The sequence below is a fragment of the Equus caballus genome, chromosome 18 (genome assembly GCF_041296265.1).
Source record: "Equus caballus isolate H_3958 breed thoroughbred chromosome 18, TB-T2T, whole genome shotgun sequence".
Lineage (NCBI taxonomy): Eukaryota > Metazoa > Chordata > Mammalia > Perissodactyla > Equidae > Equus > Equus caballus.
The window spans coordinates 53,532,498-53,604,586 of NC_091701.1; the positions used below are offsets into that span (position 1 = coordinate 53,532,498).

The window sequence follows — 72,089 nt, forward strand, 5'->3', positions numbered from 1 at the left end:
CCCTTACAATGCAATAATTCCTAAATCCACATCTGCCGACCTCCAGGGCATAATTAACATTATTTTATTTTTAATATTGCACCCTGTGCAACGCAGCCCTTGGGAGCTTGTAGAGAAAACAAGCACATTATAACAAATAAAATATTACAGAACTAATAGCTTAAACTAATTAAAAATAAGAACTCATAAAATAGTCTTATTGCCGGGCCACTGGGGGAAGCAAAGTCCTTTAACCACAAAGACTGGGACGCATTAGAAAGAGACCTTTCCTAGTCAATGCAAGAGAAGCAGGACTTGGTAGAGGGAAGAAGGATTGGAGGAGAAAGACAGCAAGCTTTATAGGAGTGCATTATTTCCCAGCAGCCCATGAAATGTCCTTGAATTATGACAACGGGCCAGTACTGCCCTGATGACCATAGACAGGAAGGGTCCTATTTGGTCTCTTGAGATGTATAGTCCAACTTAAAATCATTAATGGAAGCCTTCCCTGTTTCACTTAGACCTGATATCATCTCCCTCCATTTTCATTTCCCCAAATAGGAAAAGTTCTATATTATTTTAAAACTCAAATAAAACTTATCCTATGTATACAAACCATAACACTAACTAAAAGTATATAAATGAATGCACACATGCATATACATACACGTATACACACACACTCCCACATGTATACCTGGGAACTTCCAGGCCCCCTGCAAATGACAACACCGGATAACATAATTAACCTGCTAGCCAAAATACAAAGCCAGTCCACTAGGCATTCTTAAAATAAGAGTGTACTCTAATTTTTCTTTAAGCCTCCACAAAGTTTTGCATTGCTATCAAAATATTTTTGGAAATTCTGTAATGTTTCTCCTTTTCCCTTGGCTTCTTATTTCTGGCAAGGACTAAACCCCAAAATATCTTTCCTCTGGGACACTGAAATAACTGTCCCAAAGCAGCTGCCAGTGCTATAGCTATTCAGAGATTTACGACAGATTTCCAAGGAAGGCCACTTGCAATTTTAATTGTTTGAGTCAAAAGCCCCACCATCTGAGATTCTCAAAGAACAGGTGCATAGGGGGATCTAATCTTCCTGGATTCTCATTTTCGTTCATGACTCTATCTGCTGTTTCACTTCCGTTTCTTCCCCGCTTTTGTCTTTGCCCCACCCCTCCTCTCGGTTTTATTTTAGATGTAAAGAAAAAAATCCCCCAACCACTCCCTCCCCCCAGTTCTCAGAAGCTGTATTTCTCCTCTACAGACCTTCCTAAAGCTCCCTTTCTATGACGGTGCCACAGAACTGGATTCTTTTTACCCGGGACTGCCTCCCTCAGGGTTACAGCAAGTTCCAGGGTGTATCTGTAGCTAAAGAGAGGAAGAAAGAGGTCTCCACCACCAGGTCCAGCTGCCTGACTGGCCCACACTAAGGGGCTTCCTGCAGACGAGTAAGGATCAGACCTGTTGTGTAGCACACGGGGACCTCATCTGAGCTCATGCCCCGGCTACTCACCTTTACATCAGTGGTTCTCAACCCTAGTTGGATCTCAGAATCACCTGAGAATAGTTCAAAAAAATACCTTTGCCAAAAAAAAACCCCACCTTTGATCAAGGCCTTCAAACCGAATCTCTGGGCCTAGGCGTCACAATTTTTTTAACAGCTCCCAGATGATTCTATTGTGCAGCACGGTTAAGAACCACTGATTTAGATTCCGCTCGTGGAAGTTTTCCAACCCTGAGCTTACTCCCTTCCTTCCAAATACACCCCAGGAGATTCCTCTGCCTTTTCTCACACCAAAGATTTCTGGGAGCCAGGAAATAGAGTCTGGCGGCCTAGGGAGTGCAGTTTAGTTTTAGAAGGGAAGGGGGTTGAAAAGAGAGGTAGTGCTGAGGCCTGGAGGAGGCTGGCCTTGGTGGTCCTCCCGGCCCCCCTGGATGTGACGGCACACAGCTGGTGTACAGAGGCCACCTCCTCTGCTGAGGGCCAGATCCTCTCAGGACTTGGCGGATCAGGATGCTCAGTTTCTTTCTTGCCTGGGTGGGAGAGGGGAAAAACTAAGTCATGGAGGACACTGGAGACTGAGATGCAGAGACTCGGAAGAAGAACACGATCCTCCGCCAGGAGAGGACAACTTAAAAATTAAGTCATATCTATGCCGAAAGGGTTAGGATGCAATCACAAGTATGATTTTACATGCAGATCGTAGCTGGAGAGACACACAGCTGCTGCCATGACGTAGTCCGTTCCTGGTCACACAAAGGCCAGGGACTCAGCCGGCCAGGAGGAAGGTGGCTTCTGAAGCCCCAAACCACCATGGTCCCTTCAGCCCCTCCAGCTGTTCACCACACAATTAGGAAAGAAAAAGGAGACCCCTCCTTGGAGCCCAGAGTTCAAATGAACCCCCGACGGTTCCAAACACCTCCTGGTTGCTTAGGCAACTGGTGGGCACATCCAACTCTCCTAGGCTGGTGACTGACTGCTGGGAGAGGGGCCTGCCCTGCTGCTCAACTTTTGCTCAGAGATTCTTGGCTACGTGCCTGCCTTCCTCCGGCACGTTCACGGCTGCTGTTGTGCTCTTGGCTTATTCTATCCGGAGAAGGTCTCCCTGCCTCCACCCATCTCTCTTCCAGTCTCTCTCTCTGCCCAGATGTCTCAGAGTTTATGTGGGAAAGCATGTTCTCACAGCCTGTTAGACAGACTTTCAGAGCCATGCCTTCCTGCAGCCTTTGGAGTCCACTGTGTCTAGGAGGTGTGTGAATGGGACTGAACGGCAGGCCGTGGCTATTTTACACGCTCTGGGTAGAGTTGCTAAATGTTTCTGGGTTTCCCTGGCACAGGTCTGATTTATGAACATCCAAAACTTAGGTCCTTGCCCTCAGAAACAACTGTGAAAAGCATGAGCAGCAGGATTAATGCAGATGTGCAATATGGATTTGTTCCAGCTGTGAAAGAGCAAGCGTTTCGCATTCTGTTGTTCAATGAAAACCCTCCCCATTCACACAACCTTGGCACTTCCAACTTAACGAAGTTCCGTTACTTGGAATTTTGGGTGTGTTTCTCTTTTTTTTCCAAAACAAATTCAAGCAAAGACCAAATGAGAGTGAATGACCTCTCTTTCAGATAACGCACCGCCAGAGCCCCACCCCAGGCCCCAGCTGTGCCCCACCACCAAACCAGCACATGTCAGCCTCTGCTGGTCACCACCACTCCTTCCCTGAGTCAAGGCATCAGCCTGACTCCTCTGGGGCTGGGGACAGTCCCTTCTTAAAGCTTCAGCATAAATTAGCAAATATGTGTACCTCCCAGCTTTAAGTTTTTTTAAATGAAATGAAACCACATAACCTACTACATTTGCATTCAAATCCAATAGTCAGATCTGGACACTGAACGTGATATATCTTTAAAACTTGTCAGTGATCACACACCAAGGTGGGGGAATCGGAATGCCGGAAGGCAGATCCTTCTATGGGAGGAGACTGGCAGGCAACGCCCTGCCTGGAACAAACACTCCTGCTGCAGGGGGTTCTGCCCTGTTTCATTTTTAGAAACCAGAAAAACATGAAATGTAAAAAGAGCTCCAGTTCTAACCAACCCACTCAGGCCTGGCCCCAAGCAAAACTAGGAAATGAGCCACGAGAGCAAGGCCAGCCCCTCTCTGCCCCCGTGAAAGTCAAGGACCCAGTTAGGGACACCTGCTCCCCAGCCCAGGGTAAACAGAAGCAGCCCAGGGGACATGCATTCCAGAAATCTCTGTGTACAGGACAGAAGAGCAGAAAAATCAGAGAAGTATGCCAGGGAGTCAATATAATCATCATCATCATCATCTTCATCATCATAGTAAAAATAATAATGGCTACTAGGATTCTTACCTGGCTCTGCTATTTAGAGGCTCTGTGACCTTGGGCAAGTCATTTAACCTCTCTCTGTAAAATGGTGACAATACCCTGCCCTTGTCCCAAAGTCATTATAAGAACCAGATGAGATCATGTGAAAATTTTTTTGAAAACGATCAAGTTGCTTTGTAACCTGTTCAGAATATTCATTCTTTTTAAGACCACTTAACATCAATAGATATTCAAAACCAGATACCACATCGAAATATTATACCTAGCAGATAGAACCTTTGTTATCTATTGATGTCTAAATATGCATATCATATTTTTCTTATAATATTCCAAACTGTTACTGGGAGATACTGTTATTGGGGATATGTACATAGCCTCATTACATAAAACCAGTCATCATGGCATTTGCTAAAGAGGGCTTCTACTTAGCGATGTGGTATAGTTTCAAGGGTCCCTAAGGGGTGCTCTGCACAACTCTGTGCAGATGGTGCAAGTCTTTAACCAGACCACAAAAATATTATATCTATTTTCATTGAATGCAGCTATCTCTATGATTTGTGAGTAGTCTGCTCAATGAGTTCAGAAAAACATTTCCCTCTAGCTCCAGCTGGCAAGATGTCAAGATTGAAAAAACACATTTCCTGGTTCTCTTTTTTGCCCCAATTGGGATGGATGACCCTAATTCTCACCACCCCATTTCCTTAAGCCATTAGCAGTGATTGAATTTCTGTCCATCCCAATGAGCCTCACACAGACGATTTTAATGCACAGCAGCACCCGTAATAGAGAGAACCATGTTGTGAAACTTCAAATTTACTTTTAATTCCATCTTTGACAGACCAAATTGAAGACATGGGTTATACTTTGCTATGGCCACTTAACACCAGCTGGAAATTCAGGCACTCTCCAGTTTGTGTAAGTTTCCCTCTTTCATTAGCCCCAGATCAGACAGAGGCATCTCCATTTCTATCTTGATGGCTTTCAGTCCACAGAACGGGTTCATCTTGACAGGGAGGTGGCATAGAAAGGATATCTAGAAGCCAGTGTCCCTGAGGAATGGGGATCCAATGGGAGAGGGACAGTGAAACAGCAAGGCGTCTCTTACTGTGCATACATTCACACACACTCCTTAAGTACTACTGAGCGAGGAAGGAGTTTCATGAAACACACGAAAGCATTACAAGCAATATTCACTCTTTCCTAAGTGACCAGGCATTGTTTATCTGCTATAAGTTTCAGAGGAGAAGAAGATAATAACAGCAATATCAGCATTGACTATTATCTCTCTTCATTCTCACAACAAACCCACGAGGTACTATGATTCACATTTTATAGATAATGGGAGGCTTAGAAAGGTTGAATAATTTTCCTAATAATTCCAGATATTTAGTGGCAGAGCAAAAATTCCAACCCAGATTTATCTGATTCCCAAGCTTTTACTCTTACACCATTACACTTGGCCGCCTTCCATTGTCCAGAGGGGTCAGGCAGGAAACCTTTAGGAAGGTGAGGCTTGAATTGGCTCTTGAGGGCAGCGTATGGTTGGATGACCTCGGATTGAGGAAGAAGAGGAGAGGGCATAATCCAAATTGCTGAGTTTGTTTACTCAGCGCCCAAAACACTGACTAGTATATGGGAGAAGCTCAATACCTATTTAATGAATGAATGGATGAAAGAATGAGAAACGGTACAAATAAAGGCAAGGAGATGGGGATAAAGATGGAGAGCAAGGGGGGGCCGGCCCGGTGGCGCAGCGGTTAAGTTCGCACGTTCCGCTTCTCGGCGGCCTGGGGTTCGCTGGTTCGGATCCCGGGTGCGGACATGGCACTGCTTGGCGGCCATGCTGTGGTAGGCGTCCCACGTATAAACTAGAGGAAGATGGGCACGGATGTTAGCTCAGAGCCAGGCTTCCTCAGCAAAAAGAGGAGGACTGGCAGTAGTTAGCTGAGGGCTAATCTTCCTCCAAAAAAAACAAAAACAAAAACAAACAAACAAACAAAAAAGATGGAGAGCAAGGACCGGGAAAGGGAAAATGAGAAAGTGGAAGGGTAAAGAAGAGGAATGATACCAGATTGGAGCACAGTGTTCATTGTGGCAAAGGGTAGGAGCTGAGGTCATCTCAACCAGGTGTGACTATTTGATAGAAGGCTTAAAATTCAAGGGTGAGGAGTTTGGATTTAGTTCTATGCATTGTTGTAAAATGAACTCCTCAAGAGGGGCATGATAAGGTGAAAGCCATGATTTAGAAGGATTAATCTGGCTCTGGTGAGCAGGAGGGAGTGGAGGTAGAGGAACCAGAGACAGTGAGACCAGCAGATGACTGCATCAGTCAGGTAAGTACACTAGTGAACTCTATAGAGAACTGGGAACTCGCTCAGGAGGACCTGCGGGCTCTGACTGGTGAGCGAGGGTAAGAGTCAAGCACAGACTTGGGTCTTAGTTAAATAGACAGAATTGCTTACAGCAAGTCGAGGACAGCATGGAAACATTTGAGCTCTCTTCCTTGCAACCACACTTGGGTATGGAGACACCTTGAAAATATTCAGCACAGCCTCACTGCACAATCAATTATTTTAAAAAAATCTTTGGTCACCAGGTCAAAGGGATTGGCTACTGGTCTGAGAAAGTGGTTGCAAGTGCTTTTAATGATCTTCATTGACTTGAGATTTCTTTAAAAAGCTCTCAAGCTGGCACAGTTCCTTTGTCAAACTTAGGTGGAGCCTCTTGCTAATAAGAGTCATGAACTTAGATAGCCATCACTATAGAAACTTCCCCAGCCAGATGGCCAACTTGTTGAGGACACGGGGAGGGCCTTCTCCTTTTGGGGAACTGAACAGTGGGTTCAGCACTGGGTACACAGCAATGAGTACTCCACAAATCTACATGCTGCCTTGACTTCCTAGTAACCGAGAGGACTTTCTCCCTATGTCCTATACAGAGAAATGCTCAAGGAGCGACTGGAGCTCAAACGTTTGTGCCCAATGTCAGTTCTCTGACTAGACTTTGATCACATACAACCACAGGGTTTTGCCTTTAAGAAATGCACCTTAGGGTTGTTAGATGTTGGCAGTATTCTATGAACAGAAAAGGATTCGAAAGTGTAGATACATAGATGTCATTCAATCACTCAACAAATGTTTTCTGTCTGCCTACTATATACTAGGCACTGTTGATGGCACTAAAAATATATCAGTGAACAACACAGGAAAGCCTGCCTTTGTGAAGGTTACTTTCTAGTAGGAGGAGACATACAATAAACAGTAAACATAATAAATGAGGAAATTAGTAGGTTGAAAGTGATAAGCGCTATGGAGAAAAGAAAGAGTGTGGGGGGTGGGGATGGTATGACAGTTTTAAATAAGGTGGTCAAAGTAGGCCTCATGGAGATGGTGACATTGACCAGAGACCTGAAGGAGATAATTGTCTGTGCCACCCCTCAGTTATAATACTTAGATTTTAAATCTTTCTTAAAACATCAAACTTAAGGTAAAAATAAAGCATCAGCTTATAACTGGTATAAGCAGAATCGGGCAGTGGCCTTCTTATTATGAAATTAATCAGACACATATTTTATACACTTGTATTTTAACAACAAAAGTAATCAGAAAACTTAATTTTCTGAGGCAAAATGTATCAAAATACCTCCTCCACCTCTAAACTCTTTTTATGTAATCAAGCTGCCCTGTGAATACTCTGGCTCTAGCTGTCAGCACCACTCTCTCTCTGCAACTACTCCTTCTCTGAAGACTGCAATCACAACTGCTCTCCCATCAAGATTAAAAACAGAAACCAGAGGCCAGCCCCATGGTGTAGTGGTTAAGTTTGCATGCTCTGCTTTGGTGGCCCAGGTTTGTAGGTTCGGATTGCAAGTGTGGGCCTACACCACTCATCAGCCATCCTGTGGCAGCGACCCACATACAAAATAGAGGAAGACTGGCACAGATGTTAGCGCAGGACTAATCTTCCTCAAGAAAAAAAAGAGGAAGATTGGCAACAGATGTTAGCTCAGGGTGAATCTTCCTCAGCAAACAAAACCCAAAAAGAACAAAAAAAAACAGAAACCCAATTTTTGTAGGGGATAATTAATAGCCAACAGCAAGTTTTAGCATTAATACAGCAGCATATGAACGAGTTATAAAAATTCCCTTTGCCAGAGAAACAATCAGTTGTCTTACCGCTCACCCTGCAGCCTTTATTTCCCAGTGGGTACTGTATTTATGGCTTTTATGGTGTAAAAAGAGGCTGGGAATTATGTGTTGGATAAATTTGGTGTTTGTCTATCAATGATAACAATTCACATGTAAGCGCATTTTGTTAAAATTGTAATCTCTGTTCCAGATTCTAAGCTATTGTAATATGCTTATTTTTAAGACTCAGATTCCAAATGTCTCCCAAATCTAGAAAATTATATTACTGGTCAGCCAGTCAGGGGTTTGGTCTTGAACAGAACCAGTTTCAAGAAAGTTCCCATGGGAAGCTCTCAAGATTCCTGAAACACAGCGTGTCTGAGAAATTAGAAGTTCCACAACATGTGTTTCTGTTACATGATTTTAACTGAGTTTGTGAATGGCGCTCATGGCTACTAAATGGTTCTGCTTTAAGATTCACCCCCAAGGGGCTGGTCTCATGGCACAGCGGTTAAGTGCGCACGTTCCGCTTCAGCGGCCTGGGGTTCGCCGGTTCAGATCCCGGGTGCAGACATGGTGCCACTTGGCAAGCCATGCTGTGGCAGGCGTCCCTATAAAGTAGAGGAAGATGGGCATGGATGTTAGCTCAGAGCCAGTCTTCCTCAGCAAAAAGAGGATGATTGGCAGCAGATGTTAGCTCAGGGCTAATCTTCCTCAAAAAAAAAAAAAAAAAAAGATTCATCCCCAATACCACCTCCACACATTGACCTCCTGCCTGCATTCCTCCAGCATCTCATATATCTTCACTTCTGATTGCTCCACACAGCTCAGGCCTTCCCCAATTCTGAGCTGCCAAGACCAGAGTGTGTGGCTGAAACACTGTTGAATACTCATGCGAAAGGAACTCAGCTTCTGCTTTTGGGTTATTTAGTAACAGTTGCTCTATTTCCTTTTGTTCTATTAAGCAATTCTATTTGCATAGAAAAATATAACCAATAAATGATTTTTCTTTTTACCAAATACTAAAAGCAGTGATAATAAACTAAACTGTGCCAGACACTTACATAACCTACTCCATGCTCACTGGGCACGTCTGGCAATGAGTTGTGAGCCCAGTAAGAGAAGAAATAACAAAAAACTTAAGTGACAAAAACTGTCTTCACAAAAAAAAGAAGCATGGTTTAATTGGGACTTGACCTGACAAGAAACTTCCCGCTTCAAGCAAAAATGCTTCAGGGCACATGATCAGGTTGATGTTGCATACACCTATTTATTTTCTCCATCTTTTGCCCAACACTCAGTTCCAAGGCTTGGTCTAGAACCTATAAACATATCCTGTTAAAGCACAGGAAGAAAATGCATGCTTTCCTCCACAGGAAGGCTCAGCACATAAATACTATCCCTTTGATCTCTCCATTCTCAAGCCTCCAGCCATGACTTTCTACCTGCACCCAGCAACCCTGTGTCTCCCTAAAGCCTCAACCATGCCCCTGTTGTGTAGGGGAATTAACTGTGACAAGATGAAGTGATTTGCCCAAGTTCTAAGCACAGGTGTCCGCACCAGAACTAGAACTCTGGTCTCCTCACTGCCAGGCCCGTGCTCTTTTGTTGAAGGTTACATAAGTTACTAATGAAAGGTGACATCACGCCCTGCTTTTCAGCTTCCAGCAACACTCACCTCCCTCACCCTCTCACATCCCCCTCCTGACATCCAGGCTGTGCCTCACACACAATGGGAACGTCTCACTGCTATAACATGCACTTGTACCCAGTGTCTTGTCTATGCCACTTGGTTGGTGCCGCCTGTCTCAGAGGCAGGGCTAATATTCAAGATATATGTTTAACAACTGGTGTGGCCTAGGCACTGGCCAATCAGAAGGGACGCTGGCTCACTGCTGGCTCAGGACCTGGAGGCTCCCTTCCCCTGCAGGAAGCCCCTTTGGCTGCAGGTGTGTGGGAGCTCAGAGAGATCTCAGGGAAGCTCTGCTTGGAGGCAGCTTCTGAAAGCAAACGGGTCAAGGATCTAGTCTTCTGTAATTTGTGTATCACATGTACAATGCTTTCAACCTATTATTCATTCAACAATATTACATCCCTACAACATGCAGAACCTCATGGGAAAAACAAAGGCAGTCAGACATGCCCTCACGTCCTACCCTATTTCTTGGTAGAACAGATAAGCAATGTACCTCAATAGCAACAACAGAAATCAGAAGGTTATCTGTTTTAAGATAGGTCCAGGAAAATGGGTATGACTGTTGACAAAAAAAGGAAGGATCCTCTCTGGTTGTAGATCATAAAAGGCTTTCTGGAAGGCGCATTTAAGCTGTGGCTTTTAAAGGTTGGGTAGCATTTGGTGAGGAGGAGCTAAATGGGATGAGCATTGAGCTTCGGGAGGAAGATAAGCGCACACATAAGTAAGAAACGGTAGGTAGGTAAAGACAACAGCTGGAGTCCAGCCTGGCTGGGGGGCCACTGGTGGCGCTTGCGCAGGCATCAGCACCGAGTGGGTGTGGTAGACAAGTAAGGGAGGGTCAGCAATGACCGCGTACTCTCTGGGTTCAGGGCACGCTCCCTGGGAGCCCTCCCACTTCTAAACTGACCAGGCACAACACCCCCGCCCCCTACTTCCCCTGCCCCTGTTCTGACCATGCTAGAGAACAGGCAGGCATTTGCCAAGTGGCCTAAGGGATTACATGCTTTTGCCTGGCTCTGACCGGCCGGGGAAGAATGGCAATTGAATGCTGCCGCTGGAATCGCTGCCTGGAAACAGGATGCGTTCTCTCAGCCTGCTTGGAGGCAGCCCAGCGCTGAGTCTGGCTCTAGTCCAATCTGGTTCTGGAGCCAGGAGGGAGTACGTGGCAATGGGCGGTGGGTTCTGCCTAGTTCCTAGCACTGACTCAGCTGGGGCTGGAGGAGGGAAAAGGGAGGGTTGGTCAAAGGCAGATCCAAAATAGGAGTAGGCAAAGAACACTGGGAGAAGTCGTTTGAAAAGAATGATTAGACGTCAGCCCAGTGGCACAGCAGTTAAATTTGAATGTTTTGCTTTGGTGGTCCAGGGTTTGCTGGTTTGGATCCTGGATGCAGACCTATGCACCACTTGTCAAGCCATGCTGTGGCAGGCGTCCCACATATAAAGTAGAGGAAGATGGGCATGGATGTTAGCTCAGAGCTAGTCTTCCTCAGCAAAAAGAGGAGGATTGGCAGCAGATGTTAGCTCAGGGCTAATCTTCCTCGACAAAAAAAAAAAAAAGAAGAAGAAGAATGCTCATTCTCAGAGTCTGCTGTAGACAAAATTGGGAGAGATCAAAAAGTTGCTTTTACCATTCCTATAGTATATACGGGTGCCTCATAATTTTAGTCCAATGACAGAAACTAGCAACGTGCTAATTAGAAAGAGCATGCACTTTGGTGTTCCACCCTTCTGGTCCTAGTCCCTTCCTTGTCTGGAGGAGAGCACAATTCCATTTCCCTAGAAATGATGCATTGGCACGGAGCCTTCATGGATTCAAGGTGAAGTCTAGGAAAAGGGAAGTTGGTGGATAATAATTTGTCAGTGCTTCTCCACCATAATGCAAAAAAGATGGAGCTCTGTTCTCCGTGACTGGTAGAGTCCTAGAAATCCTTGCAGAGCAAATGCAGATAGGATAACTAGCTACCCTTGTCTGCAGGCTGTGATCCCCGAGGACAGCCAACTCCCTCTGTTCATATTCTACACCCACCAATCTGCCTTCTGATCTGCAATCCGGTTTCCTGAGTGGACTTGCTTTAGAGCATCCTGTATACATAACCAGCTCCAGTTTTCAAACAAAGTCTTTCTCTTCTTGCTTTGTTTTTCATATTAGAGTCTTTAATCATATTCTCAGAGGTCCATGAATTCCTCAGAATAATTTAAAAGTTTTGTGTTTTCATTTTAAGGATAATACAAAAATTTTAACAAAGCATCAGCAGGGTCGCCACCTTTTTACAAAGTAATGCCCTGTAATATCAATGCCCAGACTGGATTTGCATTTATGACTGTTTTGGTCAAATGATCATCTAAAGTCTCACAGTGTAAGTGTGAATGCAATGTTGGTCAAACTGGGGTAGATTCAAGAGTCTACAAGTCATCAACTTTGAGAAGCATCTCCTATTATCAGTAATCTGACAAGCTGATTAATACATCAGTCTCTTATAAGTTTGGCTGTGATAAATTAATCCTTTCCAGCTTAATCACCCTGAGTGAAGGGGCCCAGTGGTTATTGGGTCTGAAAGGCTGAAGATTAGATCTGTGGTATCTGTACTAATACATTGCCAGTCAGGGAAGCAGCCATTGGGCCTCCTCTTGAAAAGCTCTACTCAGTTCTCTGTGACAGATGGATTGTGATTGGTTAATCAGACAAACCAATCTCAGATTTGAAATAGAGGACTTTCTGATCCTGGGTAAGCCCCTTAATCTCTGCTCTCAACTTTGTAAAATACAGGCTATACCACCACTACTACTACCGCCAACGGGGATGTTGTGCTAATAATTTCAGGCTTTCTGCCATGCTGGGTCTGTCTGGCCCTGCTCCTGACACAGCACTCCAAGGGGCTTACAGTTTGCCAAGAGACCAATGAGCGGGAGGAGGCATGAGAAAGAACATTTTGGGAAAGTCCTCCCTGAGGTCTGAAGACCAGCTCTGGTGGAATGGTGAAGTTTCTTTAGGCAAATAGCCATCTGAGAGACATCTGGGAGCCTGGGTCAGAGTAGCAGTCAGCATGTGTTGGATACAAGTAACAAAGTAACAAAGGGGACTCTTAGCTCTTGTAACTGAAAGTGCAGAAGTGGATCAGGCTTCAGGTGTGGACTCAGTGACTCAGCACTGCCCTCAGGCCAATTTCTTTCTGCCACTCCGCCTGCCAAACCCAGCACTGGCTCCACCCTCAGGCTGGCTCTCCTCAGGGGCATGGATGGCTGCCAGCAACATATGGGTCATGTGCTTCCTCATGTGGGGATGCTTCTGATGAGCATTCCAAGTAAGAGTTCCAAGATTCACCCTGATTAGAGTCCTCCGTGACATCTCTCTTCTCCAACATTCACATCTAATTTGTCAGCAAATGGTTGGTTCCACCTTGGAAATATATCCAGCATCCAACCACCTCCCACTATCTCCCCTCCTACCACCCTACTGCTAGCCATCATTTCCCCTGGGTTACTGGAGGCATCTCCGAACCAGTCTCCCTGCTTCTGCTCCTGTCCCCCAACAGCAGCCTGTGTGATACTTTAAAAATGTAAGTCAGATCATGTCACTGCTCAGAATCCTCCAATGGCTCCCCGTCTCACTTGAGTAAAAGCCAACGACCTTGCAATGCCCACTAAGGGCATGATCTGGCTCCCCTGTGACCCTTCTGACCTCAGCCCCTGCCTCTCTCCTCCGCTTCTCACTCCACTCCAGCCACACTGGCCTTCTGTTTCTGTTAACATGCCAGGTGTCCTCAGCCTCTGACTGGCGACTTTGTACTGGCTGTCCCCTCTGCCCGGAACACTCTTCCTCTGGAGAGCCACATGGCTACTTGAGTCATGTTGTCAGTGAGGTCCACCCAGGACATCCATTGAAAATTGTGATGCCTGCAGACCCTCTGCGCTCACAATCCCCTACCCTGCTTATTTTTTTCTATGGTACTGCTCACCTAGTGTTTCATTTTCGGTTTTCTCCCAGCTAGAATGTAAGGGATTTGTGTCTATTGGTTTTACTGATGTATCTCCAGACCCTAGAACAGTATTTAGTTCATAGCAGGTGCTCAGAAAATGTTGTTGAATGAGTGAATTGGCCTGGCTTGGACACCCACTCTCCTTCTGAACTCAGCAGGGGGATGCCTAAGGCCTCAAAGCTAGGAGCGGGACCCACTAAAGCTGGATCAAGCTGGCTGTCTCCAGAGCTGGGAATTTAGATCATGCTCTAAAAAAGAAGCTGGTAAGAATCAAGAGATGATCCATGAGGTTGACAGCACCCGTGGTACTTATTTAAAATGATTATTCTTGGGTCTCACCACAAACTTAGAAATCAAAATTTCGAGAGGCAGGGTCATAAGTCTGCTTTTGTTTGTTTCTTTCTTTCTTCCTTGTTCTTTTTTCTTTTTCTTTTTTTAAATCAGCAGCCCGCAGATGATTCTTCTATTCACTAAAACTGAGAATAGTCTGGGGAGCGTGTGTAAATGCTTGGCGGGGGCAACATCGGCATACTGTGGGTCATAACCAGAGTGTGACAAAGGGGACTGAGATATAATAAATGGTAGGAACCTGTCAGAAGGAAGAACGTATAAACCCAAGAAGGAAGGTGTTCTTAGATTTGGAAAAGGAAACCCAAAGACCAAAATTTGGGCAGTGTTTTTCCAGTACTGCCCAAGGGACAAAGACTATATCTAGGAATTACAGATAATCTGGTCACTAGATAGGGTTATGGGGTAATTTGTCAAGCTCCACAGTGTGAAATAGTCTGCAAAACCATCTGTACTCATTTGTTAGGGCTACTGTAACGAAGTTTAAACCAACTAGGTGTCTTAAATAATTTATTGTCTCAAAGTTCTGGAGGCCAGAAGCCTGAGATCAGGGTGTCAGCGGACGGGTTCCCTCTGAGCGAGGGCCATGAGGAAGAATCCATTCCACGCCTCTCTCCTCCCTTCTGGTGGTTGCCTGGCAATCTTTGGTGTCCCTTCGCTTATAGAGGCATCACCCTGATCTCAGCCTTCATCTTCACGTGGCATCCTCCTTCTGTGGGTGTGTCTCTGTCCAAATTTTCCTTTTTTTTTAATTACAAAGATGATATCGGAGAAGTATATGTACTTACATATCAAGTTGTTTACATTATATTGTTTAGGGAAAAATGTAAGTTTTAGATATGTATTTACCTACGTCTAAATGTATAATTATAAATTTTAAAATATTTATTTTTTAATATTTACACACACAGGCAAAAATCTGGAAGAATATTTCCAAGTTGAAACAGTTATGAAACAGCTGGAGTTCTGGTTAGTTTATTATGTCCTCTTGTTTGCCTATCTGTGGTATTTCTTGATTCTTCTACAACAAACATGTAATACTCAAAAAACAATGTTATTTTTGTTTCTACCACTTAGAATAACTAGATTAACATTTTATTAAATTTCACTCCAGTTTACAGAACTAGATTTTGCTTTTGACATTTTTATAATCATGTTTAATTAAACTCTGAATCTGAGGGGGAGTTTTTATTTAAGGCTACTTTGTGTTCAACAATAAAATTATTTTTTTAATTCAATTTATTTATACTGAAAACAAAAACAGTTTACTCATTTCTCCCACACCCCTCTTCCCACCTCTGGCAACCGCCAATCTGTTCTCTGTATCTATGATCTTATTGGGTTTTTTTAAATATATTTTTTCTAGATTCCACATATAAGAGAGATGGTCTTTGTCTTTCTCTGTCTGACTTACCTCACTTAGCATAATGTCCTCAAGTTCCATCCATGTTGTCACAAATGGCAATATTTTACTTTTTTTTATAGCTGAGTGATATTCCATTATACATATATCACATTTTCTTTATCCAGTCATCAACTGATGAACACTTAGGTTGTTTCCATATCTTGGCTATTGTAAAGAATGCTGCAATGAACATAGGGGTGCGTATATCTTTTCAAATTAGTGTTTTTGTTTCCTTCAGATAAATATCCAGAAGTGAAATTGCTGGATCATATGGTAGTTCTATTTTCTTTATTTTTTAAGGAACTTCCATCGTGGCAGCACCAATTTACATTTCCATCAACAGTGCATAAGTGCCCTTTTCTCCATATCCTTGCCAATACTTGTTATTTCTAGTCTTTTTGATAATAGCCATTGTAACAGAAGTGAGGTGATATCTCATAGTGGTCTTGATTTTCATTTCCCTGATGATTAATGATGTTGAACATCTTTTCATGTACCTGTTGGCCTTCTCTATGTTTTCTTTGGAAAAATATCTATTCAGATCTTCTGCCCATTTTTTAATCAGATTGTTTGTTTTTTGGTATTGAGTTGTATGAGCTCTTTGCATATTTTGGATATTAGCCCCTTATCAGAAATATGGCTTGCAATTTTATCCCATTCAGTAGGTTGCCTTTTCATTTTGTTGATTGTTTCTTTTTCTTGGCAGCTTTTTAGTTTGATGTAGTCCCACTTGTTTATTTTGCTTCTGTTGCTTTTGCTTTTGGTGAAAGATTCAAAATATCATTGCCAAGACCTATGTCAAGGAGCTTACTGCCTGTGTTTTCTTCTAGAATGTTTATGATTTCAGGTCTTATGTTCAAGTCTTTAATCCATTTTGAGTTAATTTTTGTGTGTGGTGTAAGATAGTGGTCCAGTTTCATTCCTTTCCATGTGGTTGTCCAATTTTCCTAATACCATTTATTGAAGAGATTGTCCTTTCCCCATTGTATATTCTTGGCTCTTTTGTCCTAAATTAATTGACCATATATGCATGGGTTTATTTCTGGGCTCTCTATTCTGTTCCATTGATCTATGTGTCTGTTTTTATGCCAATACCACACTGCTTCAATTACTATAACTTTGTAATATACTTTGAAATCAGGGAGTGTAATGCCTCCAGATTTGGTCTTCTGTTTTGAGATTTCTTTGGCTATTTGAAGTCTTTTATGGTTCCATACAAATTTTAGGATTCTTTGTCCTATTTCTGTGAAAAAATGCCAGTAGAGTTTTGATAGCGATTGCATTGAATCTGTGTATTGTTTGGGGTAGTATCAACATTTAAACAATGTTGATTCTTCCAATCCATGAGCACAGAATAACTTTCCATTTATTTGTGTCTTCTTCAATTTCTTTCATTAACATCTTGTAGTTTTCAATATACTGGTCTTTCACCTCCTTGGTTAAACTTATTCCTAAGGTATTGTATTCTTTTTGATGGAATTGTAAATGGGATTGTTATCTTAATTTCTCTTTCTGATAGTTCATTATTAGTGTATAGAAATGCAATAGGTTTCTGTATATTGATTTTGTGTCCTGTAACTTTACTGAATTTATTAGTTCTAATAGTTTTTTGATGGAGTCTTTAGGGTTTTCTATATATAATATCATGTCATCTGCAAATATTGACAGTTTCACATCTTTCTTTCCAATTTAGATCTTTTATTTCTTTTTCTTGCCTAATTGCTCTGGCTAGGACTTCCAATACCATGTTGAATAAAAGTGGTGAGAGTGGGCATCCTTGTCTTACTCCTAATCTTAGAGGAAAAGCCCTCAGCTTTTCACTGTTGAGTATGTTAGCTGTGGGCTTATCATATATGGCCTGTATTATGTTGAGGTACATTCCTTCTATACCCACTTTATTGAGAATTTTTATCATAAATGGATGTTGAATTTTGTCAAGTGCTTTTTCTGCATCTATTGAGATAATCATATGATTTTTATCCTTCATTTTGTTAAGGTGGTGTATCACACTGACTGATTTGCAGATGTTGAACCATCCTTGCACACTTGGAATAAATTCCACTTGATCACCATGTATGATCCTTTTAATGTGTTGTTGAATTAGGTTTGCTAATATTTTGTTGAGGATTTTTACATCTATGTTCATCAGAGATATTGCCTTGTAATTTTCTTTTCTTGTGGCATCCTTGTCTAGTTTTGGTATCGGGGTAATGCTGGCCTCATAAAATGAGTTTGGAAGAGTTCCCTCCTCTTCTATTTTTTGGAAGAGTTTGAGAAGGACTGGTATTAATTCTTCTTTGAATGTTTGGTAGAATTCACCAGTGAAACTGTCTGGTCCTGGACTCTTGTTTCTTTGGAGGTTTTTGATTACTGATTCAATCTCCTTACTAGCAATTGATCTGCTCAGATTTTCTATTTCATTATGAATCAGTCTTGGTAGGTTCTGTGTTTCTAGGAATTAATCCATTTCTTCTAGGTTGACCAATTTGTTAGTGTGTAGTTGTTCATACTAGTCTCTTATGATCTTTTGTATTTCTTTGGTATCAGTTGTAACATCTCCTCTCTCATTTCTTTTTTGTTTATTTATTTATTTTTATTGCAGTAACATTGGATTACAACATGATATAACTTTCAGATGTACATTGTGATATTTTTCAAATTCTGTGTAGATTACATTATGTTCATCACCCAAAGACTAATTAAATCCAACATTTCTGATTTTGAGTCCTTTTTTCTTAATGAGTCTAGCAACAGCTTTGTCAGTTTTGTTTATCTTTTCAGAGAACCAGCTCTTAGTTTTATTGATCTTCTCTATTGCCTTTCTAGTCTCTGTTTCATTTACTTCTGCTCTAGTCTTTGCTATTGCCTGCCTTCTACTAACTTCATTTATTCTTTTTATAGTTCCTTGAGGTGTAACATTAGGTTGTTTATTTGAGACTTTTCTTGTTTCTTGAGGTAGGTGTTTATCACTACAAACTTCCCACTTAGGACTGCTTTTGCTGCATCCCATAAATTTTGATATGTTACATTTTCATTTGTCTCAAGGTTTGTTTTTTTTTTTTTGAGGAAGATTAGCCCTGAACTAACATCTGCCAATCCTCCTCTTTTTGCTGAGGAAGACTGGCTCTGAGCTAATATCTGTGGCCATCTTCCTCTACTTTTATTTGTGGGACACCTGCCACACCATGGCTTGCCAAGCGGTGCCATGTCGCACCCGGGATCTGAACCGGCAAACCCCAGGCTGCCAAAGTGGAACATGCACACTTAACCGCTGCACCGCCATCCAGCCCCTCAAGGTATTTTTGATTTCTCTTTTGACTTCTTCTTTAATCCATTGGTTGTTGAGTAGCACATTGTTTAATCTCCACATATTTGTGAATTTTCCAGTTTTCTTTGTGTAATTAATTTCTAGTTTCATACTATTGTGGTCAAAAAAGGATGCCTGATGTGATGTCAATCCTCTTAAATTTGTTAAGACTTGTTTTGTAGCCTAACGTATAATCTATCTTGAAAAATGTTCCATGTGCACTTGAGAAGAATGTGTATTCTGTTGCTTTTGGATGGAATATGCTGTGAATATCTGTTAAGTACATCTAATCTAATAGGCGGTTTAAGGCTGATGTTTCCTTATTGATTTTCTGTCTGGATGAGCTATCCATTGATGTAAGTGGGGTATTAAAGTCCCCTACTATTATGTATTGCTATCTATTTCTCCCTTTAGGTCTGTTAATATTTGCTTTATCTATTTAGGTGTTCCTATGTTGGGTGCATAAACATTTACAAATATTATATTTTCTTGTTAGATTGACCCCTTTATCATTATGCAATCCCTTTGTCTCTTATTACAGTCTTTGTTTTAAAGTCTATTTTATGTGATATAAGTATAGCTACTCCAGCTTTCTTTTGGTTTCTATTGGCATGGAATGTCTTTTTCCATGCCTTCACTTTCAGCCTGTGTGTCCTTACATCAAAAATGAGTCTCTTGGGGCTGGCCCCGTGGCCGAGTGGTTAAGTTCGCGCGCTCTGCTGCAGGCGGCCCAGTGTTTCGTTGGTTCGAATCCTGGGCGCAGACATGACACTGCTCATCAAACCACGCTGAGGCGGCGTCCCACATACCACAACTAGAAGGACCCACAACGAAGAATATACAACTATGTACCGGGGGGGGCTTTGGGGAGAAAAAGGAAAAAATAAAATCTTTAAAAAAAAAAAATGAGTCTCTTGCAGGCAGCATATAGATGGGTCTTTTTTTTTTTTTTTTCCCTGAGGAAGATTTGCCCTGAGCTAATATCTGTGCCAATCTTTATTTTTTGGTATGTGGGCTGCCAGCATAGCATGGCCACTAACAGAGCAATGTAGGTCTGCACCTGGGAACTGAACCCAGACTGCCAAAGCAGTGCTCACTGAACTTAATAACCACGAGGCCACCAGGGCTAGCCCAATGGGGGTTTTTCTTATCCATTCAGCTACTTTATGTCTTTTGATTGGAGAATTTAGTCCATTTACATTTGAAGTAATTATTGATAGGTATGTGCTTATTGCCATTTTGTTCATTGTTTTCTGGCTGTTTTTGTAGTGCCTCTCTGTTTCTTTCCTTTCTTGATCACTTTCTTTGTGGTGACTTTCTTTAGTGCTATGCTTATATTTCTTTCTCTTTCTCTTTTGTGTATTTACTGTAAGATTTTGCTTTGTGGTTACTACAAGGGCTTACGTATAATGGTTTGTGTCTATAATAGTCTATTTTAAGTTGATAATAACTTAAGTTTGATCCTATCCCTTTTTATAAGGCTACAAGTCACATTGGATTAGGGGCCACTCCACTCTTAATCTTAACTAATTACATCTACAATGACTCTATTTCCAAATAAGGTCACATTCCAAGGTACCAGGAGTTAGGATTTCAACATATGAATTTAGAGTGGGCAGAATTCAACCCACAACACCATCCATTTCTCTCTTACGATTTTAAGATCACCAAACAACTTTCTGTTACTAGGGTGGTTACCCAAGTACCCAGGATTTAGTAGTGAGGGTCCTGGAGAACATACATGAGTCTTCTGGTCACTGGAGATGAATGTCCCCTTTGGCATCTTCATTGCATGTCAGACAATAATGGCATTCTGTTCATTCAAGAGACTTCAGTGAGTCTGGCTGGCATGAATCAAACCCTGAGAGCCTGGTCACTCTACTTGCATTGATAATGTGAGTTTATAGTTTCACCACACAATTGTGATGACCCCTCATTAGGCCCTGTTTGAAGAAATGGTTGGCTTCTCTCTCTGATGTTATTGTGTCCTCTCCATAATTACAAGAGGGAGCTCCATCTTAAAAGATTCAGAAAAACAGCCAGCAAAGCCAGGAGACGTGCCGAGGGTGCATCCCTCACCAGCCCTCTTTCCCAGCAATCTCCACACCAAACCTACTTTTAAGGTTCCGGCCTGACATCCTCAAAAATGAAGGCTGTCACACTGTGTGCCCTCATTAAAAAGAGGATAGAAGTACCTAAGTCACAGGTGGAGATTCCCAAATATTTTGCCACAAATAGTCCATCCTTTCAATGGCCCCATCTTCACTGAACGACAGGCATTTTGAAAAGAGGTAAACTTCTGAGAGCTAGTCCTGCAGACCAGGGTAACTAAAGCTATCAATCCAGGAAAATACCCACCTGCCTTTACTGTGCTCTCTGGTAGGATAGCCCCCAATAGCTTGTGTATCTGGGAGTCTCCATTGAAGAGAAGGAAGGTCTCGATTTCAGTTTAAACAAATATTCTTGCTGGTCATATCCTCTTCTGGCTCCATCAAACATCCTTCAAGTCCCGTGTCCCTGGAGAGAATACAAGGCTAAGACTTAAGTGGAGATTCTTAAGTGCCCCTGATATTGTCATAAACTAGGAAAGATGTTCTCTTAGATTAGCTTAAACATTTTATCAATTAATCACCTTGTTTATCCACTGAAAAGGATATAATCAAATGGCTCAGTTATGATTGGTTAAATATATAACACAAACTCTGTGGGCCATTAGCCCTAACTCTAAGCTTGAGAGTTTCAGATCCAGGCCAGGTTTCTTTAAAACTCAAACCATAACAGCCCAAACTTGAGTGCAATGAAATTTCCAAACCCTAGTGGTTGGCCCATAAAGTTAATGCAACAAAGTTTTAATACAGTAGAAGCCCTCTTAATGAAACACTGCTTAACCAACTCCCTGGATTAACCTTCACTCTCTATTCCTCTCTAACCCCACTGCAGCCAGGTGCACCGAATACTACGAGGCTATTCTTTAATGCAGCATTTTTCAAATTGTAGGTCTTCATATCAATTTACTGGGCTGAAATAAGTCACTGGGTCATGACTAGCATTTTAAAGATGAAACAATACACAACAGTTGAATTGTGTGCTTAGAGTCAGTTTATTCTAAAATGTATTTATGCCCATTAAATAATGAAGTATGAGTGCAAAAAAAAAAAAACAAACAAACAAATAAAAAAAACAGACATGAAAAATAATATAAAAATGAAGTTGAATGCTTTGAAAAGACTTTATAAAGGCAGGTCACTAAAAAATAAATAATAAAAACTGATGTCAAATTAGTTGCGAGCTAGAAAAAGTAAAAGATGAGGAAAGAAATTGTAAAGTCTAAAAGAACTCCACACTGATATGTTTTACAAGTGTCTTTAAGCAATTTGCCCACTACAGAAAAACAAAGGCTGGAAATCCTAAACCCAATGTATCAAGAGTGGAGCTAATGCAAAAAAAAAAAAACAATGAGTAATTTCAATCAGAGGATCCACATAGTGAGCCCAAGACCAAAAAGACTGGGGAATGAATGTACAATAATATGCTTTAAGTAAAAACAAAAAATGTAAGGTTTAATGTGTTTTATCAGTATCAATCATACTTGATAAAAGGACTTACATATTTTTAAATTTTGGCCAGTCCACGGAATAGGATTTGAATGTTGTAAACTTACTGGACCTATCAATGAAAGAAGGAATCACAAAGCATACCCTTAATGTATCAGAGAATGTAATCAGATGGCTAATGTATAAGACGACATGATTAGGGCAAAGTACAGAAAAGAATAATAGTCTCATATTAGGAAGGACTACCCGCTTACAAGCTAGAGCCATAACCAGCCCAGATAACTAGTTTTCTATGAGGCTTTTCCTGCCTCCTCCTTCTTGCTGTCCTCTTTTGCCACTAGAACTGGCTCTTCCTTAGTGTCTCACTGGCTGCTGTGAGTTTGTCTACCCAGGGAACTACCAAAGCCCCTGAGATAATTCTCTCTACATCATTGTTTATATATGCATGCCCATCAACTAGACGCTAACCTCCTGGAAGATAAGGACCAGGTCTTGCCCAGTGTTCCCAGCATCAGCACAGAGCCTGGCACTGGATAGGTGCTTGGCAAATTTTTGTTGAATGAATGACTCTGTGCACAGATAAATCAAGGTGTCATCTTAATTTTCAATAAAAATGGATGGCAACTCTTTTTGAAGTAAACTGTAAATTTTGAAATTAAAAAACAAAAAAAGTGTTACAGTAATACAAGCAAGAGGGCACTGGTTGCATCTTTAAGCCAAAAAAGAAAATCACTGGTTAGGTCAAAGTTCACTAGACCATTACAGCTTGGTTGAAATAACCATTAAGACCATTCCACTCACACTGCCTTGACTCTGGATTTAACATGAACCCTTCTATGATTTTGGCTCCCCGCCTGGGATCTTGATACTTCAAGGGAAGTCCCTTAAATACGCAAGACAAGTATCCTGGTCACTGAAAAGGGAATGTCTTTACATTTCAAATTGATGAGTTGATTTTCTACCACAAATCAGAAAATATTAGCTGGTCTGAAAAAAAAATGATGAAAAACTTAGAAGAAAACTGTTGCTTTTATTCTCAGGATTTCTTTTTTCCCCCTCCATCTCTAACTACCCAAAATATGATCATTAAAAAAAATTTTTTAAAAACCCAAAAAAACAAAATATGATCATTTTTATCAACTAAATTATAGGTATAATTTAAGTACTTTTCCTGAGTAGCAGAATAATACACACTGACTGTAGAAAAGTTGGAAAGGACTAAAAATTATAAAGCAAGAGAAAAAACCCCACTCATAATCCTACTAGACCAGGGCATCAACTCTAACATTTGGCATGCTCACTTCCAATTGTCTTTTTTGCAGTTTTCCTTATATAATTGAGATTATTATATATGATACATTTTTATGGTCCTAAACTAACAAGATAACTTCATATGTCAAATTTTCTTCTACTTACCCTGTCCCATGAAGTTTTCCTTTTCCATAAATTCAAATATTCTAGAAAAATCTCTCTCTAGGTATCAGTGAGATTTTATTAATCACTCAATCAACAAACACATTAAATACAAGCTATGTGCAATGTACCAAATTGGTGCCTTGAGTATACACAGAAATAAAAGTGACAATGTTTAAAGAACTTAAAAAGCAGGCTGAGGAAACAAGCTCTCTATACACAGAGAAAACATGTCAAGCAACCCCTTGTTTAATGAGTTAGGTGGCAAAGTAAAGGGGTGCGGAAGGGGAGATAGCAAGGGTAGCTTAGGAGTAAGGGGGCTCATGACTCTGATAGATAAGACTAGATAAACTACATGATCATTTCCTTCAATCCTCCAGTCAACCTTGTTGAGATGGTGTTAGTATCATGTCCATTTTACAGCAGTGGAAGCGGCAGCGTAGACAGATTTAAGTAATTTGTCTCAAATCATAGAGCTAGTTAGTGGTGGAGCTGAGATTCAACCCAAGTCCGTCTCCAGAGTTGGGCTCTCAACACTGCCTTCTGTGAGATGTCCAAAGGCCCGAGGGAGACTGGAGAGTCAAAGAATAAGGGGAAACATCCAATCAAATTAAGCAGAAACAAAAGGATGAGCTTGTAACCTGGGCTTGGGAGCAGAGAATGACAGGCAAGAAAGGAGAACAAATGCAATACACGTCACTATTTAACGAGAAGTTTCTCAGGAGATGACCACGGGCAGGACACGGGACACAGGCACGGGAGGCAAGGGGTCTGGACCATTTTAAGATAATCAGCACTTGGGGGCTGCGGCTTCCCTGGGGATCACCTGCTCTTTTGAACTCAGACAAGCTGCCCCGCCTTCATGCAGCCCTAACCCTTCACCCCACCACTCACTGGAGGTTTGGGAAGGGGGGGCTCCTGGAACAAAGACCCTCATCGCACATGGAGGCTCACTCCTGCTCACACGCACCTTCGGCCTGGAAGACTGAGCCCTCCCTTCCCCCCGCAACATCCTCTGCAGGTTTCCAACACGGGGACCGCAGACATGAAGAACTCATTTTCAGAACGGGGAGCCCTTGAGGGGCAGGTTGAGGAATCGGCTGAGCCGCACTGAACCCCTTGATCACCAAGCTCCCGCCTTTCCGATCGGAGCACTACACCCGAGAGGCACTCTCGACCGTTGCTTTCTACAGAAAAGCACAGCGCGGCCACACTCTAGTCTTAAACCAGGAAAGCTGACGCGGAAACAGCAAATCTGAACCGGCCTCGGAGACTGCCGCGACCGCCGCCAGCCACCCTCCTTCCGCGGTCTCTGCTCCGACTTCCGCTCACTTCCCCGCGCCCCCGGCCCCGCGCCCGCCCCTCGGCTGGCCCCCAGCCTCCCCGGGCACGCGTGGGCGAGCGGGGCCGGTCAGCGCGGGAAGCAGAACTTGACGCTGCCTTTCGATGTTCGCAGCCACTCGGCACCCTCCTCTTCCGACTTCCGAGGGCCCGGCCGGGCTCGGGGCCGCCCCGGAGGGCAGGGCAGGTCTCGGCCGCCCCGGCCCCGCCCCCCGCACCGCCGGCACCGCCTCTTGCTGCCCCCAGGGGCGCCCCGCCCTCCTCTCGGCCCGCGGCCTCCTCCGCCTTCTCCTTCCTCCTCCCCTTTTTCCCCTCCCCCTCCTCTCTCTTCTCCCTCCCTCTCTTCTTCTCTCCCAACCCCCCACTCTTCTTCCCCCTTCTCCTCTCTCTCCCACCCTCCTGCTCCCCTCCCCCGGCGCTCGGCAGGGCATGGGGTACCCGGCCGAGGGGAGGACCCCTTCCCTCCCCAGGGAGCTGGAAGCTGTGGAGCTTGAGCCCCGGCCGCTCTGCTCTCCTGTGTCCCGGCGCTTCTGAATCCACATCTGCAAACTGAGCAAGTGACGCCCGCCAAGCGGGTTAAAGGCGCGCAGATGGGTTTCGAGGAGGGTCTTTCGGCAAGTTAAGCTTTTCGCAGGAGTGGCTCCTCCATAAGGACCCGGAGAGCTAAGAGGCAAGACTGCAACTCCTTAGAGCAAATGTGTGCACGCAGGTGGGGCTCCCGGCCCTGAGGCACGGGCGAGAGTGGGAAAGATTTTAGGTGAAGGAGCAGAAGTCCCAGGTCAGACCCAGCTCACCGGTGTCCTGGGCCTCTTCGAGGGGGTCTGAGCCCCCTTGACGTCCCTCCAGGCCCTTGAAGGTGCTCGAACCATCTTTAGCGCCTTCCTCTGGTGGTCCTCAAGGCTTCACTAGAGAACAGTAGAGCCAGTATTTTAGGTTGGGGGGAGGGGATTAAAAGCTCAAATCATAGGAATTTAGAGCCAACATTTTTATTTCAAAATGATGTGCTCAAGAAAAAAAAAAAATCAGTTGGAAGTACAGAAAGACGGTCGGATCTAGAGTAAAAAGATTGGCTTAAATCTCCCTGCCCCTGGCTAGTTTTAGGCCTTGAACGAGTCACTGAAGCTCTTTGAGACCATTTCTTGGGCTATAAAATGGAATAATAATCCCTACCCTCAGGGTTGTTGTGAGGAGAAACTGAGATAATGCATGTGATAATGTAGACTATAAAATGCCGTCCAAATGTAAGCTATTATACCTTCAGAGATTTATGGTCCAATCTAAGGAGAAAAAGAAACGGTTTAACCCTGACTTCTAGCAAGACCACGGTGAAAGCTGTATTGCCCAACACTGTTTTAGCAATACTCCGAAGGAAACCCCAGGGATTGGAGGGACTGTCACAAAATTCTTGAAAAATTGTATTGACTAGGATACTTGTATTTCACCATCATTAAAAAATAGCTTGCCATTTAGTACATCTGAGAAGACGGGATGTTATGAATCAAAGATCGAGTGTCAAAATAGTGAAAAGATAGATGAACATTCAGTTTAGCCAAATAAAACAGTGTGTTTGTTGTTGTCTTACTACAGAGTTGCTCAAGAGCCTTTGGAATGCATTCTGTGACTCAAAAGAAATTCCCAGGAATCAGCACTTCAGGACTGATGGATCTATCAAGAAATGCTCTTGAACACCACGCCCATCTTTTACTCATAAACTTAGGCAGATTGGACTGGGATTTCTAAGCTTTTGGACTTGAGGCAAGTCATTGCAATGTCACCTTCCTCATCTGTAGCCAAATGCTTGCAAAGAATTAAATCTCAAAGAGTCATTAACCAAACTTTTATTGAGTGCTGGTGAGCCAGCTCGGCCCAAGGCTATAAGCACACAAACATAGGAAACAAGTAATACTCCAGCCCTCAAGGAGTTTGCAATCTCAGGAGGAGACAAGCACAAATAATGACAGTGACAATGCCGTAGGCCATGGCCATTCACTTTGAGCAGCTGTCACTTGGCCAAGGGCAGAGAAGAGACGGGTAACATTAAAGGGGAGAGGCTGGGACTGCAGAACCAGAGAAGATAGGCCTGGTCTGAAGGGGGAGCCACCATGAAGCATGTACCGATGGCTGACATGCAGGGCCAGGTTACTATGTTTCCCGATCTTTCCAGAGAAGCCAGAAGTCTAAATACTTCTATGAAATCACCTCATTTCTAAATGTTGTCAGCTAATTCAAACTCACAGAAAAACACTTGCAAGACCATCAAAACTCAGTCTGTGGGCTGCCAGTTGGTAGCTTCTGGCCTGCAACTACCCAGGTCACCAAAAACTATTCAAAAGTGTGACAAGAACACAAGAAGATTGAGAGACACTCCTTTATAGCTACTATCACTAACGGAAGCATAAGTGCCAGGTAAATAATATTTAATCTTCATAACTATCCAGAAATAGTTATATGTGCTGGTCTTATTATGATTTTGATCATAAAAACCTATGTGAATAAGTCACCAAGATACTGTACCTCAGTGTATCCATCAAAAAAACCAACCAAACAAAGGAAAAAACTTGGCCCTACTTGGTTAGCAAAAAACTCTAAATTTTCCAAAGCAAAGCAAATGAATAGAAATGGTGAGGGGAACCCACATGTTTGCTGAATCCAAAATAGTGTCTCATGATTCCATCCCTTTAGGTTCTCAGAATACTTGAGTTTGGGGGAGAATCCTGGTATCCACACATATGATATTTATATAATTCTGTTAATTCTGTTTTAAAAGTGCTGCCCAATACAGTGTGCATTTGTTTTGCCAAACATGTCACCGAACTATAGTTTTTTTGTTTGTTTGTTTTTTAAGGGATGGAGTTCTGAGCAAAGATGCTAAAAGATTACTAAAGAGGACCCAAATACTGTCCTCCAGATTGGCTAAGATTATTTCAAGGAGAAACAAATAGGCAATCGATTAATTTGGTCAAGACCAAAAATTAAATTATTTTTATTTTCAAATTGTTGGGAGGAGGGTGCTGGATTTGTGAGGAACGAAAAAAAAAAGTAGGGAATCGGGGAGAGAGAGAACTGACAGCCCCTTCTCGGGGCAGGCTGTGGGAAAGTATTATCCCAGTTTCACAGACACAGCTGGTAAACTGGTGTGAGATTTACCCCATCTCTGTCTCTCAGCAGATAACCCGGCTCTCTGCTCACTTCATAGACAAAGTTCCCGTAAAGTCGGCTTTCTGCCTTTACCTTGCCTCAGCCATACCTCCCATTCGTGGTCCAGCTTCTGCCCTCACCTCTCCACAGAAAAAGCTCCTATTAAAGTCACCAATACGTTTTCTTTGGCGAGACCCTCAATGGTTATTTTTCTGAAACATTTGGCACTGCTCACCAGTCCCTCCTTTTCTGGAACTATCCTCTCACAGATTCTGTGTCTCTCTTCTTTCTCTGATTGTTCTTTCTCAGTCTCCTTCTTGGGTGCCTCTCTCTTTCTCCTTCCTTCCGTTACTAAAAGTTAACTATTTTTTTTTTAATTGAGTTAATGATAGGTTACAATCTTGTGAAATTTCAGTTGTACATTAATGTTTGTCATTCGTGTTGTAGGTGCACCACTTCACCCTTTGTGCCCGCCCCCCACCCCACCTTTCCCCTGGTAGCCACTAAACTGTTCTTAGTCCACATTTTTAAATTCCTCATATGAGTGGAGTCATACACAGATTATCCTTCTCTAGCTGGCTTATTTCACTTAACATAATTCCCTCAAGGTCCATCCATGTTATTGCAAATGGAATGATTTTGTTCTGTTTTGCAGCTGAGTAGTATTCCATTGTATATATGTACCACATCTTCTTTATCCATTCATCTGTTGATGGGCACTTAGATTGCTTCCATGTCTTGGCTATTGTAAATAATGCTGCAATGAACATTGGGGTGCCTAGGACTTTTGGAATTGCTGACTTCAAGCTCTTTGGATAAATACCCAGTAGTGGGATGGCTGGATCGTATGGTAGTTCTATTTTTAATTTTTTGAGGAATCTCCATACTGTTTTCCATAGTGGCTGCACCAGTTTGCATTCCCACCAGCAGTGTATGAGGGTTCCTTTTTCTCCACAACCTCTCCAACATTTGTTACTATTAGTTTTAGATATTTTTGTCATTCTAATGGGTGTAAGGTGATATCTTAGTATAGTTTTGATTTGCATTTCCCTGATGATCAGCGATGATGAGCATCTTTTCATGTGCCTATTGGCCATCCGTATATCTTCTTTGGAGAAATGTCTGTTCATGTCTCCAGCCCATTTTTTGATGGGGTTGTTTGGTTTTTTGTTGTTGAGTTGTGAGAGTTCTTTATATATTATGGATATTAAGCCTTTGTCAGATATATGACTTGCAAATATTTTTTCCCAGTTAGTGGGTTGTTTTTTTGTTTCAATCCTGTTTTCATTTGCCTTGAAGAAGCTCTTTAGTCCGATGAAGTCCCATTTGTTTATTCTTTCTATTGTTTCCCTTCTCTGAGAAGGCATGGTGTCCGAAAACATCCTTTTAATACTGATGTCAAAGAGTGTACTGCCTACGTTTGCTTCTGGAAGCCTTATGGTTTCAGGTCTCACCTTTAGGTCTTTGATCCATTTTGAGTTTATTTTGGTGAATGGTGAAAAAGAATGGTCAATTTTCATTCTTTTACATGTGGCTTTCCAGTTTTCCCAGCACCATTTGTTGAAAAGACTCTCTTTTCTCCATTGTATGCCCTCAGCTCCTTTGTCAAAGATAAGCTGTCCATAGATGTGTGGTTTTATTTCTGGGCTTTCAATTCTGTTCCATTGATCTGTGCACCTGTTTTTGTACCAGTACCATGCTGTTTTGATTACTGTAGCTTTGTAGTATGTTTTGAAGTCAGGGATTGTGATGCCTCCCGTTTTGTTCTTTTTTCTCAGGATTGCTTTAGAAATTTGGGGTCTTTCGTTGCCCCATATGAATTTTAGGATCCTTTGTTCTAATTCTGTAAAGAATGTCATTGGGATTCTGATTGGTTGCTTTAGGTAGAACGGACATTTTAACTATGTTTATTCTTCCAGTCCATGTACATGGAATGTCTTTCCATCTCCTTATGTCATCATCCAATTCTCTCAGAAAGGCCTTGTAATTTTCATTATATAGGTCCTTCACTTCCTTAGTTAAATTTACCCCAAGGTATTTTATTCTTTTTGTCGCGATTGTGAATGGTATTGTGTTCTTGAGTTCTTTTTCTATTAGTTCGTTATTAGAGTATAGAAATGCTACTGATTTATGCAAATTGATTTTGTACCCTGCAACTTTGCTGTAGTTGTTGATTACTTCTAAGAGTTTTCCAATGGATTCTTTGGGGTTTTCTATATATAAGATCATGTCGTCTGCAAACAGCGAGAGTTTCACTTCTTCCCTCCCTATTTGGATTCCTTTTATTCCTTTTTCTTTCCTGATTACTCTGGCCAGGACCTCCAGTACTATGTTAAATAAGAGTGGTGATAGAGGGCAGCCTTGTCTCGTTCCTGTTTTCAGGGGGATGGCGTTCAGTTTTTGCCCACTGAGTATGATGTTGGCTATGGGTTTGTCATATATGGCCTTTATTATGTTGAGGTAGTTTCTTTCTATGCCCATTTTGTCCAGAGTTTTTATCATAAATCGCTGTTGGATCTTGTCAGATGCCTTCTCCGCATCTATTGAGATGATCATGTGGTTTTTATTCTTCAGTTTGTTGATGTGGTGTATCACGTTGATTGATTTGCGGATGTTGAACCATCCCTGTGTCCCTGGTATGAATCCCACCTGATCATGATGTATGATCCTTTTGATGAATTGCTGAATTCTGGTTGCCAAAATTTTGTTTAGAATTTTTGCATCTATGTTCATCAGTGATATTGGCCTGTAGTTCTCTTTTTTCGTGGTGTCCTTGTCAGGCTTTGATATCAGTGTGATGTTGGCCTCATAGAATGTGTTAGGAAGTGTTCCATCCTCCCTAATTTTTTGGAATAGCTTGAAAAGGATAGGTATTAAATCCTCTCTGAAAGTTTGGTAGAATTCCCCAGGAAAGCCATCTGGTCCTGGGGTTTTATTCTTTGGGATGTTTTTGATTGCTGTTTCAATCTCTTTCCTTGTGATTGGTCTGTTCAAATTGTCTGCCTCTTCTTGAGTGAGCTTTGGGAGATTGTAGGAGTCCAAGAATTTATCCGTTCCCTCTAGGTTATCCATTATGTTGGCATATAGTTTTTCGTAGTATTCTCTTGTAATCCGTTGTATTTCTGCAGAGTCTGTTGTTATTTCTCCTCTTTCATTTCTGATTTTGTTTATTTGAGCTTTCTCCCTTTTTTTCTTTGTAAGTCTGGCTAGGGGTTTGTCAATTTTCTTTATCTTCTCAAAGAACCATCTCTTTGTTTCATTGATCCTTTCTACTGCCTTTTTCGTTTCAATAGTATTTATTTCTGCTCTGATTTTTATTATTTCTCTCCTTCTGCTGACTTTGGGCTCTAAAAGTTAACTCTTGCTTTCCTTCTCTTATCCCTGGATGAGGTTATCCATGCCCACAGCTTCCATTATCACGTGGACCCAAGGACTCTCATCTGTTTCTCAAGTCTGTCCCACTGTCCTGAATGCTAGGTCAGTGTGTCCACAATGTGTCCAAAGACAAGACATCTCCAAAAGGACCCCGCAGATCTCTCAAACTCATCATGTGAATAGATCTGTTACCTATGCTAGAAACTCAGGAGTCAACATAAGCTCCTCTTCCTGTATCCCCCACATCGGGTGAGCCATCAAGTTTAATCTCAGTGGTTTTGCTCCTCTTCACCTCCACAAACTACCTTGGCTTCCCTCTCATCTGGACCACATGTTCAGCAGTAACATCACTTAACGTCTTTAATATCGTTGACCTCCTGCCTCTAGTCTCAAACCCTTCTAACTCATCCTCCTCAGTGCAGCTAGAACAATGCCACCAGAATGACCGAAGACACACATCTGTTCACATCACTCTCCACATAAAATCCTTTAGGGCTTTCCACCATCATTAGGATAAAGTCAAAACTACTTTGCCTTGCAAACAGGGTCCTCTACAGTCTGACGCCTGCATACCCCCTCTCCAACCTTACATCTCACTGCTTCACTCCTTGCATGTTAGGTTCCAGTAAAAACCATTACTGTTGTACTAATGGTGATGGAATCGAAATATTTGCAACTCAGCATCTTTGTTAGCTTTAAGCCTTTACCTAGAAAGACCCCTGTCTTCCTTATAGTGGGCAATAACCAAACCAGAGTAGTGCAGACTGCCAAATCACTGGAATAGGCTCTAGGTGGCACCTTCTAATATAGTGAGCTCCCAACCACAGTGTCCTTGAGATGGCTTTACACGTCCCTCTTGCCTGCTTCCACCCTGCAGACTCTTGATTCATTTAACAACCTTCCCCCTCACTTTCCCCTTGCCTTTCATCCTCTTGGACCTCAGGAACCCTAGTGTTGTTGATAGTGAAGAGACACATGTCTCTTAATGTTGGAAGCGCTTGCTGCCAATGTCATCTTATTTTGGAGAAAACTGTCTCCACAAAGAGAGACTGGTTTCTTCTACAGGCCGTTGTCCATTCTGCTCTGTTCCCAGCCAGGTCACAGTGGAGTTTTCCTCATACAGAGGGGAGACCCCACCTAGCCACTGGCTGAGGTCACACCTGACCTTATCATCATCAGAGCCCTGTGGCTCCTAGGATATGGTTGGTAACGAGGAGACTAACTTGGGCATTCATGTTTCTCAAAAATGAGTTTGTTCAAAGATTAATATTACCTACATGATAACTCATATGTTTTGTGGATGAGGCAAAACCATGAAAGTTGTTCACAAATGGCTATAGTTGGGGAAGCATTCATCCAGTGAATAACTCAAGCTGGCATCAAGGAGGGCGCTGAGGGACGAGGGAGGCTGGGGGTCTGTGATGAGTGAGAGAAAGGGGAAGGGAATCCTGTATGGACTAGCCTGAACCAGCGGGGGCTTCCCTCCTGTCATCACACCTCCTCACTCTTCCTTGCGTGTAGCTTCGGCTGCACTTTAATAGTAAGAAAATCCTAACGTTCTTGACAAGAAAACTCATAGGGGTTTTTGGCGGGAGGGAAGGAGTTTTCATGTCACTCTGTTGTACAATTAAAACAGGGCAGGAATCACCTTTGGATGCTTGACTCCGTGTGTATGGAGGAGAGGGGCCCAGCTGTCACTCTGCAGCAATAAACGGCTGATTTAATTATCTATTAATGTCCTGCAAACTGTAAGTCATTTGATATTTTCTCCAAGAAAACATTTCCAAATTGTCAGCAGTCTCCCTGCGTCCTAATTATTGTGTCACTAACTGTTGGTTCCATTTCTTTTTTCCACAAAATGGGTCCCTCAGCATTGGCTGATCATAGTTATCATTTTTAATGGCTAAATTTGATGGATTTGCGAAGAGTTTCACCAAAGCCACTGGCCATTTGGGCCTCATGCATCAGCATGAGACAAATGTGAGTTGAGTAACTCCAACTCAGCCATTTGTCAACACCTCAGAGGAGAGAATGTCAGCAGCACATGACGGTGATCAAACTAGTTATGAATTTGAATTCAGCTGTACTCATTCTAAGGATTATAACTGCATGATGTTAATCATCTATTACCCTTAAATTTCATAGTTTTTCTTTAATAAAAACTAGATACCATCATGCATTGCTAAATGACAGGGACACATTCTGAGAAATGCATTGTTAGGCAATTTCATCCTTGTGCAAACATCATAGAGTACTCAAACAAACCTAGATGGTATAGCCTACCACACACCTAGGCTCTATGGTGCTAATCTTGTGGGACCACCGTCACATATGTGGTCCGTCATTGACTGAAACATCGTTGTTCGATGCATGACTGTAGTCTAATTTTTCTACCATAATTCTTGGCCTGCCAACAATGGGTAGGAAAACACCAAAGGAACCAGATATTTAGTCTACAATAATAATAATTACACAAACAGCAATAGCTAACAGTTAACAAGTACTTAGTATTTGCTGGGTCCTGCTCTGAGTGCTTTGTGTGTATTGACTCATTTAATCCAACAAGAACTCTGTGACATAGTTATTGTTATTGTCTCCATTTTACAGATGAGAAACCGAGGCACAGAGAGTTTTATTAAGGTTACAGAGCCAGGCAGTCTGCCTTGAATCCATGCTCTTAAAACCAATCACCCCACCAAAAGCAGCAGCATCTTTATTATCATCAAAAAATACTCGTGATGAGCATGTGAACTGCTTCACATGCATTCTCTCATTTAATTCTCACACAGACCACATAGGAAGTACGATTATTCCCCATTCTATGGAAAAGAACGCTGAGGCATATACAGTCTTGTCCCCAAAGTCACATAACTACTAAGTGCCACAGCAGGGACAATGGATCAGTTAGCTCTTTCCCACTGTGCAAGTTGCCTGTAAGGAAGGATTCTGATTCTGGCGGAGCAGCAGGCCCTAAGTCAAGTCAGCAGCATATCAGCTGGGAAATTAGAAACGTCCCGGGACGCCCTCTGGAGAAATGGCGGATTCCAGGGCTGGGGCAGTGGGGCTGAAAATACAAGGTGAGCTTGGGCCATTTTATACTGACAGGAAGTAAAGTGGTGCTCAAGACGAACAAAAGACAAAAAGGATGAGGACATGTCAGAAGGGCACAGGAGCAAACCTGAAAGAGCTCCCAATGTCCCAAACTGCAACAATTTGAGAAACAAACTTAATGACAGTAGTATTAGATTATCACTCAAAGAAAATATAGAGATCTGTGAGTCCATGTTGATATAAATAAATGATCGGCTACATAAATAATAAGTAGAAGAGACAAACTGTCCTTACAGAGAGACTCCAAATTATAAATGGAGAAGGAATGAGGGACGTTGAGGATGGCCGTTGGAGCCCCATGGTGACAATTGCTGCAGGCAGGGTCCCTGAGCACTGGGGAAATTAGTGGTGAGAATTTACGGAGAAGCAGGATCTTAGTAAACCCTCAAAGTGTCTACCCAAAAATATTAATTAGTCACTGTGGTGGTTTTAACATGTTCACAAGTTCTTTGATAGTCCTTCCTCCAGAGAAGGAGCTTAATTCCTTTTCCTTTGAGTGTGGGCTGGATTTAGTGATTTACTGGTAACAAACAGAATATGGAGAAAGGAAATTAGTAACTTTCAAAGGTGGCAAAACATGGCAGATACCACCGTGACCAAGTGATCAAGGTCAACAGCATCTGTTATGTGTCATGAACCCCCTGATACAATGTCATGAGAAAGGCACTTCCCCTCTGGGGGCTTCTTCCCAAAAACTCAACCCTCATCTAGTCATGAGAAAACCTCAGACCCAAACACAGATGGAGGAACATTCTACAAAATACCTGACCAGTACTCTTCAAAAGTCAAGGTCATGAAAAATAAGGGGAGCCTGAGAAGCTGTCACAGATTGGAGTAGACTAAGGAGACTTGAGAAATAAATAACAACAACATGGTATCCTGGACTGGATTCTAGAATAGAAAAAGGGTATTAGTGGAAAACCTGGTGAAATCGGATTGCCCCTTTCTCAGTTCTGGTAATTGTAACATAGTATGTAAGATATTAACATTAGGGGAAGCTAGATGAAGGGTATCAAGAGGGGAGCGCCCAGAAATGGGAAGACTGTGTAGGAGGCTATTGATAATATCTTGCACCTGCAGACTGCTCTGTAACCATCTAGTGCTTCTGTGTGTTCTCTGGTCTGACTGGACCCACTCCCCTGCACTTGTATGATTTTTCTCTATTGCTTTTGAAAGCCTGGAAGAGGATTCGAGAAAACAGGTAGCCTGATTAGGGAATAGCAGTGGGCATGGAAACAGCTCCAGTTGATGGAAAACTAAGGAAATCAGAATACCACGTGGACTTTAGTTAATAATATATTATTATTGGTTCGTTAATTGTAAGGTACTGTGCTAATGTAGGATATTAATAATAAGGGGAAGTTGGTGTGGGGTATATGGGAACTCCCTGTGCTGTTTTCTCAATTTTTCTGCAAAATTAAAATTATTCTGAAAAATAAAATCTAATTACCATTAAAAATGAGAAATTGCCCCACCTGTGCTCCTGAGGTCGCCAGGGCTGAGAGACTCGCTGAAGGTGCAGCAGAGCTCTTCTGGTTTGGCTCCAAGGGACTTGCGAGGGTGCCCAGAGAGAGAGGATGGGACAAGTGGCAGAAGCAGCACAGAGATGCTGGAAGGACGTGGAGGAGAGGGCACGGTTAGTCATAAGAAAACAGGAAAGCGCGGGGCGGTGGGAGAGCAAATGCAGACCCTGTGCTCAGGCAGGTGGTTCTGCTTGGCTGTGGCCCCATCGTTCGTCCTCTCACCTGCTCCTCCTCCTCCTCTTGCCTCTCAAGAGACTGCGTGATGGTGCTAGAGACTCTGCCCCTCCGGATTCCCTCTCCACTCTTTTCTACCCAGCTCTCTGCCCCAAGGACACCCTGCTTGTGGCTTCCCTGGGGCCTGGCTGGTGGGAGGCACAGGCAGGCGTTCTGAGAAGGGAGGAGCATGGGGTCCTTAGGCCCCTTCCTCATCTGTGTGCCTCGCCTGGCCACGTCCCTCTTCAGCAGCCATAGCCCCCGCCCTATAGCCCTCACTGGGTTCCCCTGATTGCCCCTGCTCTTGCCCCTTCAGGCCTAGGCACGAGCAGTGGTCCTCATGGAGGGCAGTCCTCGGGTACCGCACCATTCCTTGTTGGTTTCCCTGAAGTCGGCCTACATCTTGGTAAATCCTCCCATTATTAAACTCGTCTCAGTTACTCAATTGAGTGTGTCATCTGTTTCCTGCTGGGACCACAACTAATAGAAAAAAATACTCATTATGTTTATTGTCTGTTGTTTATCTTCCTCTTTAGAACGTAAACTCTGTGGGGGCAGAGACTTTGTGTACTTCCTTTGTATACTGCTGTAGCACTCAATAAATGTTGAATAAATGAGTGACTGTTCATTTTATCCGTAGTCTCATACAGTAGTCACTAGCTGCAGGTGGCTACTGAGCACTTGAAATGTGGCTAGTGAGACTGAAAAATAATTTTTAACTTAATTTAATTTTAATTTTAATAGCCTCATGTGGCTAGTGGCTACAGTGTTCGTCTAAGGAGTTTCCTGAGCCTAAGGCAGTTGTCTGGCTGTTCCACTCTGCCCCAGTGGGGGTTAAGAGAGTGACTCAGTGACCTTGACTGTGTCGCTGGCCTGGGGAACTGCAGTGCTGGGTTTTCTGGCCTTCTCTCTAGGCAGGCGAACTTGGGAATGGCCACCTAGCTTTTATACATTACGTTTTCATTTCCCTGCAAACTTTCTGTCTCTTGGATAATAGAGTTACACTGCGCTCACCAGGCCCTCACAAACTTGCAGCTTACAAAAGCGCTCTGGCCCCGAGCCAGGGGAGTCTCCAGCTGCTGACTGACCCTGCCTGGAAAGTCAGCCTGGAAGAGACGCCAATGTCCTAATCCTCTTCCAAACCACTCTAAGTAGGTTTTATCCGGTGACCTGTGAAACCAAATGAGTAAAGGGACACTTTAATTCCAGCTCGTTAGAGAGCTTCTAAAATCTTTGAGAAAGCCAACACGGCAAATTTCTGTGCTGGGGGGCTGAGAAATGCATCCCATTTTCAAAAGCAAAATGTCTTTGCTTTCTCGCGGTTTTTCTTACATCATCCAGCATACAGAAGATATTTTCTGAGGCTTTCACGGGGATCCCCAGTGAAGGTGGGAAGCAGTTCTTGAGAAGGAGAAAAAGACAGTGGCCCAGTGCAGTCAAGTGATTTTCCCCAAGTTCTGCCAAGTCGAGTCCCAGCTCGGGTCTCCTGACTCCGTACATGGAACATTTGCACTGCTCTTATTATTACCCCAGAGCTGGCTTATTGCACAATGTCAGGAAATAGTCCATATGAAATCCTGGCCCACAGAGCGTACATGTTCTGCTTTTTATTCTGCAGCTTTTTTATTAGGCATGTTTTCCTTTCCCATAATGTCATCTGGAAGCAATTCCTCCCAACAGCTGGATTTGCTTTCCCAATTGGTAAACACGTAAAATGGAAGGCAGGGGAAGACGCAGAGTGTCGCTAGAGGAGCCTTTCCCCACCCGCCTGGCTCACGTTCTGAGGCTTATCTTGGGTCTATGCACAAGCCTCATCAAAACTGAGAGTGTCTTCAAACAGGCGACCCACACTGCATTCCCTCCTTCAGAGGGTCAACATGTTCTTTGGGGGAGAAATTTTCTGAATACTTTGCAGATAAAATTGATCAGATGCAGACCAGATTGCCAGCTGCCGAGATTTCCATGCTACATGTGCCGGCCAGCAGAGCAGCATCTTCCTCGTATGGTCAGAACTTCTGCGGTCCCAGAGGAAGACTCTGTGAGGCTCGCAAAGCCTTCCCAGCACTGCTGCCGCCAAAGCCCAAGAGCACTAACGAGGTCATCAAAGAGGATGAATGTCCCCCAAACGCGCTCCTCAGGACCAAGTGTTCACGCAGACACAAGCGGAAAGGCGGCGAGCACTCTCGAATGGCCCGGGCCAAGAGCACAGCTGTCACCTGGGTGTTGGCTCACACACTCTCCACTCTGTTTTCAGGGTCTGCAGGGGCCACTTCTCTAGGAGTTCACCCACGCGGTCAGGTTTGGTCCAAGAGGTCCAGGGCACAGTTTAAGCTGGAATAGAGTGCCAGGTGACAAAGCTCCAGCTCCAGGCACTCCCTCCTCCCACGTAAGAAATGCTGTTCTTTGGATCAAAGTTTCACATTTGAGGGAAGTCAGCCTAGCATCTGGCTGAACTCTCAGAGGGCGCACGAGAGAATGCTAGTGACCAGGCAGCCCCACAAAGACGTAGGAGAGGGCGTGTGTCACCCAGCCCAGCTGCATGGATGACCTCCACAAGGCGTTGGCCAGGTTGGGGACGGGAGTGGGAGGAGCTTCCTTCCAAGCTCTAACAACCCTGGGTCGCCAGGGCCCCACTCCCCATGCAGGGGGCTTCCCTGTGCTGTGGGCCTTTGACTGCAAAGTTCTCCTGGCAGAGATGGGTGTCTCTCCCACTGGACAAACAAAAGGAGCACAGTGCTCACCAGAGGACCCCGAGGAGGGCGGCTGCCCAGCCTCTCAGCACGAGCTGCAGAGGGAGCCCCTTTGCCTGGGCCCCCATGCGTGGAGGGCTCTACTTTCTCAGTTCTGCTTCTATCTTGGGGCACCTCCTCTCCCTCCCTTCCCCAGCGGGAAGCTGTGTCTTGTCTGGAGCCAGGGGACAGAAACTGCACCATATGTTTTTCCAAATCTCGTGGTCTCATACTTGGAATTTTGAAAATCTGTGTTTTTGGTTCCAGGCCAAGGCTGATTCCTTCAGACCCTGGTCACTCTGGTCTGGTCGCCTGGACTGCTGGGGCCTCAGAGGACGCTTGGAGAGAGTCACTGAAGCCTAGGACAGAGGGCTGGTGTGGGGGGGTGAGAGCAACCCATTGGTTAATACTTCAAAAGGATCCTCTAGATTAAAGCAACCGAAGAGATAGAACAGCCAAAGGCATTGTGTGGAATTTGTTTGGATCCTGGTTCAAACAAACCGATTTTAAGAAGACATTTTGGGATAATCAAGAAAATTTGAATTTGGACTGGGTATTAGAAAATATTTAAGAATTTCTTATTAATTTTGATATGGGTGATAATAGTATTGTGGTTATATAAGAAAATGTCCTCAAATTTTAAAAAGTATATATACTGAAGTATTTGGGGGTGAAGTATGTCTGTGATTTGTTTTTAAATACTTAAGAAAAAAACCTGAGGAAGCAAATATGGTGCCTTACTTAGCCAGTTCGGGCTGCTATAACAGAACACCACAGACTGAGTGGCTTATAAACAAAATTTATTTCTCACAGTTCTGGAGTCTGGAAATCCAAGATCAAGGTGCTGGGAGATTCAGTGTCTGGTGGGAGCCCACTTCCTGGTTCATGGACAGGTGTCTTCTCACTGTGTTCTCACATGGTGGAAGGGGCAAGGGAGCTCTCTCAGGCCTCTTTTATAAGGGCACGAATCTCATTCCTAAGGGCTCCATCCTCATGATGTAATCACCACCCAAAGGCCCCACTGCCTAATTTCATCACGTTGGGGATTAAGTTTCAACATATGAATTTGGGAGGACACATTCGGCCTACAACATCTGGTAAGATGTTAGTGGTTGAATCTGGATGATGGGTATGTGGGATTCTTTATACTATAATGTATGTCGGAAATTTTTTTTATAATAAAAAGTTAAAAATATACACACAAAAAGTTACAGAGGAGAACCAAACACACCTGTTTACCCACCTTGATGGTGACTGAATTCTGTCCTGAGGTTCTTAATCCCCTGTCTCTGGAGGGGTCAGCTCTCAGCTATAATAGGGAGGTGACAGAGAGGGGCCAGTTGGAGAGACTCCTACAAGCTTTGACCAGGGGTTGTAGCACCACCTGCAGCTCCTCTGCCTGACAAGAAGGGGGAAGGAGCTTTTCTCCAAGAGCAAATGCAACCTTCTCCACACCAGCTCTTGCTGGCTCTTAAGCATGGTTTCCTCCCTTGTGTGCTGTGTTGCTGCGTGAGCAGTTCAGGGGCCTGCCTGAGGGAAAGTAGGACACAGACCATATGCCACTGAGTGACTGCGAGTAAAGTTCTTGTTATTTCAGCTTCAGATTGCTCTTGCTGCCCTCCCCCCACGCCCTCCCCCCAGTCTGCACTGTCCCGTCAGTGTGCTGGCTGTCATCCTGCACTGACTCAGTCACAGACTCGTAATCAGGAATAATCCTATGCCCGTCCCCTTGTGAGGCACTGGCAGAATGACTGTCCGTCAGGGGCAACGGAGAAGGCCTCTTGCTGGAAGAGTCAAAGCAGGCCTGAGACGGACTCTCTTCCCAGCTCTGGGCCTTGGCACCAACTTCTACGTTTCCATCCTCAGTTGTCTGCACTCTCTTAGTCTGAACCTTCTTGGGAAGGAGAGATTCTTTGCCATCTTCTTATCTCCTCTTTCTGGCTGAAACAGGCTTTTCTAGAAAACCGTTTTTTTCCTTCTGCTTTGAACTATGCTGGATATTCTATTTTCCTTTGTGTGCTCCAGTAAGAGGTAAGTGCCTTTTCCTGGTGCGGGGCCCAGCCTGGTCCTTTCTCACTGACCACAGCACCCGGCTGTCCCGAGTGGGAAGGAAGGCGTCACGTGCAGAGGTCGTGCCTGGAGAAAGCTGTTGCTGAAACCTTCCTGAGCTATTCCCACCGTAAGTAATGAGAAAGACTGCTCTCACAGAAGCAAAAAATAAATTTAAAAAATCCCAATTATACTTTGTCGGAATCAATATTTGATATTTCCACAACATTTTAAATAGGTTCTTTAATTTTGGTTTTTTCCTTCCTAGTGGTTTTCCTCTTTGTCCCAATTATAATAAGTTAATGGGAACTACAAGTCTTACCAATGGCATACACAGGTTCGTTTTTTTCAATTTCTGCTAATTTTCAGTGAATAATAAGGGCACTGACACCATACAAACTGAGCTGGAGTCCCACTGGTGTGACATCATGCAATAGCTCAGACATTTCACTTGTCGGCGGCTTCGTGAAAGTCCAAATTCAGTCTACAAAAGGTGATTGGAGAAGGTCAATGTATAAAGTTTGAAAGTGTGGGTTGTTCAGAGGTCAAATATACAAAAGTTGAAAATGTTGTCCAGGCCCAACTAGAATGTAAGCGCCTCGCAGGCAGGACTGTTGTCCGCTTTGTATGAAGCTGTGTCCCAGTGCCTAGAACAGAGTCTGGCACATGGTAGATGCTTAATACTTACTGGATGCATGAACTGCCCATGCTTTGGAATTCTTGTAGCCACTTGTCACATTCTTCCATGTATTACTATTATCGCATTATACTTCAAGATTGAAAGTTTCTTGAAAGCAGAAGTAAATCTGTCTTCCAACACCTACATCACCCATAATTGGTATTCAATAAACCTGTATTGAACAGATAGAAAAATGTTCTATTGGGAACTAGCTGATGATTAAATCATCTTAAAACAAGATCCCAAATAGGTCATGAGAAAAGCCACGGCCCATGCTATAGAAATGGATGATTGCTGAAGCCCCTAGAAGTTTCTAAAGTACTGTGTGGCAGGGAAGTAAATTTCCTGCCCCAGAAATCTGGCGAAAGAATTCACTTGAGGATTTAAGTCTCAGAAAAAAAGACTCAAGGAAGGAGGCAGAGAAGGGGAGGTCTTTTCCAAGGCCTGTAGATTAAGGCTATTTAGATACCACTTAGGAAAGGAACCAGATGCCAGCCAGGTTTGTGCTTCAGTTTAACCACATTCCCTGCAAAACTTGCTTATGGGAAGATCAGAAGCGCTGACGATCATTACTGAAGAGGATTCAGAGAAATTATCGCCTACTCCAGGTTGAAGAGAGAACAAGTCCTGGTCTTTTTTTTTGGTGTCAACCTCTACTGAAATGTGCTGTTGTCAAATCAAAAAGAAGACAGATCTGGAATTTTTATAGCTCTGATGAAAGTGAAATAAAAGGAAATCTGTATCATCTTAATCAAAGCCTGTGCCACCTGAGTCGGCTCCCTGGCTCATCCCTTGGCCTCGGTGACTCTCGTGTGCTGGAGGTTAAGGGTTTGTTAAAGAAGAGGGGTTTTGATTAAGTGTCACATTTAGTGTGATGTGATGTGCTCTTCATCATTGCAAGGGAAGATTGGGGGCCGGGGAGCTTTATAGCTAGTTCCCAATATAAATTAGGAGTCTTGGAGAATGGGTGCTTTGCAGTTGGCCTTGATCATTCCAGGGCCCGATGAATGTGTGTATGTGAGAGTGTGCACACGTGTGTGTGTGTGTGTTTGGAGAAATGGCAGAAAAGCCCACTTCCAGGTGCCTGTGCTAATGGGCTGGTTACCCCTCTTGGAGTTTGACTTGCAGTCGCAATGCAAGGCTCCAGTTCTAAATTCGTCTGTGTCCTTGATGTACCAGGCAAAGGTCTCTGCGCCTTTTACTCCTTTAGAATGTCAGTCTTACTTAGGGAAATCTCAAAGCATTCATTCATCCCTCTTGGGGACCACGGCACAAATTTGAAGATGGAGAAGCAGGAGGAAGCATTCCAAGTGCCATGTGCCATTTCTAACCAGAGGCCATGGGCAGTGACTTCCCTGACTTCACCCAGAGGACGCAGAGTGGGCAGAGCTGAAGCCGCCTCCCTCCAGATCTAAGACGCACTGCGCACCTTCCAATTCGGATTCTGGCTTAACCTGGAGCAGTGAGAACACAGAGAAAATGGGGGCCCAGAAAAGCCCCAGACTGATTGGGAGCGCCCATGAAGAGGGAAGGCAGGGGTAGGGGGAAACATCCTGGAAGGGACCGCTCCCACCCAAAAGGCACCCATCTCCAGACTGATCTTCCTAAAATTTCACTGGCATCAAATGCCTTTCCTTCCCTCCTGTTGTCTACATAAGGAAATCCACACCGTTTATCCTGACATTCCATGCCATACATCCTGGGCACCGCCAAATCGGTCTATTCACTGCGTCCCAAATGACTGACTTGCTCCTTCTCCCAGTATTTGCTCCTGTCGCTCTGCACCCAGGGTGCCTTCCCTGTTTCTTTCTCCTATGGAAAGGACTCATCTTCCAAGGGTGAGCTAAAGCCCTTCCTATGTCATGAAGGAGTCACAACCCACTGGGATGACTCCTTTATTTATTTCAAAAACATGAATGGAGAGCGGGCTGAGTGCAGAGAACTGCTCTAGGCACCTACGTTAGGTGAGAGAACATAACAGATGAAGACGCCCACCTGCAAGAAGCTGGCACTGTGGCAGTGAGGGGGAAATGTGCAGTGAACTTTAAAGATAATGCATAAGGAGTGTTACTTCCTGGCTGACTGTTGCTATAGAAAAAAGAAGGAAATAGTGCCAAGGGTGGGAGATGAGGAGCCCCCCTGTTGGCGGCAGGGGTCGGCGCGGTGCTGCAGGGTGGTCATGAGACGGTGGAAGACTTGAGGGAGGCGAGCAGGTTAGCCCAGCAGATGCAGAGGGAAGAGAGTGCTAGGCAAAGGGCCTGTCCAGAGAAAAGGCCTCCGGGCAGAGCTGCCCGGGTCTCCAGGAGGGTGGCACGCCCCTCCTTCCTCCTCACTTCCAGTTGGCTCTGCACGCTTCAGGGTTCTGGAAGAGTGTCTGTGGACAAAGAAAACCCCTAATGTTGAATACTCAACAGAGGCCTCCAGTGTTTGTTACGGCCAGTTCTGCATTAAGGAAGGAGTCAGACAAGTAAAGGAGAAGGGCTCAGGTTTTCATCGCTGTGTTCAAGGTAATGTTTTTTAATTAGAAAAATTATTTATGTTCCTACCATACATCTTACTTTTCAGGTAACTTACATGCATACGTGAAATAACGTCCTATCATACACTCTGTTTAAAGGCAAAGGCCCGTAGGTTAAGCTGATAGCTGTGCCGAGTTCTCAGCTTATGGGATCTTGCCTCTTCATTTTGTATTAATTTCTGAAAATCAGAAATGTCATCTCCTAAAAATGTTAAGGGGATTGTAAAATCACTTTATTCAATATTATAGTTGTAGAAGTGGAGTTTATTTTAAGAAATGAAAAACTAAGAAGAAAAGGCCACTTCACATCGTCGGTGTGTCACTGTAGGTCAGCAGGAAAAAATACTGGGAGAAGCTCTCTCTCCACCACCAAGAGGCCATGCTAGTCCAAGCTTTGATGTGCTTCCTATCTTTTCACAGATGCTTCTTTTTCTGCTGCTTTTTATCCTTTTCCACATTTCATATTAGGGCATTGGTGCAGCCTTTAAAACTTCATTAATGGGAGCAAATCCATTATCCACTGATTTCTTCTCGAAAGGCACTCTAACCTTTCAGATAGCTGGGCAGCTTCATTCTTATGAATACTCTAGCCATGAAAAAACTCAATAGGACACAGACGAAGCCAATGAATAGAAGAAGAAATCTGTTAAGTCTTGGAATGTTGGATGCAATGGATTGGCCCAGAATTATAAAACCTAAACCTCCCATTGTAAACAGGAAGCTGGATGTGAGTCCTTCCATAATATATTGTCCATTTATTCTGTGAGCCAAGAAAGCTACTTGCCTCTGATACCCACGATCATCAGTCATAGATGATCCAACACTTGGAGGTTCCACAGTAACATCATAAATTATTCCTCCGCTGATGAGGAAGTAAGACCCCACCACCAGAGCACATGCCCGCGTGAAGCAGGGCGGCTGCTTCAGCTTCAGGTCGGGACACTAAGAATGGGACTCTGTATGAAGTCTCCATGTTGTGACAGCAGGGGCAGCTCTCAGCCTCAAGCCTCATGTGCCACCTGGAAACAGCTAAAGTAATTTTTTAAAGATGTAAAAATTATAAAAGTATTAACAGTTGCTTCTTGATATGGAAAAAAATACACTTGTGAAATTGTAAACACCCCCTTTCTCATAGAACTGTCACACCCTGTCCCCCTTCTCCGCCTTTCACTTATTCGCCAATTCCCCTACAGCTTGGCTTCGGCCCCCATCGCGGACGCTTCAACGAGGCTTTCTAATTACCATCTCCTAGGGTCACTCTGCCAGCCCCATTTGTACTTGGAGGTCCTCTAGCATTGTGATGGAGTCTGCAGCGGAGTCCCCGAGTCTTTACTTCCTTCCTGTATGCACTTGGGCGAGTGACTCAGCCGATCCATGCCTCGATTCACCCCCCTGTAACTGAGGTTGATCTTAACGTTGTTCTGCAGGTTGCTTGAGATACTCCATGCAAGGCACCAGACTCGGGCCTGGCACACAGTCAGCCCACAGGGAGTGCTCATCTCTGTAACTGGCCTCCTGGGACCTTGCGCCTCCTGTTACAGCTTTCTTCCTCTTTCTGCTAGAACCACACAGACATCACCCCTGCTCTCTTTGTCACATTCCTGCCCACGCTAGAAGCGGCGAGGTTTCCCAGAGCTCTCTCCGTCTGCCCACACTTCCTCCGTGGCCTCTTTACAGCCCCAGCAGTGGCTTCAACCACTCCGCGTTTACACTGCTGGCCACCACCCCATTTCTCTCTCCCAGCCCCGCGCCTGTGCTCCAGACTGGTCTATCCACCGGTACTGAGGACATCCACCTACCCTGAGGTCTCAGTCCTCTCACTCCAAACCTGTCCTGGGCTGCCCTAGTCTCCACTCCCACCCCCCTGGTCCTGCACCCTGTCTGTCGTTTCCACCCCCTCTCTCCCATCCTGTCATTCATTCATTTAATCTTCGACACTGGAGCATCCCAGTGTTAAGAACCATCTTTACAAAGTGGTCCCTACTCTCAGGGATCTCCCAGGGCAATGGGCAGAGGCAGATAATTACAATTCAAAGAGGAAAGTGGTTCAACCAAGGAAGCTAAGGACTGAGGTGATTGGCTAGGAGGGGGGCCTACTTAGCCTGGGGGTCAGGGCAACTTCCCTTAGTAAACTTTCCTTTTGGAGCAGGGCCAAGGTGGGATGGGAGGGCTCTTAATCAGTTCTTGTTCCCTCAGGGAAGAAATAAGGATGGTTTGGCTTGCCGGACCTCAGGCCCCAGGCAACCTCATTTGTGGAGACCCCGCCACACCTCAGCCTAGACATTAAACGTGCCTGTCCCACAGGAGAGGTGATTATATTGCTGTTTCTGAGAGATCTCTCATAACTTTGCTTTTTAAAATTATTTGGCTACAAAAAAATTTTAATATATATTAGCTAGGATTTCTCTCAAAGGTCGTGAATAGTCAGAAACTCTTGAATATGAGAAAAATTTAACCTACAAATTGCTCCAAAATTGAATGAAATTTTTATGAAATCAAATGTTAATCATTAAGGGAGCTGACATAATTTACATTTTGTAGCCATTGAAATAAAAATTCGTAAATTTTCATCTTGCACTTTTCTTCTTGTATTTTAGAGCCAATACTGCCCCCTCACCGCACCCTCAGATTTCAAATGTTTTAATGGGAGCCTGGCACCTTTGTAGCCCCGGTGATGAGCTTAGGGAACTTGCTGGGTCCTCAGAACCAAGCCTGGATCAGTCAGGACCAAGAGGATGGTTCATATTAAAGAGGGATTCAGGAGACAGAATTGACAGGACTTCTGAAAGGTCAGGTGTCATGGAGAGAGAGAAGGCTTCAGGGTGATTTCTAGTGTTCTGGCTTGAGGGTCGGGGTGGCTGGTGGGGCCATTGCCCAACAAAGACATAATGAAGTAGAAATTATTCGAAGGAAAGTAGGATGGTAAGTTTTGTTTGGGGCACATTAACTCCAAGGGACCCAAGGGACACCCAAATGGAGACGTCCAGGGGACTCTTGGATGTATGGGTCTGGGGATGAGAAGAGATGTAGACTGACCAATAATCATGATATTAATAGTGTCTAACACAGATTGAGGACACATGAAGGACCAGCCACTGCACTAAACACTTTTCTTGTGTCAACAACCCTACAGGGTTGGTCCTATTGTCATCTCCGCATTACAAATGAAATTGAGCTGTAGGGAAGTAAAAGAACTCACCCAACGTCACACACAGCTGGAGGTGGTGGCATCCTGCCTACAGTGAACCACTCAATTTGGGAGATCAGAGGAAATAGGTAACTAAATCCTTGGGAATGTAGATAAAGGTTAGAGTGTACAGAGAGAAGGGATGAGTCCTGAAGGAATGCCAACATTTTAGGAAAGTGCATGGAGGAGAAGCAGCAGGACAGGAAGGAGACCTGGGGAGGTTTGGGTCCTGGGTACCTCAGGGATGCCAGAAGGAGGGAGGTGGGACGATCAGTGTCAGTGGCTGCCAAGATGGCGTTGAGGATCCATTTGGCAACTTGGAGGTCAATTAGCAGCACTCTGTCAAGGGTTGTGGGATTGCACGACGGCACCCAGCTCCCAGTGGGGATGAGGGCTAAAGTCTCGCCAGCGTCCTGTTCCCCAAGTCGTGCACCATTGTTAGGGTTGTCTCCCTACCAAGTCACATATGGGCCAGAGCAACTCAGGTGGCCCTGGTGAGAATGGGGTCAGGACAATATGGGGGAGGGCAGAAGGTGGGTTTTGAAGAAGTTTATTAAAGACTTGCCTTTCAAGTTGTTTGGCTGGAGGCAAAGGAGAGAGAAGTGATGTCTGGGGAGGGAAGCATGGTCGCACGTGTCTCCTGGAACTGGGAGAGTAAGCAGACAGGGAGAGTGAACTCAGCACCGTGGTTACCTGGGTACCTGGCAGATGACTTTTCAATAGAGTCTTCTTCACAATCAAAAAAGTACAGCTCCATTCAGAATTCCCTATGTTTTACTTCAATATGCTCTCCCTCAGAGGTGACAGTTTTCTGTGAGCCCCTGAAGAAAGGAGGAACCGGACAGTTAATTTGCTCCTAAATAATGCTGGTTCCATGCAGCCCGGTACCAGAGCTCAGACTGGCAGGAGTGTAGGGGACCCAGGAGAAGCAGAGGGCAGTGCCTTCAGAGACTGAGTGGAAAGCACGTGGCTGACTTTTTAAACATACCCTCCTTTACCAAAGTAATAGTCTCATTTAATAAAATTTGGAGAACACAGGAAAGTAAATTAAAGAAAATATGTCACCCATGGTCCTGTTATCCATGCATTGCTCACTGTTTGATCTTCTGGTGATTTTCTCTGCATAGGGATGTTCCTTTTTTTTTTTTTAAACTTAGCTATAATCATGCCTACAATTTCATATCGTGTTTTTCGTAGTGACTATATTGTGTTTCCTTCGTCATTAGTCACTTTAGTTTACTGTAATGGGTGCATAAAACGTCATCGTGTGGATTTATCAAAGTTGACTTAACCATTGCCCTATAGTTGGACATTTAAATTGCTTTTAATGTTTGCTATTATAAATTTGTTGTTATTACAAATGATACTGCAATGCATACAATGCATACATTTTGGACATTTAGGATTATTTCTTAAGATAGAGTCTCAGAAGCAGAATTATTGAGTTAAATATGAATGCTTCTAAGAGTTTTAAATTCATATTGTGGAATTGTTCCCCAAAGAAGGCTGTATTTATGTACACTGCCACTAGCAATATGTGAAAATTCCAGCTTCATAATGGCTTCTACAATACCGGCTATTATCACTAAAAAAACGTGTTTTTTGCTAACTTAATAGGTAGAAAGTGAGCTTGTTTTCTTATAAACTTTGTAGTGAGGTTTATCATACATTCAGAAAAGTACACAAATCATAAGTGAATTTTCACCATGAACACCTCTAAAGAACCAGCACCCAGACCAAGACACTGAACATTGCCAGAACCCCAGAATCCTCGGTCCTGCCCCCTACTTCCTCCCCACCACCCAAGGGTGATTGCTACCCTGACTTCTCACACTATGGGTTGGTTTTCGAAAGTGGCATTATTACAATTTTCATTTCCTTGATTACTAGAGAAGCTAACCATTTTTCCATGTATTAGTTGATGAATTACAGTTCCTCTTTGTAAATTGTCTTTGCAAGTTCTTTATCCAGGAAATGTTCGATTCTTAAGCAATCTCCTAATGTCGAGTTTGGCCAAAGTTGGACTGTAGTCATCATGACATTGTTCCAAAGTGGAGAAGTGAGTGCAGTGTGTGTTTGTGTTTACGCTCTCATGAGCTCATGCTGACAAGACCCCTCTTCCTTATTTATGCTTCCTTACTGCAAAGCAAGATGGCACTTCTCTAGGCAACACCTGGCAGGGGTAACTTTTTGGTGACGGAGCTGAGCCTAAATAGACTCTGCTCTTCTTTCAGTGTCTCTGAGAATTACAGAAATAGGTCACTGAACCTTTTTAAAAATAGAACTGACACATTTGGGGGAAGCATTTTTTCTGCTGAGATAGCACACAATACAAGATGAAATGGTCTCTAGAGGGTAGATGAATTTAGACACTGGATATTAAAAATAAATATTCTTAATGGTAATAACTTACAGGAATACAGTGTCTTACATAAGAAAGGTCTTTAAACATTGTTACTTGAAGAATCTACGTAGTTTTCCCACTTCAGTTCTAATGTGGGTTCTGCTGAGGCACAAGCAGTAGCTTGCGAACTCCTGACCAGCCACACCTGGCAACAGCTGTTGATGGAAAGAGAAGGACCACATCGTCGATTGTGGTCAGTATTTGTTCCCTCACCGAAGCCAAGATATCCTCTCTCCCTGGGTTTGCTTTCTCCCCCTTAAGTTATTACACAATCCACCTGCTCACCCTTGGGCGGCTATCCACGGCTGCAAAACAGGCAGGGACGAGGCTATCTCGCCACCTGGGTGCAGCTCCATCCCAGCCCTGCTGAGGGCTTGACTGATTTGCTGCAGGCCAGCCCAGCATCTTTGTCCATAGGCTCACCAAGAGCTGTCTAGGGGCCCCAGGTCTGCCCTGCGGGGGCCCTTTTTGGCTTGCTCCTGAGACATCCTCAGAAAGCTCTCTCTAGCTGTTGCCCCAGCCCCTCCTCTCACACCCACCCACCCTGCTGCCTTCAGAAGCCCCATGCCCCTCAGGGGCAGACATTTATGTCTTCTCAAGGGACTCCCAAAGAGCTGTCCATGCTTGGGCTCCACTAATGAGAGAGGCAAGGTCTGTTGGCTAGAAAGCAGGGCCTGGCATTACTATAGGAAGACACTTGGATTTAGCCTCAAGAACGGCAAGGAAGACACACGAGGAGCTTGGCTATCCCAGGAGTCAGGGCAGGGTGAGTGGGAGCAGGGAAGGAGAATGCAGAGCTGGGGCAGGGAGACCTGAGTTTCAGGAAGGTCTGGCAGCAGGGAGAGAGGTACAGGGCTGACAGTACCCGGGCAACCCAGCCGTGACTCTAGGGGGTGGGGAGCCAGAGGGTCACAGGGACAAGTGTGAGACATTTCTCAGAAGTAGAACTCATAGGCAGGACCTGATGACTTTGATATTGGCACTGAGGGAGAAAGAAGAGTCAAGGATGCCGATGCAGCACTTTCCAGCAAGAACATGGTTCCTTTTACACGACACGTGGCCATTCAATACGTGTGTGTTGAATGCTCACCGGTGTCAGCTACTGTTGTGGACTCTGGGAATAACCTGCAGCTGCTGCCCCTAAGGAGGTGTCATTCTGCTGGGTGGGGGCGCAGGCAGAGCAGGCAACAACCAAGTAAGCAAATAAAATAGATGATTTCCTACGGTGACACATGCTCTGGGAAGATAACTCAGGCTCGGAGGGTATTGTGTGATCAGTGAGGACTTTTCTGAAGAAGCGACATTCAAGCTGATAATAATGAGAAGGAGCCAGTCGGGGGAAGAGCCAGAGCAAGAACATTCTAGGTAATCAAAAATGCCTCTGCAAAAGGGCCCAAGGAAGGAATGACGTTGGCACGTTTGAGAAACAGAAAGAAGACCATCGTGGCATGACAAAGAGTTTTGCAAGACAAAATTGTTTTCTGATCTGTTTGCTGAGCTGCCACTGGAGCCATACTGCCGCAGTTTCATCTTTGGTTTCCAGACTCTACAGGCCCCTCCTAGACCCTTCCCGCATCTCTCTTCTCTTTCTCCCCAGCTAGTAAGAAGTGAGACTAGTAGCCATAACATCCCACCTGGGACTTGGGAGGGACTAAAGCCAAATGGGGAGGGGCCCTGGGTCGCCGGCTCCTTTTCTCAGGGCTGTAGTTCTTAACCACTTTTGAACTACCAACCCCTTTAGCAATCTGATACAAGCTGCGAAAAATACACACCTATGTAACTCTGCACACAATTTCGGGGGGTTTGGTGACCCTTAGGAAAGCTCATCATAGACCCCTTCCTAGGGTCTCTACTTTGGCTGTCCTTTTTAAGCTAACCTAGTCCATTTTCTTATTAAGGCTGTGTCGCTTCCGCAAGAAAGAGGATAAATCATCTTATAAACAGTAAATTCACTTATAAATACAAGTTCTTATGACTATTATATCTTGTAGAGAAGATGTATATCTTCTAAATATCTATCCGTATATGGCAAAATGTAACCATTATGATAGTAAAAGCACATTTGCACATTGCGTTTTTCACTTTGCACACACTTTTCCACTTATATCATTTTATTCCATTGACATCCTTGGCACATGGGTAGGGAAGGCATTGTTGTCCCATTTCACAGATGAGGATGCTGAGGAACAGAAGGCTAAGCAGCATGCTTGAGATAACAGGGCCAGTTGGCAGCAGCTTTGGGATAGGAACCAAGGGCTTGTCCCTCCCAGGCCCAGGCTCCTCAAGAAGCACAGGTCAGGGCATTGGCCATTTTGACTTCTCTGTGACTTCTCTCCCCTCTGCCTCACCCCAGGCCTGGAGACACTCACTGCAAAGGCAGTCTTTGTGCACAGACGCTTGGCCCACATCGCTCTCCTGGTGGAAACAGACATGGAGGAAGTGATATTTTCTTAAAACGGGGAAAGAAATGCCCAGCTGGTTTATAGAAGTCAAGGTTGTGTGGATGGAGGGCAAGTTCCCACTAGGGCTTCCTCTTGGCCAGTTAAACCTATCCAGTCATTTCCTTTTTCTTCTAAAGACTTACAGCATTTCCGCCTACGGTCCTGCAGAAATGTACCTAGAGGAGCGCCACCCAGTGGTCAAGACCATAAGGATAACTGCTTATTTTCCCCTCGCCACCCAACCCCCCCCTCCATGGTGCCACCTTGCCTATAAGAAAATTGGACCCATACCTTATACCACCAGGATAAACGCCAAATGGATCAGAAATCTAACTCTAAAAGATGAAATCACACAAGTACTAGAGGAAAACATGGATGGATTTATTTATACCCTGGGTGTGGGAAGTCTTTCTATGACTCAAACCCCATGCAAGCCAAGGGCAGCTCTGGATACCTGCTCCTTGAACTGAGAGAGAAGGTATGTGGCATCCACCCTCCCCAATGAGAGCTAAGTGACTGTCCCCAACCAGGGTTCTTTGGGTCAAGGGGACAGATGTAGAACTCCTGAGAAAGAAACAGATAAAAAACCAATCAGACTGCCTTGGCTCATAGCCCCCATCCCCTTCTTGGCAGAAGGGAAAAGAGGTCTCGCTACTGTGCCTCACAAAATGGACACACTTGTGACATCAAGATGCATGGAAACCCAGTCCAAGCCCAGCCCAACCCCCAAATAAATGCTTTCTAGTGAAAGATAAAATATCCAGATGCAATAAAAGAAAATTTTAGCGAATTCAACAACATTTTAAAAAATCCCTGCTGCATGGCAAAAAAAAAAAAAAAAATCAAACTGAGAGAAAAGTTTTGCAACATTTATCACAGATACAGGCTAATCTGTAATATTAGGAATATAAGGAACACTTAAATATTGAGAAAAAAAGGCCAAAACTTGATAGAAAATTGGGCCAAAAGCATGGAAAGTTCACACACACACAATTAAAATATGTAGATGGACCTTAACAATATGAAAAGATGTTCAGCTTCACTCATGATGATATAGATGCATATGTCTTTCTCAAATTGTCAAGAATTCAAAAGTTTGGTAATACACTCTGTTGGCAAGGCTGTGAGGAAAGGGTGTCCTCATAATGTTGGCGGGAGTGCAAAATGGTACAAGGCCCATGGCGGGAATTTGGAATATCTAGCAAAACTACATACACATTTACCCTTTGACCCGGCAATCCTAATTCCAGGAATTCACCCTGGAAGTACACATCCACAAATATAAAACAACATTTATAAGGTTATTCACTGAGACATTATTTATAACAACTACTAGAAACGATGTAAATGTTCACCCATTAGGATACTAGCTGAATAAGTTATGATGAATTCACACAATAGAGTAATAAACAGCTGATATTTACTATTTCTATGAATTAATATATGATGATTTCTAGGATATATTAAGTGAAAAACTCAAAAGTGCTAAGGAGTGAATATAGTATGCTACTTTCTGCATGAGAAAAAGAAACCCAGGAAGCATAAATCAGAAACTAGTAAAAACAATTGGCTGTAGGTAGGAATGGAGTGGAAGAAATAAGATGGGAGTAAGACTTCTGAGAATACTTTTTAGATATAGTTTTGACTTTTGAACCATGTGGTAGTTTTATATACTAAAAAATAATAAATTAAATTTTAAAAAATTTGAAGAAAGCAAATGCTAAAACTCAATGCAAATGGAAACAAAGAAACCTAAGAGCATATCAAACTGATAATGGAAACACACACGCACACACACACATTTAATTTCAATGATTTGTGAATACTGCACTCTGACTACATACTTCTAGTGGGATACATTCCAAGAACAAACAGAACTGAAAAGAAGACTTGAATTTTTCTTAGAAAGCTTCTTGTTGGAAATGGTTTGGGAGTAGTAATTCTGAAAGTATTTTGCGTACGTTGCAGGACAGAGCAAATGATTAACTAGATTGTTGTCAGGAATCAGGGGTCTCACTGTGGAGGAAAAGAGATACAAACATGCAATGGTTCTTATCCAAAGAACCCTATGGAGATAGATTTGAATTGGAGGAAATTTCTTTTGAAAAAGCGCATTTCCTAGCTCTGTCCACTGAAAGAGTCTATAAGCAATGATGTCTCAGTGGCAATTAGCAAACGTAGTGGCCAGAGCTTGGTTTCTGAATGCCATTCTCCACTAAAAGAAACCTTGGAGAGATGGTTGATTCCAGGTCTGGAGCAGAGAAAATACGAAGTGAGCCAGAAAGTAAGACAGTGCTCAAAGATTGATGGGAACCTGTCAACAGGATACAGACCTCAGCGTTAAGGAACTTCTGCTAACCAAATCTGGGACAATTTGACTCTCAGAAAGAAGTTAGAGTCGATTCTATCACTCAGGTGGCTGTTGGGAGGCCTCAGAAGATTCACTTCCAAGATCGCTCCTGTGGGTCTCTCCACTGGGCTGCCTCCCCCAGGGCAAGTGATGCAAACAGAAAGAGACAGAGCTCCAAAATGAAAACCCTTCTTTTTATAACTTAGTTTCTGAAGTGACATTCTCTGTCTCCTGACATATTCTAGTCTTTAGAAGTGAGTCACTAAATCTAGCCCACACTCAAGGGGAGGAGGACACGCAGGATGTGAATGGAGGAGGGAGGGACCATTGAGGGCCATCTTCGAGGCTGCCCACCACACCAAGTAATTAACCCTAATAACACCACTCATAATGGGACAGACTGACATCGTGTGCCTCCTGATGCAACGCAGTGGGAAATACACAATGTCACCTATGTAGTATTCTTGGGGAAAAAATATGAGGGAACAAACAGAGAAATCCAGAAAATGGGACACTTTACAAGAAAATGAGTCTGGACTCAAAAATGCCAGTATCATGAAAAAGAAAAAAGAAGTCAAACTGTTCTAGGTTACAGGAGCTAAAGAGAAAAGATAACTCATTGCAATTGTGACCTTTAATTGGATCCTGGATCAGAAAACAAAAATAGCTACAAAAGGACATTCCTGAACCAATTAGGGACTTTGAATATAGACAATATATGAAGTATTAAGTGTGTGTTAAATTTGTTGGGTGTGATAACGGGATTGTGATTATGGAGGAGAATCTTTCTCCTTAGCAGAAGCAGGCTGAAATATTTAGGAGTCAAGTGTTAAGATATCTACAAGTTATTTTCAAATAGTTTAGCAAAAAAGCCAAGAAGCAAAAAACCCCCAAACCCCTAACGTATAAAGACATATATAAGTATGTATAGATATTTGCAAATATGAAGGATATACTTGTGTTCATTGTCCTATTCTTTCACCCTTTCTCTAGGTTGAAAGTTTTCCAAAGAAAAGGTAATGGAGGAGGGGACGGGGTTGGGGGTTGGGGGGCGGTTACCAGGAACTCAATGCAAATCTCCATGAGGGAGACCCTTGGCATTTGCTAGGCTGTCCTGAAGATTCCAAGGAAAGTGTAAGCGCCATGAAGGTCTCGGTGGTGCCCAGTGTCCGTGTTCGGGATTCTTTGAGTCAGTCCTCCCTCCATCATGTAGGGTAAAAAACTGGTTTGAAGAGTAGACAGGCTTGGATTCTAATCCTTGCTCTGTCCGTTCCTGGCTGTGTGAGTTGGGGCAAATTACTAAACATCTCTGACCCTCAGTTTCCTCATTTGTGCAAAAAGAGATCATGCCTACCCTACAGCATTGTTGTAATGTGCTCAGTAAATAATACTCACCTCCCAAACTGCCAAATCGTTCATTCATTTAATAACCATTTATAGTTATTTATAGTTATCCCTGCAATGGGCAATGGATATACACAGGAATCCAGTTACTTCAGAGAACTCATGATTAAAAGCGGGGGAGGGGCACACTGTGGTAAATGCCAAAAGAGAAGTGCTGTGTGTTATGGGAGCGCAGGGCTAGGGTGGGACGAGGGATGCCCCAGACTCCACAGAGGCTGTGCGGTCTGGAACGGTGAGCTTGGGGGCCCGCGTGAGCGATGAGGAAGGGGAGTGACCTGCACTGAGGGACCTCAGGCTCAAAGGCAGACAGGAGGGCAGGGAGCTTGGCAGAGCCGGCAGGGCCAGGTCAGGAACCGGTGGGGCCGTGTGAGCAGCGTGGGCCTGGTCTAGGGCCACGGGGCGCCTCTAAATCAAGCACTTCCGAGGATCGTTTATTACTGACACGGCAGCCTTGATGTTGCTTCAGAAAACACAATCGGCAGAGCTCAGCTATATTATACTGGTTTAAAACACACTTGAAGTGACAAGCAGTAGGAAGTTATGGAGCCTCACCTTTTTCCTGTTGCCCTTCTCGCAGCCCTTTCTTCAGAGCGAGAGGAGGAGGGTGGCATGGGGGACCTGGCAACAGGACCTGCTTCTGAGAACGGAGATAGTGATTAGTGATCGTCAAAGAGGAAAGCTCGCCTGTCTCCTGTTGCCACCTTCTCCTTATCTATTCTCTGTCCCCAAGCGCCTAAGACTCTGAGGTCCACCCACCACCCCAGACGCAGGGATTTCCGCTTTCTAAATGACACATTTCTGTAACGCCTTCATTTCCCCCCTCGCTGAGGGAAGCACGGAGGACGCCGCCCTGCCAGCGCCCCCGGGCTGACAACGCCTGGTGCCCGGTCCCAGCGGGTGCCAGGGGCTCTGCTGCTGGCCCGGCAGGGCGGCAGCGGGTATAGACCGGGCTGGAGGTGCGGCCGGGGAACGCTCAGACCCCACCGGGTACACGCGCAGAAGGAAGCTTCTTGCCTAACTCCAAATCATTTTTCTAAGAACAAAAACTATGTACAAATGAATATTTCCATCTTTATTTCAAATTCTAGGTTTCAACTGCAATATTAATGCTACTCCACAGTGTAATTTACTTGTAATAATATATCATTATTTCCATTTTACAGTTCTCTCCTTAAAGTAGTAAAGCAAATGTTTAAAACAGCACAAATCCACAGCCCCACAATTCTCCATTCAGGCTCAGAATTTGTGCTCTCCTTTCAGAATTGCACATAATTGAAAACAATGAAAACCCCCGATGTGCTAAATGCTCTAGTCATTAAAGCATTTTTTTACTTTGGAATAAAAGACCGTTCTTGTGGTTGTGGTTATTATTTATTTATTTATTTATTTTTAGAAGCCCCAAACAAGCTGCTTCCTGTTCTCAGACTGACATCTGCTGGGGACGTCAGGCTGACCCGCTTCCCAGGCAGGCCCGCAGCCGGCTGCCACTCCTCCCACCCTGCCGGGCAGGAGACCGGCCCCAGGGGGCCAGGGCCGGCGAGTGGCCTCTGCTAAGGGCTGCTTTCCCCTCAGCCAGGATCCAAGTTCAGCATCTGGCCCTGGGGGCCCCAGTTTCTCTCCTGCTTCCAGCAGCTGGGTTAAGCCCCAGAATGGCACTGGCTTGGCACAGGGTCCCTGGGTGTTGGTGGCTCAGGCAAAGGGCTGAGAGGCAGGAGAGAGTTGGGGGCAGGGGGCAAAAATAGGCATACGGGCAGGACGGTGTCCTCTACGTGCAAAGAGGCCTGCAGACTCACGACACAAACCCTGTTTCCTTGCTTTCTCCAGGATGTCTCCATGTGCATCCTTTACATTTTTGTATTGGTCCCTCTGCCTTTGGTAGACTAGCTCCCTGCTTAGGCGGCCCTGGGCATCGGGTCCTCTAGGGGACGGTCTCCTCCCTTCGCCAGTTAGATCCCAATTCCTCTGGCTTCACAGTTAACAAGCAGGAACCAAGCTTCCTTTTCTACCTGGAAGGAGGATCCTTCTGCCTATATTCCAGATTTTAGGAAGCCTGGGTCCCGTTGCCCCTCCTCCTCAATTTAAACTGCAGCGGGGGTGGGCCTGGGGGAGTGAGGGGTGAGAGGAGTGGAATGTTCTTTTCTCTCTCCTGGAGATGCCCTCCAGCTCCAGGGCCCTATTATGTCCTTGAAAGGGTGGCATCCAAACCCGCGTCTCTGGCCCCCAGCTCCGGCCTCTAGCCCGGTGAAGGACAACTTTCCAAAAGGTGCCCCAGGCCCCCTCAAAGGCAGCATCCTGCTCCAGCTGGCTCCCTAACACACTCTCCTATATAACATTCCCCCCACTCCCCCAACCCCCCGCACGAGCACCTCTAGTGGGCTTGGGTTCCTGCTGCTCTGAACCCTCCCGTCCACTCACATCTGTCCCACATCTGTCCCTTCATGACCACCAACCTTCCCTTCCCCTGTCCCACTTCCTCTCCCACCAAGCTGCCCACCCCATCCCCAGATGAAACTCTCAAAGGCACCCTCAAACCCACTTAAACAGCTTTAATGAAACCTCACTGTCCACAGAAAAAGTCCAAGCCCTTGGCTTGACGCTCAGTGACAGCTCGCAGCCCAGCCCAGCCCCAAGCCAGGGTTTCCCAAGGCCGGAGCCTGCCGTGAGGGTGGGGGTCTGCCGTGAGGGTGGGGGTGTCCTCGGGATGATTCCAGGTGGGATGAGGAGGAGCATTAAGAAATGGGATGACTGAATGAGAAAATATTTCTGCTTTTTATTCTCTTTCAGTTCTTAATGTCAAGGAGAAAGTCTGATTTGTGCTAGTTGACTTTTTTTTTTTAAATAAACTTTTCGTTTTAGAATAGTTTTAGATTTACAAAAAAGTTGCAAGAATATCATATAGAGTTTCTGTGTCCCGGGCACCCAGGTCACCTGTGTGTTAGCATTGCCCGTGGAGGCTGTGGACGCCTCCCTGGTGAATTTCCTGTTCACCAGGGCCGGTCTGCAGCCACAGCAGGGAGGGCAAGCTGGACTCTAACCACGTGCTTCTTTGGCAATGAATATGTTTTCTGTTACCTTCTATTTCCAGCAAGTGATACTACTCATCCACATCCTAAAGTCCAAAAAGCTCTGAAAAATGAAAGTTTTTTGTAAGTTTGGAGCCAAAGCTGATTTGAGGCAAGCTATATATAGTCTTTATCCTACTTGGTGTAAATATTTATATATTTCTCTGCAGAAATATTCACTGAGGCTTTTGCACTCTGGGGGTGTTAACTAACGTGGGGTACATGCACTATATCACCTTTTGAAATCAGAAAAGCAATTTGAATTCCAAAACATATCTGGCACTGTGAGCTGACCATTTATGGTTGTGAAATAAACTTTCCTTTTAAAATAAATTTAGATAAAAGAGCAAGTCATTTAAAGAGAAACAGTGAATAAATTGTAAGCATAGATGACCTGTATTTTTAAGTTTCTTTTTCACTTTTTCCCACTCTTCACATAACACACAACTAGCACCAAAAACAAAATAGTCTGCAAGGCCTTTGGGATCCAGTCCAGACTCCTCAGTGGTTTTCATCAGTACGCTGGCCCCACTCGCTCCCCTACACGCCCCAGCCACACCTCAGTCCACCCTACCGCCAGATGCAGACATGCTCCTGCTCTGGGCCTTCACACAATCGGCTCTAATTCCTTGAAATGCCTTCCTGTACTTCTTTCCCTGGCAAACTCTGGGCTTTTCTTCCAAACTCAGCTCGCAGGCCTCCTTCTGCAGGAAGCCCTTCCTGCTTGCACCCAGCCTTGATGAGGTGGTCAGTCTGTGCACATACCCTACACACAGGCTTGCTGGTAAGGAAGAGGTTTCAGCTCTAGCTCTGCCCCCTTCAGCTGGGTGATCTGGGTCCCTCAGTTACGCTCATTAAGCTTCATCTGTGGGATTAGTAACGACAGCTACTATTTATTGATCTCATGCACTATTCTAAGCGCTTTACACATATAAATTCACTTCATCCTCACAACAAGCCTGAGAGGTAGAAACTGTTTTGATCTCCATTCAACATATGAAGAAACTCAGGCCCAGAGAGATTAAGTTCCTTTCCCAAGGTCGCAGTAGGGAAGGGCAGCTGGGATTTCTTCCTTCATCCCTCTTGCTCCCCACTGTAGAGCAGCTAGGGGAGTACCTGCATCTCAGGGTTACTGGGAAAACAAAATGGGGTAACCTTGGGCAAGTGCTGAGCCTCTTCTTCGCAGGCACCCCTGGCCCAGCCTGCACTCCGTACCCTGGGCGCAGCGGGCACTTATTCGCCTCTGAGGATGGCTCAGCTGCGGATCTGTACACCACTGCTTTCTGCTGCTCCTCTGTGCTTTACCATCTCCTCACTGGAATCTTCCTGCCCAAGCCCAAGCTGAGCAGCGCCTGCCTGCAGCTTTATACTGCAATCAGTATTTACAATTTTGGCCTCTCTCTCTGAGCTCAGCAGAAAGAAATGTGCCGGACTCATATTTATCTTCCATCTAGCACACTGCACCAAATCTGAACCAAAAGAGTTTGGTAAACATGCAAACAATAAACGATGAAGTAAATGTATGGATGGATAAATGGATAGATGGATGGATGAAATAACAAGGAATGGATACATTTTTGTTCTTAGAATTTCCAATGCATTTAACATACCATGACTAAAGCAGAGTGAAAAATAACATTATCCGGATAACACTCTTCTAACCAGATGTTCCGAGGCTGGAGAAAAAAGGAAAGAAAACAACCCTTCACACTGCATTGCACTCTGTGTCTGCATTTCTAGGACAATAACGTGGCAGTGATATTCAGCCCTTTCAATTCTCACGTGAGATGGCAAGCTGGGAAGAGAACAAGTGACATTCATGATAAAGTTGAGACATATGAACTGGAATTGAATACATTTGATGGTATAATAACACTTATGAGTGAATCTGAGGGAAGATCTTGAATGGCACTGAACAGCTATGGCATGTGACCAGGCCTTGGAAGGTGCCAGGCCGTGCAGGTCCAGATACGATGATGGCCTCACTTCAGCACTGGGAAAGTAGCTCCTTGGAAAAACTCCATAGATGACCAGATATGATCCAAGATAGATGTCTGTATTTCCATGATGACAAAAGGATGAAACGTCACTGACATTCAATTTATTAGACTACTGTCTCTCTTATCTTTTTTCTTCTCTTCTAAATTTGGCAGTGGAAGGATAACATTCATTAATGAGTGCAGTTTTTAAAGATAGAAGTGTCTAATTACAGGATAAAAGGAAATTATTTTGCTGAAGACTGCAGAACAGCCCAAGAGTCTAGGAATGGCACCCTTAGGCACTGCTGTTTAATTTATAAGCTATTTATCTCCTTACACCCAGCAGAAACAATTAGCACTTGGTAATTTGTTGATCTTATCAAGGCCCTAGGCCTCGTTATCCTAGCTGCCCCCAAATAAACAGTATGTGAAATAAACACTTTAGAAATAGCCTGCTATTAAATCATGCCCATTTCACTGGGTTTGAATTTATTTTAGTCTGGGGGAGTTTTTGCACTTTGGTGTCACTTCTAAATCAATATATCAATTTTCTGGGGGATCTTAAGATGCTTCCAGAGCCCTATACTATCACAGTGGGGATGAGGATCCTTTTCAAAACTGCCGTGAGCCCCTCGAAAGCAGTCCCTGTGGGAACACAAGTGCACTGGCAAAGACGGGGTCTCGTAAGAAAGTTTTCAAACAGCCTCCCGCACTCACCCTCTGCAGCCCAGGGACTCAGTGACTCCGGGGTACCTGGGATTCCACCCACTCCACCCTCCCTCCCCTTTGCACCTATGCTCCAGAAGGGAGAAGTCTGTAGATGAAAGTGCTTCCCGATGGTCTGTCGCCTGTTCATCACCAGACTGTGAGCCCTGAAGCCATCCTGTGGCACCTCCTTGGCACCCAGAAGGTTCCTTAATAGGCCACAGGAAAAGCCACTTGCAGAGTTTCCCTGAACTGGGCGCCACAAAGCCATTCCGAAGTTCAAACAGGTGGGATGGAGTGAAAGGTATTTTTAGATCTGAGTTTCTTCACCCCACCTCTCCCAATTTCCTATTTTCTTTCCCACTTAAGCACTTAGCGGGTACAGTGCTCATTGCCTTAGGGGAAGCTTCTGTTAGGATAACAAAACAACCAACCTTTCTGGCTTCTGTTATTCAAAACCTAAATCCTTCGGAGAATTTAGCAGATTCTCAAGCAAAGACTGGATGAATGGAGAGGGACTTACCCTCGCCTGGGAAGTTTTTGCGGTGGGAGAAGGAGAGAAGGGAAGGAAAGGAGAGGAGGGGTGGGGAGGAAGAGTAGAAGGGACAGGAGGAGGAGGAGGAATGAAGAATGGGGCAAAGGAAGGGGGAGTCTGCAGAAGGACGGGGAGGGGAGTGCGGGGAGGGCAGGGAGGGCGCCCGCGTCTGTGTGGTTCAGTGGAGCCCAGGCAGGCGGCAGAGGGATGGTCAGCAAGGCCACCTAGACCAGCCTTTAGGACTCAGAAGCTTTCGGGCGGCAGAAGGGGTGAAATAGGCCTGAGGGGCAACTGGAAGTGGTGCAGACAGAGGAGCCAGAGAGCGGGTGAGTCCCACCCAAAGGACAAGGGTTCCTTTACCTGAGTGTGCCACCAAAGGGCTAGCCCAGACCTCAGAGCTGGCAGGCCTGTGGGCAAGGATTCGGCGCATCTGAGCAGTGCCTGGGTGGACCAATGAGTGAAAACCAGAACCAGGAGGGCAGCCCTCCTGCCACCTGGAACTCGGGCACAACTCCGGGGGTGCAGGGGGAGGGAGAGAATTCCAGGAAGGAGGGGGGTTATGTTTTGTTGATTTTTCCCCATCAATCTGAAAGAAAGGAACTTGGAATCATAAATTAAATAGCTTCTTGTACGCTGGAGTCTGTGGACTAAGATTTATACCCATGTCATATGTTTGGGAAATGCCTGTTTCACAAAGTCAAACACATTACCTTATTGTAGGACTTCTCAGAAATTTAATATGCTAATATTATGCATTCTGAAGCTCAGAGAAAGGGATTCAATAGGTCACTTGTGTGCTGGTAAATGATCAATAACCGACTCAGGGGTCAAATCAGGGATTACAAATCTGGACTTGTAGCATTTGCCAATTTCCATGGTGTAAATACTCTGAGGGCCCCCCCCCCCCCCCAGCTCCAGAGCTCCCCTGGCATTTGCTGAGGCCTACAACTCCCTGATCCCAATCCTCCTGCCTTCACGCTCCACGGGGGGTGGAGATCCAGAGGATGCTCCACAACAAACTTCTCGCATGCAAATCTCTGCCTTGGCGATGTTTCCCAGGTTACTTGCCCTAAGACTTGTCCTTTTACACATGTCATCAGTTTTAATTAAAGGAACCAGTTTCCTGATTCATTATAGTATTTCTGCATAATTGTTTTCTTTTAGGTGATTATACCTAGGCCGAGATCTATGATCTATGAAGCATAACATAAAGAATGAATGAAAGACAGGTCCCCATGGTAGCCAGCCTCCAGGATGGCCACAAATGATTCCTGCCTTCTGGTATTCAGGCCCTTGTAGAGGGCTGATCTATGTAACCAATAGGATATTTTGGAAATGTGTGACTTCTGAGGCTAGGTCATAGAAGACATTGTGGCTTTTGCCTTGGCCTTTCTTGGATCACTCACTCTGGGGGAAGCCAGATGCCATGTCATGAAGACTCTTGAGTAGCTCTGTGAAGGAGTCCATATGGTGAGAAACTATGCAGCATCGACGTGCCAGCCATCAGAGGGCGCCATTCTGGAAGCAGATTCTCCAGCCTCAGTCAAGTCTTTACTTAGATGACTGTAGCCCAGCTAAGCTGCTCCTGAATTTCTGACCTGTAGAAACTGTGCTAAATAGTAAATGTGTATTGTTGTTTTAAGCTGCTAAATTTGGAGGTAATTTGTTTTGTTAATTTATAACTGATAAAGTACCTAATCTATAGGAGCTTCACAATTTAGCAGGGGAGAAAAGATGCATATGGATATATACAAATATATGAAATAAGCCAGTATGTGTATAATCATACACTGACTGTTACAAGTTCTGAAAAGTGGGAGGAGGGAGAGAAGAGGTTGTACAGCTGAAGGACAAGGAGCCTCATTTGGGAAGATTTCAAGGGGTCAATTTTGGAAGTAAAGGAGGTTTGAAGAAAGGCGGGACCACATTTTGGGGTCTCTCCTTTTTGGAGAAATCAAATTCCTGATGAGTTAACGTATATGTTCTTTGCAAAATGTGAAATTCACTTGAAAATCAAGAACATATCTTTAGAACAAGATACGAGTCAATCTGTTTTTAGCAAAGGAATTCAGTCTTATAAAAAGTGCAAAAAACTTACCAATACACACAAAATTGTTACCAGTTTGCTATTTACCACCTTTTATGTTGGGTGAGAAATAACAGAATATTTATTTTTAGGTTGGTTTAAATTAAAGAATAGAAAGATTCAGTTCTTGGTGGGTTGATTTCCATGCTCGAGAAATGGATATACGCTGAAATAAAAGGAATGATTTCTATTTAGTTGAAAGGGATAAACAAACAAACAAAAGTCTTCAATCAACAAGAGAAAATTAGTACCTCTTTCCAGTCTATTGTTTTTCATTTTGCTTTGCTTTTTTTTTTTTAAGCAAGTTCAAAACCATAGTGGAAGTCATGATGGTGTGGAAACGCTGGCTGGGAAAGCATCCTGGTATCTTTTCATTTTGCCTGATTCTCATTCAAGATATTAGTTTCAAAAGGCAATGGGAAGTTTGCTTAAATCAAACAGAAAATTAGAGCACATGAGTTTAGCAGCTGGAAGAAAAAGTGCTATAAATATAAAGCAAATGAAGGGGGCTGGCCCCGTGGCCGAGTGGTTAAGTTTGCGCGCTCCGCTGCAGGCGGCCCAGTGTTTCGTCCGTTCGAATCCTGGGCGAGGACATGGCACCACTCATCAAACCACACTGAGGCAGCATCCCACATACCACAACTAGAAGGACCCACAACGAAGAATATACAACTATGTACCGAGGGGCTTTGGGGAGAAAAAGGAAAAAAAAAAAAAAAAAATATATATATATATATATATATATATATATATATATAAAGCAAATGAATAGGTGTAAAAAAAAAAAAGGACACCCAGACTCACAACAATGAAAGAAATGCAAACTAAACTACAGGAGATGCAATTTTACAAGCACCGTCAGATTAGTAAAGACTTAAAAGTTTGTTAATGCTCAGTAATTGGGAGTAAGGGGAATCAGGCATGTCTCAGGCCAGGGGTAGGAACGTAAGTTGGTGCAACCATTTTAGACAGCAATTTGACAAAACCTAGCAAAATGTTAAAGGCACATACCCTTTGGCACAGCAATTCCATTCCTGGGAATTTATCCTAGACGTGAAGGCATAAGTACAACCTCAAGGATATTCATTGTGGCCTTATTGGAAATAATGGAAAAATTAGAAATAGCGATGCACACAATAGAGTGCTGGCTAAATAAACAAACAAATAAGTGATAACAAACACATGGAGTGCTGGCTTATTTGTGTCAGCACTGCTGTAAGAGCTCTATGTTTGTGAAATAATGTGCTGTTACAATAACCCTAAGACTTGGTTCTCTTTGTATGATGGTTCAGCCCCACAAACACCATTCAGCCATCCAAAAGCACAGGGTGGGTCCAGATGTGCTGACACAAAGACTACTCATGAAACAGCAGGGACAACAGGAAGTTTCAGAAAAGGGTATAGAGCACAATCTCATTTATGACAAAAAAACACAACCAAATGTGTATATGTTTATATTTGTGCAGAACATGTCTAGAAAGATAAACCAGAAAGAAACAATTAACAATGGGATCCTCTGGAGAACTGGGACTGATGAAGCTAGAGACGGGAGGAGAACCTTGCATTTTTTACTTAACACCTTCTCTACTTTTAAAATTTATTTATTAATTTATTTACAACACACGTGTATATACTTTTCACCTGGAGTTAGACCAACAGCAAAGGTTGAGGTCGTAGTTCCCAAGACTGCCTTCATTTCTGACACCAACTGCATGTTTGGTGGGGGTGGGGGGCGGGGTTCCCAAAGCCACACTCAGGCTCAACAATTCACCAGAAGGGCTCACAAAACTCACTGAGGCCTTTTATATTCATGGTTGCAGTTTATCACAGGGAAAGGATGCAGATTAAAATCAGTCAAAGGAAGAGACAGATCGGGCAGAGTCTGCGAGGGTTCCAGATGGGAGGTTTCCATTGTCCTCTCCTGTGGAGTTCGCATGCATTTCCCTCCTGGCATTTACGTATGTGACAATATGCATGGAGCATTGCCAACTAGGGAAGCTCATCTGAGCGTCAGTGTCCAGGGTTTTTATTGGGGTTTCATCATGTAGTCATCATTGATTGATTGGCCATGTGGTTGAACTCAGCCTGCAGGTCGACTGATACTGTGAGACCTAAAGCCCCACCCTGAACTACATGGCTGGTCTTTCTGGAGAGGCCAGTCCCCATCCTAAGGCCCACTGTGGCCCTCCCATGCCCTAAACAAAGTCAGTCCCATCAGGTATCAGATTAATCCTGGAAGCTGAGGGCAAAGGCCAAACCTCTCTTTGGGCAAGGCCAAATTCTTTACCACACATTTTTATAATTAAAACCTGGAATAGCTTTGCCGTTGGTTTTCCATGAGTTTGTCGGTATGTAGTACAGTTTCTAAGTTGTGTTTTTATGTAAGAGGATTGATTTGCCCTGAGACTCTTTGATCATGTGGATTTTTAGTCTTAGATTAGATGTTCTTAGATTCTATATTTGTCTGCCTTGCATCCATTAGTCACCAGGCCAAACTAAAGGCCAAAGTTGTTTACATCTCCTCTGTGAGCCAGCTTTCGTGGGTGCTTGAAAATCTATTACAAACCCTCCAACAAATCACGAGTCCACCCTCCCAACCACCTCCTTTATCCAACTCTCACACACCAAGCCAATATCCCTCAGCCCTAATCACACAGGGCTGGGTAGCACACAACTAGAGACCAGCCCTATAGCCCGCAGCCTTCTGACATTATTCAAACCAGCCGATCCTAAGCTGTCTGCCCTGCCTTGCCTTCCCTTCCCATGGAAAAAAATAATGGTCTGGGCTGTGCTTTCCCCTCACGGCTTCTGCTTCCTGACCAAAACTGGCGCTTCCCCATGTGGCCCTGCATGGCGGGGCGTGCTCCTTCTCTTGGGGAATGTAAGTAATAACAATCTTCTTTCAACAGCATTAGCCGCTTTGTGTTGTCACTCAGTCACCTTCATAAATTAAAATCCTGTGAATACAATTGAGACAACTTTGAAACCTGTCCTCCACAGGCCCAGGTTTCAAGAGGGCAATAGTCCTTACGAGTTGACGCAGGCCTGGCTTGTACATGCTTGTTGAATTTAATGAAGAAGTTTATGCTATCGGTTTTTGCTCCAGTGGTGCAGGAGATAAATTATTCATCTTGTTTGATGCAATCAGTGCTCTATGTGGAATCTGAAAAGAAGTTCAATAAACCACTTGTGGAAATGCACATTTGCCTACAAATTCTGCGCTGACTGAATTTACTGGAAGTACTTATGTCCAAACTTGGTCAGTGTTCTTTTGTCACTCTTTGCCCTCCCCTCCCCATCCACCTCCCTAATTCATTTAGTCAGCAAATAAGCTTGTATCTACTGCCAATAACCAAACCCGCCTTGGCCACCTTAAAACCTAAAATTCAGAGAGAAGAGAAAGTTGTGCTTATTCCATTTCGGCTTGTTGTATCGTTTATTTTAGGCTCTGAGCAAATGTTAGTTTACGAGTGTTTTTGCTTATTACAAAATGTCAGGGATTGCCTAGAGCGGGTTTTAACTCAAACACCTTAACTGTTTTCTCAGGAAAAGATATGAAAAACAGAAAACCTGGTAAACTGAAGGTGTACATTTGGTGGTTAATTATAAATGACAGTGTTGTCATCTTCCAATTTGACCCAGCAGTCCCCAAAATGAGGTGTGGTCATATGTCCACATTTTCAGGGACACAAAGTGTAAAGATATGAATGAATTGGAAAGGAGAAAAATTGTGAGAAAAATATTAAATACAGAACAAATTTAAGCTTCCAGTGATAAAAATGGATAAAGTGCTGAAGTTATAGACAAATAAGGTTAAGAAATGCCACACCATAAAGAATGAAGAATATTTGAAGTTTTAATAATGCAGGTGAGCTTTTATAGCAGTAAAAAAAATGCAAAAAAACAAAACAGCCAACACAGTGACTGCCTCAGGCAATAGTAGGGGCTGCGTATGGTTGATTTCCAATAATTCCCAAAGGCTGACCCAATTAAGAACTGAAATTCCGAACCAGAAAGGCTGAAAAAGATTTTAAAGAAGAAAACCCTAAAGTGACTCTTTGGGAACATGGACATTCTCTTTTCTATAGATGTTATTGAAAAATCATTTTATTTCTAATATTCCACTTAGTCAAAGTGTGCTAGAAAACCAGAAGAATTAAAACACTTTGCTTTTGTAATACTCTTGGATCTTTAACCATATTTAACAAGCTGTTAAGGAACCATGCCTCAACAGCCAAGTGGAAGATGGGCAATTGTTTGTGTTGAGTTGGGATAAAGAGTGTTAGTTGTAAATGCTCCCGAGCATAATAAGTTCTGTGAAGTCACATGTATCTGGAGGCTTTTAGCTGCAAGTAACAGAATACTCAACGAAAAGTGGCTTACACAATGAGGGCATTGAATTGTTGCACAAAATAAGAAGTCTGGAGGGAGGCTGATCCAGCATTGGTTAACAACAGTTAGGGGCACTTCTTTGCCCATCTCTTGGCTTTCCTTTTCCATAACTCCAAATATAGTTTTTTATTATATCTATTTTCAAATAAAAAGGAATGATGTCCAGAGGGCGCTGGAATTCACCTCAAGTCCCTCATAGCAGGAGGGAGAAGAGAGTGTCGATTTCTTTTTGTCTCCCTCTATTTATCAGGGAAAAATTTTTTCCCCCAAAACTCAGTCAAGCCTCCTCCCCAGACCTCTTTACATTTCACCGCCGAGAGTTCAAGTGGTGACTTGGGTCACCTGCCAATCCCTATCATTGGCAGAGAAGAGAGATCACATGACGAATTTAGAGGAAGAAGATTCATTTCCTGGAGCTGGGCACGTTCACTCACTATGGAGCAAAAGTGAGATTTTGTTAGCAAAGAAAAGGGGGTGAGCTGGATCTGTGAGATGGTTATGGGTAAACAATCAACCATGTTTGTGATCTTTGCAGGCCATAGCAGGTGAAAGGTGGGACATTGGTCCCAGTGCCTGAGCTGGTCATTACTATTCAAAGAATGCAACAAAAAGGACACATAACTTTCCTTTGTTATATTGTTTAAATTGGGTAAAGATCTCAGTCAAACCAGACATCCTTTGTGGGTTTGCATGAATTAAGCCACAAGACAGGCTCCTTCCTTGGAAATAAAACGTGGCCAAATCTAATACAGTTCTTCATTAAATCTATTTTCAAGTAAAAAAGGAATGACGTCCTAAGGTCCCTGGAATTCACCCCAAAATGACACAAATGCAATAACCCAAGTGGCTGAAATCACTTACACACAAAATTTGACCAAAGCAGGGAAGTTTGCTCTCATGCTTGATCAGAAGAGCGGCACACTGGAGGTTTGTTCAAAGCAAAGAGAGCACTGAATTCTACAGACAAGGGTCCTCAGAGGGGGAGAGAGATCTTAGTAAACGGGGTTAGTTAATCCACCCAGGCAAGAGCCTCAAAAGATCGAGATGTGCTCTCTTGTCTGCGCTTCCATGGGCTTTCAAAGGATCGACGTGAAACCCTATGAACTGACCCCCCCTCCCCGCCCCATTTCTATCATTTATAGCCGTGGCCATGACCAATTGTCTCTAATGAGTCAGCCTGTTTTGATCGGTAATTGCCCACAACAGAAACTGCTTGGATTTGGGAGGCCTCGTGAGAGCAAGAACAGAGGAATCTCACCACAAAAATAGAAAGAGAAAAGGCAGAGAGCCTCATGAGAAATTACCCTAAGCACTGCTACTTTCTACTCCCTGGGACAAGGTGAAGAGCAGGAGGCTGAGGGGTCCGAAGGTGCTCCTTCCCCAGGGCTGACGCTCAGCTGCACGGCGCGGGGGCACTGTCCACATTGATGACATATTGGAAGCTTCTGAAGTAACCGATAGTTGACTTGAACCCCAAGTGCTCCTCCACCTCCCCATGAACCACTAACTAAAGGGTCACACATGGAGGTTTCCAGGATTCTGTGCTAGCCCATGGAACCTCAGTTAAAAAGAAAAACCAAAGCAAAAGGACAAGTTGAAGAGGGCTGTGGAAAAGCTTCTACCTTCCCTTCAAACCTACTTTCCACACCCTCTGCCGATGGCTCTGACTTTACTGAGAAAACAAGCTACACATCTACCCACGTCTTCCCTGTCTTCTCTTCTATTCCACCGGAAGAGGCATTCCTGCATCTACCAAAGACCGGTCCCTCCACCCGAGTTCCAGATCACAGCCTTCTACCCCATAGCTTCTCAAGGAGTGCACTTCTTTTTTAATTTTTTTAAAAAGATTTTACTTTTCCTTTTTCTCCCCAAAGTGCCCCCGGTACATAGTTGTATATTTTTAGTTGTGGGTCCTTCTAGTTGTGGCATGTGGGACGCTGCCTCAGTATGGCCTGATGAGTGGTGCTATGTCCACGCCCGGGATCCAAACCCGAGAAACCCTGGGCCGCCGAAGTGGAGCGCGTGAACTTAACCACTAGGCCACAGGGCCGGCCCCAGGAGTGCACTTCTGTCCCCTTCTTTCTCTCTTGCCCCATGAGCCTCAAACTCTCTTCCTCTCCACGAGTATTCCTATTAACACCCAGACATGCTTTAGCATTTCCCATCACTAAAAAACCCCAAACCAATCAACCAACTAACCAAAAAATCCTTTTGCCTGAACATCTCCCTCCAGCCTCTACCCCATTTCTTTTCCCCTTTTATGGTAAATTTCTCAAGAGTAATCCAAATTTGCTTTCAAATGAAACAGAACTCGCCAACCAGCACATCTTTATCTCCATTTTTTTCCGACCGCTCAGCAGCATTTGCTTTCTTTCTGAAACTCTGCCTTCTCCTGGCTGCTCTCACCATATAGTCTTGGTGTACTCCTTCCTCATGAGATGCTCCTTCGGTCCGTTTACTGATTCTCTACTCCTTCCCTTGACCTCTGCACCAGACTCAGCCTTGGACCCTCTCCTCTTCTCTTTCTAAATTCTCTCTTTCTAGTCTAGGTGATTTACTACTAGGTGATTTAGTCCCCAGGTTTAAGAACCATCCATATAGTGAAGATTACAAAATGATATCTCTGCTGCCTCAAACTTTCTCCTGAGCTTCAGACACACGTAGCTAGTGGCCAACTTGATATCTACCCAAGGGTGTTTAAAGGGCATCTTTTTTGTTTCTGAGGAAGATTAGCCCTGAGCTAACATCCGTGCCCATCTTCCTCTACTTTATATGTGGGACACCTGCCACAGCATGGCTTGACAAGCGGTGTGTAGGTCGACACCCAGGATCCGAACCAGCAAACCCCGGGCACGGAAGTGGAATGTGTGAACTTAACCACTGTGCCACCGGGCTGACCCCGTAGGGCATCTTGAGCTTATATTAAAAACATTTAAAATCAGATTGTTTCTTTTCTTTTTTTTAAAGATTTTATTTTTCCTTTTTCTCCCCAAAGCCCCCGGTACATAGTTGTGTACTTTTAGTTGTGGGTCCTTCCAGTTGTGGCACGTGGGACGCCGCCTCAGCATGGCTTGATGAGCGGTGCCATGTCCGCGCCCAGGACTCAAACTGGCGAAACCCTGGGCTGCCGAAGCAGAGCGCACAAACTTAACCACTCTGGCCGGCCCCAGATTATTTGTTTTCTGATTAAGTTTTGAGTTCTTTGCATATTTT

General features: G+C 44.1%; 2 long non-coding RNA genes and 1 pseudogene across 3 annotated transcripts; 1 reads left to right on the forward strand and 2 right to left on the reverse strand.

Moving 5' to 3' along the window:
• Positions 1-5,462: 5,462 nt before the first annotated feature.
• LOC102148292 (uncharacterized) lies at positions 5,463-25,139 on the reverse strand. Of its 2 annotated transcripts, none has more exons than XR_011428543.1 (4): positions 24,626-25,115; positions 22,295-22,354; positions 21,047-21,205; positions 5,463-5,696 (listed from the first exon to the last, which is right to left on the reverse strand). It is a non-coding gene; the product is annotated as an uncharacterized lncRNA (long non-coding RNA). The 2 variants fall into 2 exon arrangements; XR_011428544.1 differs by lacking the exon at positions 5,463-5,696 and adding an exon at positions 8,004-8,566 and having other exon boundaries at positions 24,626-25,139.
• A 118-nt stretch (positions 25,140-25,257) lies between these two features.
• Positions 25,258-33,303, forward strand: LOC102148336 (uncharacterized). The gene is made up of 3 exons (XR_288724.4): positions 25,258-25,705; positions 26,584-27,402; positions 33,146-33,303. It is a non-coding gene; the product is annotated as an uncharacterized lncRNA (long non-coding RNA).
• An 11,435-nt stretch (positions 33,304-44,738) lies between these two features.
• On the reverse strand, positions 44,739-45,439 carry LOC138918791 (oligosaccharyltransferase complex subunit OSTC pseudogene; annotated as a pseudogene).
• Positions 45,440-72,089: the final 26,650 nt, after the last annotated feature.